This window comes from Desmodus rotundus, chromosome 3 (assembly GCF_022682495.2).
Source record: "Desmodus rotundus isolate HL8 chromosome 3, HLdesRot8A.1, whole genome shotgun sequence".
Taxonomy (NCBI): Eukaryota; Metazoa; Chordata; class Mammalia; order Chiroptera; family Phyllostomidae; genus Desmodus; species Desmodus rotundus.
In genome coordinates this window covers 47390428-47462516 of record NC_071389.1, presented here as the reverse complement: position 1 = coordinate 47462516, position 72089 = coordinate 47390428, and the positions used below count along the sequence as shown (strand labels likewise).

At 39.2% G+C, this 72089-nt stretch overlaps 1 protein-coding gene across 4 annotated transcripts; it reads left to right on the top strand.

Moving 5' to 3' along the window:
- The first annotated feature begins 52270 nt into the window (after window positions 1-52270).
- Window positions 52271-67358, top strand: SERBP1 (SERPINE1 mRNA binding protein 1). Of its 4 annotated transcripts, none has more exons than XM_024565289.4 (8): window positions 52271-52697; window positions 56264-56414; window positions 57036-57176; window positions 57303-57374; window positions 57947-58066; window positions 60687-60864; window positions 63461-63634; window positions 65173-67358. In XM_024565289.4, the coding sequence occupies exons 1-8, from the start codon at window positions 52385-52387 to the stop codon at window positions 65227-65229; spliced, it is 1206 nt and encodes a 401-aa protein (XP_024421057.1). In that variant the 5' UTR covers window positions 52271-52384; the 3' UTR covers window positions 65230-67358. The 4 variants fall into 4 exon arrangements, with proteins under 4 accessions (XP_024421057.1, XP_024421056.1, XP_024421059.1 ...); XM_024565288.4 differs by having other exon boundaries at window positions 57285-57374; XM_024565291.3 differs by having other exon boundaries at window positions 52272-52697; window positions 57992-58066.
- The last annotated feature ends 4731 nt before the right edge of the window (window positions 67359-72089 follow it).

Sequence of the window (72089 nt, the reverse complement as noted above, 5' to 3'; positions counted from 1 at the left end):
CTAGCTATGTTAAGCAAGAAAGGTGTACCTGCCTCATTTTATTGTGCTTTAATTTATTGGTCTTCACAGATGTTGCATTTTTTACAAATTGAAAACAGAGCCTTCACCAGCAAACAGATTGCAACTCACTTTATTGCGAAACTCACCTTATTGCGGAGGATCTGAAACCAAACCCACAATATCTCTGAAGTATGCCTACACAGAGAATGGGATGCCTACCAAATTGATGGAGGAGAGGACAGACTGTGGGCTGGGCCCCCAGGAATGAGCAACACCCAGATGGTATCTCAGCTGCTGACTCCAGGTTCCTACTGCCTTAGCCACAGGATCAGGGAGCTGCCGTTACCAGTATTGGCTGTGCATCAGCCGGACCTGCATCAGCAACGTGGTGTGGCTACAGGTGACCCCCACCTTCATATCCACTGAGCTCGATTCAGTTTGAGCCTCCTGCAAGCACATCTGAATGGCAGACATTAATCATTCCCAAACCTACAAGGACATTTGAGCGGTGGGTCTTACGTTTCCAGCCTCTGCAATTCAGGAAGGCAAGAGGAGGAAGGAGGCACAGCTGTGGAATGAGTCATTCTACTTTCTCACAGTCTGCCTTCCCATGGGGCAGCCATCTGCTGCAGCTGAGAAGCCCCCTTAAGATGGAGCCAATGATCGAGTCCTACTCTTTTAGCACTCTGTGAGTAGCTAATCTATTGCTTCTACCTGCTACACAGTATCCCATTGTATGAATGCACCGTTTTTTACCCATCCTCTCTTGATACTGGAAATTCAAGCTGCTGTTTGGGCCTCCTTGGAAACTTGCCTAAGACATATGCTTGAACACTATGGACTTTTGAGCTCATATCACCTCATTATAGTTTTATTCACTATGAAATAACAGGATATATATATATACATATTCACTATGAAATAATAGGATATATATTCACTATGAAATAACAGGATATATATATATATATATATACATATTCACTATGAAATAATAGGATATATATATCTCCTCTCTCTCTCAATATACACATATATATACCTATATGTATATATGTATATATCTATATATGTATAGATATATATGTGTGTGTGTGTATAGGGAGAAAGAATATAGAATAACAATAGGTGACATTTATGGAGCATTTTGCCATGAGTCAGACACTCTTCTTAACCCTCATAGGATTTTCATGAGGATTAACTTAAGCAACATCATAAGTATCTGACACTTCATACCAGGGACATAGTGGTGCTCAGTAAGTGACAGTTATTATCACCAGGCAGCAGGTCAAGGGTCAGACATCAAGGTTTGGCCTCTGTCTGACACAGTCTGGGATGCACTCCCAGGCAAGGCTCCTCAGTTTGCCTCCGTGAGCCTACGCTACAGTCTACGCCACTTTGATTCTAGCCTCATAAACACAGGTGGCACTGATTCCTTTATTTCTCTAAGTCCCCACAGGATTAGGATGCCTTTGAGGTAGTGGGTGGGTCTTATTCTTTTTCATACTCTAAACCTAACACCTAGCACGGTGGCTGGCACATGTAGGCATTCGATCCCTGACTGCTGGATGAAGACATTAATGTGTAGGAGAGTTTATGACTAGGTCTGGACTTTGTAAGAGGAAGACCCTGGTGGGTATAGATTGTACTGGAGTTACAAGAATGTGGGTGCATTGGCCTCTGAAGGTCAAAAAATGATACTTTGAGACATGACAGGGAATGTCATTTCCCTGGGGGATATGGGAAGATACAGAAACCCAGGACACTTTCCTACATGCTCAGCAGAAGCCTAGTTGGGGACAGGTAACAGAGGGAGGGCAGTGCTTCCACCATGCTAAGACAGGCCTGCTGTTCTCAGAAATGAACATTTCCTGACGGGCTTCTTCATAGATCAATCAGCCGTTCTATATATGCTGCAAGTAAGCTTCCCCCAGGGTCTTCCACCATGTTGCCAGAGACCGATGAGTTCAAAGTCAGTAACATAATTCTGCCCACCGGGATTTATTGTGCCCACCTTGTAGATGAGTCAGCTGATCCTTCTGAGCTTCTGTTCAGAAGGGCCTGGCAGGCACTTCCACCTATAGCATTAACTTTAATCCCTCTTAACCATCCTATAAGTGGGTACTGTTGCTACCCACATTTATAGATGAGGCAACTGAGGCTTGAAGAGCCTGAGAAACTTGCTTAAGACCTTTCACCTGAGCAGTGGAGGAACCAGACTTTGAACCTAAGGCTGTTTAGCTGTAGGGCAGAAGCTAGCACCTCGTCCTTGTTCTTGTCCTTGTCCTTGTCCTTGTATAGCACCTCCCACAACTGCACATCATCAGCCGTGTCATTTTTAGGTTATTATCTGCCTCCCTGGCCAGACCACATGCCCCGGGAGGGCCAGGTCATGCCTGTGTTGTTCACTGCTATGTCCTCAGCACCAGCACATGATGAGCCAGGACATAATAGAGATCTACTTATGGTCATTGAAGGAACATTTCACTGAGTGAGTACAATCCAGAAGCATAAATGACATAGACCCTGCTCTTCACCCTATGGTGATGGTCACATACCCAGTGTCTTATTGGCTCTTGCCAGCTGCTACAATAATGTCCTCATTGTCTTCACATTTCTGCACACTTTCCGTTCTTCCATGTGGGATCCCTGTGATCTTTCTTATGACACGTACCAGAGCACATCATGGTCCTGCTGAAAGGCATCACTAGTGTCCCATTCCCTGCAGGATATGGCCCACGCTCCAACTATACTTCTATCATGGCACCTGTGATGCCATCCCTCCTATTGGTACCATGCCAGTCCCCTTCCATTAGCTGTGAGTTCCTTGAGGGCTGAGAGCTTGCTGCTATTCATCTTTACCTTTGCAACACCTCTGACAGTGCCTGGCACATGGTAGGTTCTTGCAAATGTGTGCTGGATACATGTATAAGGTAGTGATTATGTACCTGGGCTCTGGGGCCTAACTGCCTGGATTCCGGTCCTGACTCTATTGCTCCCCAGCTGTGTGAACCGCACAAATGATTTAACCTCTCTGTGTGCTCGTTGTACAATGGTAATGGTAGCAGAGTCTGCATCAAAAGCCATTGTGGGGGTAAGACACTCAGGAAAGTGCCTGGCACAGAGTGGTGTCTTACAATATTAATTTGATTGATTGATTGATTGATTATAAAAATATTTATTATGATGATAAATGTCCTTCACAATAGGGGCTCAAAAATAATGCACTGATGGTGTATGGAGTAGTAACACATTAATACTGATGGAAGGGATTTAACAAGGCACCTTGGAGGAGGTAGGCATGGACTTGGTCACGGAGAGTTATGTGGCCACTCAATGAGTAGATATAAGGAGGCACAAAAAGGACCAAGAAAGGACATTAGGGGCCCAGAGAATAAGACTTGAGCAGATACAAGTGGGAGAAGGAGTGGTGAGCATATTATGGAAGGGTGTGGCTGAAGTCGAGTGTATTGAGGCTTGTTCAGCAGGACAGAGGCCCGAAAAAGTAGCTTGGGACCAAGCTTCTGGTGTGTCTGTAGGGAGTGTGGAACTACTAAATGTTTTTTTGATGTGAAAGTGGGGTACTCAGCTCATGGTTTAGGAAGATAACTCGAGTGATCACAGGAGAATAAGTTGAAATGGGAAGAAACTGGGTACTAGGCCTGCAACCTCAGATGCATACAGAGAGGGCAGGCAAGAAGTTTCAATGAGAGAGGAGGAGCAAGGACACAAAAGGCAGCTGGCCAGCCCAGCCACAGATGCCTTCTTCTCATCAGTGCACAGGGGCTGCTCGGTACCAGCCACTGTTGCCATGGAGGTCAGGTGTCCGGGGTTACCACATTTTTCTGTTTTTCAAAGAGTGCCAGATGACATAGATTTTTATGTAATTCTAACTTTTAACATGAATTTGTAACTTAGAATGGCCCTCATTTTAACTTACAAATGTGTGTTCTCTGAGGAAAGTATAAGCTGATGTACTTTCAGGAAGTATTCAGGAAGAAGTGATCAAGTTTTAACCTACAACAACGGCAATATGTACAGAAAATGGGAACAGACAACTCAGATCTGATTGGGGTGGGGTTTGTTGACTAATTAAATGCAGATGATGAATAGGAGATATTGAAAAGACTGGTGTCTCCAGCCTAAATGATATAGAGGACACTGATTGAGTTCACAATATGGAACAAGAATGGCTTTTGAGTCAGAGAGCAATGGTTCAAACTCAGTGCCATCACTTACTAGCTGTGTGACCTTGAGCATGTTACTTAACCTCTCTGAGCCTCCAGTTCTTCTTATTATATGGGGTATATTTAATACATATCATAAAGTTGATTATAAAGATTAAATGAAATTGTGCATATAGAGTGCTTGGCAGAGTCTGGCACATAATAAGAGCTCAAATGTTTGTCAAATTTGTTGTTAACATCCTTTCACTCAACTTCCAGTAAGAGCCTCCAGATTTTTATTTGGTAGTGTTTGTCCTCCCCCATCCTCCCCAATCCAGAAGTATCATGTGACCCAATCCTAGCCAATGAGAACATTGCATTCCTCTCTTGATAGTGATCAGCTCAGGGACCAGGTCAGCTAGTCTGGAAAGTCAGCCAACACAGAGTAAGCAGAGTTGAGAGATGAAGGAGAAACAGAGTCCTTCTGAAGCATTACATTTCCTGCATCATGCCACACCTGCAATCGCCCTCACATCTGGACTTTTCAATTAATTCCCCTTAAGATTGTGTCATTTGGATTAGATTTTCTGACATGTGTCACCAAAAGGGTCCTAACTGACTTTGTTACTACAAGCACTGTTAATATGACTTTTTAACTTAGATGGCTAATGATGGCATATCCTCATGGAGTTGACAGTTCACAACATTGGGAAGGCTCTCTCTAACCCTGGTCCCCTAGGGACGAAGTCCTGCTTTTGAATATGTCTTAGGCGAGAGAGTGGACATGACATGTATCCGAGGCACCCCGAGCACGCATCCCATGGTGGGAACCTACCCTGTCACGAGCACCCACCGCGTTTGAAGTTCAGAATTCCAATTTGAGGGTGAGGGAATGAGCAGTGGGGGCACAGCCTCTGTCATTTCTGAGGTTCTTGTCTGGTTCCTAGAGGAGACTCTTAGGCTGGACACTAGTTGGGGAAGTAGAAGGCAGGTGAGACCTACAGACTAGGAGACCCCTGGATGTGTGGGCAGAAGACCTTTTACCTTGACCCTCCAGGAATATGCTGCCTAGGACTTGCCAGCTCTACTGTCACATCTGGGGGCCATGTGTGGGGGTGCAACATGTGTGGCAGGGCTCCAGTTGGCACTTGGGAGATGGGGGTTTTAGCCCTGTCTCTAAAACACACAAGACATCTCATCTAAGGCTCAACTATTCATCCTTACTTTCCTGATCAGTAAACCTTGGACAACTTTAATAAAATATACCTAAAGCACTTAGCACTGTCTGAAACATAGTTCACTATGATCTAAGCAAATTTTTTTCCTCTGAAGTTACTCATCCGTAGAGTGAAGATAAACTCTGGTTACTGGATAATCCATGAGGTTCCTTTTAGCTTGCAAATATTCTAAAACATTCTGTTTCTTTGGTGTATTTAAAGTGGTAAAAAACCATACTGCAAGCTTTTTGTGATACTACAGAACCATAACCCTTTACATAAAATGTTTGGTGCCAAATGCAATTCATAATCATTCAGCAACCTTTGTTGAATTCTGTAGTATGATAATACGGCTCCACGTCATGTATATAACAGGACACGTGTGGGTAGCACTCCTGTGCTGGTTTTAAAACAGATCCACAAATTGTCTGATATTCCTTGCCCCATGGGGTGGAATCTAAATCTCCTCTTCTTGTGTGTGGACTGAACTTGGTGACTCTCTTCTAAGAAATGGGACAAAGCAGAAGTAACAGTGTGATGCTTTGGAGACTAGGTCATAAAAGGCATTGTGTTTCCTCCTGCCAACAGCCAAGTGAGTGGGCTGTCTCGCAGGGGTCCCCTCAGCCAGGTCAAGCCTGCAGATGACTTTGGCTCCAGCACCATTGACTGTAACTCCCTGAGTCAAATTCACCCAGTTAAGCCATTTCTGAACCTCTGACCCACAGAAGCTGTGTGATGATAAATGTTTGTTGTTGTAAGCCATTAAGTATTGGGGTAATTTGTTATGTAACTACAGATAATTAACACAACCCGAGAGGAAGCCTATTGATAAGTTTGCAGTGCAATGTATAAATAGTCACAGCAAGTGATTTAAATGACATCTGCAAATAACCTGACATCAGCTCCCTCAGGTTTGGCTGTGAAATGAGTTGCCACAAACTTTGGGTTATTTTATTTTATGATGTTTGGAACTGCAGATGAGAAACTTTGACCTGGGATCACATAATGCAAAACACTGAGAGGACGTGCTCAGCCCCCGTTGTGCCTATTAGACAATGACCACAGCAGAGAACCAATGCCAAGAACGGAGCTAATTCTCTTACAAAGAGTATTAACAACAGCAAACTGCCTCCTTTAGTAAACTGTGCAACTCAGTGTGTACGGACTTGTCGTCACAGGCTTTGCAGCCAGGGGGAGCCATAGAGATGACTTGGGCCACAGTCTTCCAAAGTGCAGTGCAAAGGTCACCCTCACCAGATTTGGGAAGCTTAGGGAAGGTACGCATACCGCAGCTCCTGGGCCCTTACCCAGGCCCAGTGATTCAGAATCTCAGCAGTGAACCTACGAATCATATTAGCATCATGGTGTTAGGTAGGTCAGTTAAACTCTTTGAACCCGAGTTTCTGCATCTATAAAACGAGGATAATAATACTACCTGTTCGTTAAGATTGTTGGGAGGATCAAAGGAAATGGTGTAGCAAAGTGTCCAACACAGTGCCTGATAAAAATGGTTTCTGAATTCAATTGTATAACCAAGGCTATACCTTGATCCCTGGGAGACCAGCACCTGGAGAATTCATACCACCTTCGCTGCCATCTGAGGTGTCAGGGCGGACAAGAGCTTAAGGGTGATGATGACAATAACAATAACAACAACATGATTGTTAAATGTTTATGTGCCAGGTACTGATCTAAGCACTTAGCTGAGGTTAACTAATTACATTCTCACAACAATCCTAGGAGGTAGATGCTTTTTAAAGACCTATTTTACCAGTGAGAACGCTGAAGCACAGAGCAGTTAAGTAACATGTATAGTTATCACTTCTAGGCAGCAAAGCCAGGATTTGAACACAGACAATCTAACTAATTTGTAACAGTGAGCTTTGCCAAGGTCTGCTCACCCTAAAATAAAAGAGAGGGGACCCAAGTCTCTAAGTGTCCTCCTTTCTTGATGAATATATGCTAGCCTTCCTCAAAGCTGTAGCTGAAGGCTGAGGCCCCGACATAAGCTGTGGATCCTGGCAAAGTTGGTTCTCAAGCTCCCACCAGGATATGTTTGGATGAAAAAAACAGAAGCCCTGGAGGACACTGGGCCTGGGGCAGGTGGATGCTTTCTGAAGAACGCAGTTCAGGCAGGGAGCCTGGAGGGCCTCCAAGAACAGCTTAGCTTATTTCACTTTGCCTGTGTGACCTCAGCTTTAGGGCTTTCGCACAATCCCTTCCCTCTGCCTGGAATTCTCTCTTGGCTTCTTTATCTCTTGTGTCCCCACTACCCGTTAAGGCCAGTCATTTATATCTTCAGAGAGGCCTTCTCTGAGCATTCCCTTCAAAATAAATGTCCTGTCCTAACCTCATTCTCAATTATTCTCTATAATAGCCCACTCTTTATTTCCTACTGACACTTACCACAATTTGCAATCATTTTGCTTATCTGTTACATTTTCTGATCATCCCCACTGCTCCAGGAGGAGTCAGATGTGTCTCACTTGTGCCCCTGCCTCTCCCCTATTTTAGGAGCCACGTCTGCCTCATTCGCCCCTGTGAAGGCCAGGACCCGATTGTTCACAAGGTCTGCCCTACAACTGATTGCATCGGGACTTGTTGACCGAGGGTGAATGTGCAGAAAAACATGAGTGGATATATTGGCCTTTCCCTCCCCCACTCACTTTGACACCCAGTCCTCATCACTTCACATTGCACCTTTCCCTCCCTCAGAAGGGAACTGCTGAACTAAACCCTTGAGCAAGGGATGTACCTGCTCTCAGCACCTGTCGCTGCCCTCAGCAGGGGATTTCTCCCACTCCCCACCCCCAGTCTTTACCACAAAGCTCCCACTTCTCTTGGGAGAAAGACTGAACCAAGCACAAGTGAGCAATCTGAACAGAGTGGTCAAAGGGTTCATAATACTACTTTAGTGTCTAAAAGGAACCAGCTTTGGAGCTCCATAGTCTTCATTTCTAGAAAGGAAAATAAAATGCAATTAAGTGATTCATACTACAGGGGGCAATGGTTTTCTTCAAGCCAGGATAAACATTATTAGTCACTACCACAATCTCTTTAAACCAATTCTTTCAATGACACCCAGGATTTGAACCAATTGATCCACAGCTGAAATCACAGATGGAGGCAAGTGATGGCGGAAAGAAGGCACCAAGGTCCCATCTCACATTCTAGCTGTAGACAATCCATACTTCTATCGACTTTGACAGGAAAAAAGTTGAAACAGTTGGAAACTGAGGAGTAACTTTGCTGTTAAATGTGCCTCCCCCCACCCACCAGGGTGCTAAGAATGTAAAACTGGTAACTCGGAAAGACTTCAAATTGGCAAATGGTGCAATTCAGTGACAAAATTAGGGTTGCCCAATCATTAAAACAGCACAATCTTCCAGAAGGAGATTCCTAGAAATAAAATCTCAAGCACAGTACAAGTCATCAAAAAGCCTCCAAAGCAGGAATTTCCTGCTTGACAGAAACCATCCACTTAGTGTTCAAAGAGAAAGAAACAACATTATCCCAATTCCTTCTACTGTGTTATTTCTGAGATTTGGAATTATTCAACTAAATAATTGCTCTGAGATGCATTCAACATGTTCTAGCTCTGTGACCCTGAGTAAGCTATTTGACCTCTCTGGCTCTCTATATCCTATAGAATGAAAATAATTGTACTACTTGCCTCATGTTGTATAAATGTTAAATAAATTATAATATATGTACATGCTTAGTGCAGTGTCTGATACATAGTAAATGCTGACACATATAAAAGTATTGAAAAACAATTTTTTGCAGATGTTTACACAGCAACAGCAAATGTGCTCACTGTAAAGCTTGTATACATCTCCATCTCCTTGTAGCTTAATGCCAGTTTGCTTTTCCAGTTCCATTCTAGAGCAACCTAAGGGCAAGGACTTGATCTCTTTCTCTGTGTACTCTGGTGCCAGCAAATTATCTGGCAAACAAAAAGCACTCAATCAGTATTTGTAGTGAATAAATAAAGGTGTATTGCTCTGAGGTGATAAAATGAATGACACACAGTCCTTGTCCTTACAGAATTCATAGTCCAGTGATGGAGAAAGACACTAAGTAAAACCCCATCGTGTGATTGGTTAGACTCTGAAAAAGCCACGAAAACATAGCTGTTAGAATTTACTTAGCTTGGGAGTAAGAAAAGGAGGTGACATATAAGCCCATCTTAAAGAGGAGGGATTTCACCAGATAAAGGTTGGATGGAAGGAGATGGCATCTGAACTGAGTTTTGAAGGATGCGTAGGAGTTGGCCAGATGAAGAAGGCAGACAGCAGGCAGATGAAATAGCATGTGTGCACTTCAGGGTCTTGCACGGGGAAGGTAAGTGTTTCTGTTTGTGTGTAAGAGAGAGCTTTTACCATCAGACTCTAGATTCCTTTAGGACCGGAGTCAGTGAGCTTTTCATAGAAAAGGCTAAATAGTAAATATTTTCAGCTTTTTGTCACAATTACTCAACTTTGTCAATGTAGCAAGAAATCAACCACAGATGACATGTAAACAAACGGTGTGGGCAGATTTGACCCGAGGAGGACCGGATTTGGCCCACAGGCCCTAGTTTGCCAGCTGCTACTGCAGATCAAGAAAACTGCCCCTCTGGCTTCGCAAGGATAGAGTGCACAAAGGTGCCCAACCCGCAGGGCTTATGCTAGGAAGCCTTCCTGTGATCAGACTTGCTTTTTGCATGGGCTTCAAATGGCCATGTTACAAACTATCACAAAACTTAATGGCTTAAATCATCAATATTAGTCACAGTTTCTGAAGATAAGAGAGAGTTTGACTGGACAGTTCTGGACAGGATTGCAGGTCCTTCTGGACCAGGCAGGGGCCAGGAAGAAGCTAGGTGACTTCTTCACAGAATACCTCTTCACCTGACATGTGGGAGCTCTGTGTTTTGTAGCTGAGGCAGAGAGAGTTCTGTTTATTTTGGTTGTCCAGGTGACAGGAGACAGTCACTTTTTTGAGAAAAAAGTGAAGGTAACAGAGAGGGATAGCATGTCATATGATCCACTTCCAGGGGCTGGACTATCTCAGAAACTCTATGACCCAGAAGATGAAAGCCAGTAGCTGAGAGATAGCTTGTTGTTGAGACATAGTGGGCTCTGGCCAAAAGTATTATTTCTTGGGGTCTCACGACAAATTGTGACACAGATGTGGGACCATCCTCCACAACTCTGCTCAGAACCCTGCAACACACAGGCATCTTGAGGTCTGGGGACAAGAGTGCATTGCGGGGAAGCCCCTTGGCGCAGACACAGGTGGTCTCACAGCTAGTATAGTCTGCAGAGACAGCAGTGAGGCTGCCTGAATGATGTTGAGAGCCGAGACATCTCCGAGAAGGACGCATAGGGCATGACAGGTGCCTGTACCTTTTCACTTGGTTGACGGTGTAGGTAGGCACTGCATGGGGACTCCTGGAAGCAACCCAGGCCTTCTGGGTGAGGAAAACAAAGTCCTAGAATTTGACACGTAGAGGCCTACAGTCATATCTTGGGATATTTGCATAAATATAGTTTCACGATAGCAGTTAAGAGTATGGATTTTGGAGCCAGACTACAGGGATTTAAATTACAGTGTGGCCCTGAACAAGTTAATGAACCTCTCTGAGCTTTATTTGTCTCATCGATAAATGAGAGATAATAATACACTTAATTCAGAAGGTTGTTTTGAGTGTTACAATAATTATACATAAAATACTTAGAATAGTGCCATGCATATAATAAGCACCATATAATTACTGAAAAAAAATTTTGTACTCACAAGTTGATGATGCCTGAAAAAAACTTGTTACACACACTTCCTAAGATGAAACTCAGCTTTTCAACTGTGGAGCCTTTTGCATGTTGGAAAATTCCAGTCACTAAATTTCTTTCTGACGTTAAGGCAATTTGCCTCCCTGCAACTTCTCCACACTGGTTACAGTTTTTCTCCCAAATGATCCAAAATAAAGCTTTCCCATGCTAACAGGTCATTGAGACAATTCTCAGAATGGTCCTGAGGTTTTTCTCCTGTCAGCTGGGCAGCTGCAGGTCCTTCAGCCATTCCCCAGAGAGCTCTCCATCCCAGGTGTGTGCCTCCGAATGCAGTGCAGGTTGTCAGTGCTGGGGAACAAGGTAGACTCTAGATTCCAGTGGACAGCCTGGGACTGTCTCCAGGAGACCCTGCCCCCTCAAATGAACACATGCTACTCAGAGGAAAAATGTCAGATTAACCCAACCGTTTAAAATTAATTTTGTTTGGGAGAGGCAAGAGAACAGGGATTTCCAAAGTGGGCCAAGGACTTTGTCAAAGCTGTTCCTCTAAGACAGAGATGGACAACTGGCTGGCCTGGAGCGAGGCCAGTTGGGAAGTTTACCCCGTTCAGGGACCAGAGCCAGCACTGACTCCTCCTCTTGGGAGGTAAGAAGGAAAAGCTGGTTTCCTCAGTAGAGATAAGCATATAGTATGTGTTCAGGGAAAATATAAAACTTCTTCCTATACCTGGCATGGGCCCTAACTCTTGCCCTGAACTGGGGCAGAGGCCTCCCTCATTCCACTTTCACTGTCAGAAGCCCTGTCTGTCCCTCACCTCCAGGGCATGAGGTGGCCAGATGTAAGCAAAGCACATTTCTGGGTTTCACTTACTGGGCTTTCTGAATCCTTTTCTTTTAGGGGAGGAAGTAAGGGAGGTAGGAGAGAGCATAGAAAATGTCATTTTTGGTTTCAATCAGACTTTGTTTTCTGTAGAATGACAATTGAAACTTTCTTCAGTTGCTTTCTGTTTGGCAATATTTGATAAGGATTATACTCAAGGAAACTATTTGGGAAGTAAGATCTCTTCATTTCATTCATTAAAAAAAAATTACCCCTACTAAAAAACTAATGCTAGCCCATCAAACATCAACCATAGTCCACCATCTAAAGGCAAACTTCATTAGCAGCTAATGGCTTTCTTAACAGAATTTATGTCAGAGCTTTTCATTTCTTTTCCAAATAATTATAGTTTACAAATTCCAAATTAACCACACATATTATAAACACTTCTTCCATTGATATGTACTTTCTTTTTTTAATATATTTTATTGATTATGCTATTACAGCTGTCGCAATTTTCTCCCTTTGCTTCTCTCCAACCCTTACCCCCATTCCCTCCATCAATCCCTAACCTTAGTTCATGTCCATGGGTCATGCATGTAAGTTTTTGGCTTCTCCGTTTCCTATACTGTTCTTAACTGCCCCCTCCCCCCGCCCGTCTATTCTGTACCTACCAATTTGTACTTCTCAATCCCTGCACCTTTTCCCCCAACTTCCCCTTCCCCCTCCTAACTGTTAACCATCGAAATGATCTCCATATCTATGATTCTGTTTCTGTTCTGCTTGTTTGCTTAGTTTGCTTTTTTAGATTCAGTTGTTGATAGTTGTGAATTTATTGCCATTTTAATGTTCATAGTTTTGATCTTCTCTTTCTTAAATAAGTCCCTTTACATTTCATCTAATAATGACTTGGTGATGATGAACTCCTTTAGCGTTACCTTTTCTGGGGAGCACTTTATCTGCCCTTCCATTCTAAATGATAGCTTTGCTGGATACAGTAATGTAGGTTGCAGGTCTTTGCTTTTCATCGCTTTGAATCCTTCTTGCCAGTCCCTTCTAGTCTGCAGAGTTTCTTTTGAGAAACCAGCTGTCAGTCTTATGGGAACTCCTTTGTAGGTAACTGTCTGCTTTTCTCTTGCTGCTTTTAATACCCTCTTTTTATCTTTAACCTTTGGCATTTTAATTATGTTGTGTCCAGGTGTTGTTCTCTTTGGATCCAACTTGTTTGGGACTCTCTGTGCTTCCTGGATTTGTATGTCTATTTCCTTCACCAAATTGGGGAAGTTTTCTTTCATTATTTCTTCAAATACATTTTCAATTTTATGCTCTTTCTCTTCCCCTTCCGGCACACCAATAATTTGAAGTTGTTCCAGAGGCTCCTTAGCCTATCCTTGATTTTTTGGATCTCTTTTTGATTTTTGCTGTTCCGATCAGTTGTTTTTTTCTTCCTTATATTCCAAATCATTGATTTGATTCTCAGCTTCATTCACTCTACTGTTGTTTCCCTGTAGATTGTTCTTTATTTCCATTAGTATACTCTTTGTTTCTAACTGGATATATTTTATGTTGTTGAGGTCCTCACTAAGTTACTTGAACATTCTTATAACCAGTGTTTTGAATTCTGCATCTGATAGATTGCTTATCTCCATTTTGTTTAGTTCTTTTTCTGGAGTTTTGTTCTGTTCTTTAATTTGAGCCATATTTCTTTGTCTCCTCATTTTGGCAGCCTCCCTATGTTTGTTTCTATGTATTAGGTAAAGCTGCTTTGACTCCCTATCCTAGTAACATGACCTATTATAGAAAAGTGCACCCATAGGTTGGATGAGGCAGAGCCTTAGGTAATCGCCAGGGTAGGGTAACCCATGTGAACCAAGTTGATGGAGTCTCAGATGTGGTGTTGCCAGTCTGTAGATTTGTTGGGGGGAGGGCTCAGAAAGGGTAAAATGCTGCTGCCTGGTCTCTGGAGTTTTGTCTAGAAGGTAGTTCCCCGGCACTCACCCTGATGCCAGATACTTCAGTTTCCCCCATGCCACTGGTGCCCTTCTAGCTGCTGCCCTGGTGCTGGAGCCCAGAGAGAGTGAGTCTGCATAAGTTCTAAGTTTGTTGTGGGACTTTTAAGAGGAGACTCCTGAGAACTCCAGTTTATTCCACCGCCCCAACTCCCACTAGTTTTTACACTGAAAAACTTATGACTGGTTCCTTCTTGCCATTTAGGCTCAACTCAAACTCAGACCACCCAAACTAAAAGAAGAGATCCTCCTCCCTCCAATTCATTCTTGTTACATGGCTTGGCTTTATAATCTCTCAGCACTGATCCGTATCTGAAATTTTCACGCTTCCTTATTAGTTTACGTGTCTGTCTCTCCCCTAAAGTAGATGCTCCATAAGTGTAGGGACATTACCTGTCATATTCATTTTTGTGTCCCCAGTGCCTGGCACAGGAAATGTTCAATAACTGTTTTTAATAAATGACTATGAAGAAATAAGTAAATGATCAATAAAACATAGTCATAAATATTTGTTCTTCATTTTTTGTAATAAATACATAAAGTTGAATTTAAGTAGAATTTTAAAAAATTAAATTGAATCACCTATTTGTTAATGAATGTAGAGAAATGTTTTAGAATACCTGTAATAAAGATAACTCTAAGAATTCTTTAAAAATTAAATTGTGAGAGAAAAACTAAGCTATGCGCTTTATGTTCTAGGGCTATACTGTCAAGTATGGTAGACACTATCCAACTGTGGCTATTGAACATTTCAAGTGTGGCTAGTTCAAATGGCTGTATTGTATACGATTTTGAAGAACTTTGTATGTAAAATATATTATTAATATTTTATATTTATTGCATGTTGAAATAATAGTTATATATATGTAGAGAGAGAGTTAAACAAAACATTTTATTAACATTAATTTCACCTGTTTCTTTTTACTTCTTTAAATGTGGCTACTAAAAAAATTTTTTTAAACATATGTGGCTAGCATTTTATTTCTAACAAACAGCTCTTCTCTGAGGTAACAGACAATTTAAAAGAAGTTCTATTGTAACTCTTTTTGACAATCAAATCTCTACTTATTAATTTACTTTTGGGGTGGAGGCCGAATAGGAGGGTGGAACTGACACTGATTTAGTATCAGGCAGGGTGGGTGTGTCCCTGCTGTGCCATAGACTGTCAGTGTGACCAAGAGCAGGTCTCTTCACTTCTCTGGACAGAAAGCTCAGTGAGGGGTTTGAAACAAATGAGTTCTAAAGGCCCTCAGCACCAATGATTTATTCTTATCCTGTCTTACCAAATTTCTTAATCATATTGGTTTAAAGCAAGCTGTAGCGACAGCACAGATGGAGACCGTCTTCCTTCAGAGAACCAAAAGCTTTATACCATACCCAAGTGCCTAAGTATGAAGACAATATTTTGCCAGACAGGGTCTCTGGCAAAGTTCAGAAACAGGCAGAATATGTCTTTTTTACTTTTCCAACACCCTTTCTGTCTTCTTTCCTTTGTTTTAAACTAAAAGGGAGGCTTTTTTTCTCTTTTTCAAGGTACTGTTGACCCTTGAACAACAGGGGTTTGAACTGCATGGGTTCATTTATACACAGATTCTTTTTTCAAAAAATATTGTAAATATATTCTCTCTTCTGATTTTCTTAATAACATTTTATTTTTTTCTAGCTTACTTTATTATAAGAATACAGTATATAATACATAAAACATGCAAAATATGTTTTTTTAATGAACTCAGCTTTATTCATTCCACTTTGGCTAGTCACTTTTTAAATGATTTTTATTATTGATTGAGAGAGAGAAAGAAACATTGATTTGCTGTTCCACTTAATGATGCATTCAATGGTTGCTTCTTGTATGTGCCCTAACTGGGGATTGAACCTGTCACCTTGGCATATCAGGAAAAACACTCCAATTAACTAAACTACCCAGACAGGGCAAAGTATGTGTTAATCAACTGTTTATGTTATCAGTAAGGCTTTCAGTCAACAGTAGGCAATTAGTAGTTAAGTTTTGGGGGAAGTCAAAAGTTATATGTGGATTTCAACCATACAGTGTTTGAAGGTCAACTGTACTTATGACTTCTACTTGGTACCTGTCTTTTCTGTGCCCTATACCATTTTTGGCCCTTTGCTTCCTTCTGAAAACTTACCAGTCCTGGGTTGTATCCCTTCAAACTCTTCTGGTTGGCTCATTAATTAACTATGTGAATATTACAGTTACACCAGATAAAACATTATGTATGCGTTGTCTTGTTTCTTAGCTCACGTAAATGCTGATAGTTATCACTATCACCCATGAGATGGGAAACCTGAGGCACAGAGAGGTTAAGTACCTTGCCCAAAGCCACACATATAGTAAATGAATGAGCTGGACTTTGACCCCAAACCATCATACTCCAGAGCCATTGGAGTGACTGGCTAATTTTTCTGGTCCATAAAATCACAACAAAGTGAAATTGGGGTCACTACTATTGGGGCCAAAGTGAAATTGGGGCCTGTTACTACTCTAATTTAAAATGTGCACTTTAATAGTGACCTCAGTCAAAAGTTGTGACTGTTTCTGGGTACCGTGACATGGCTGGTATAAGGCAGAGAAACTATTTTCGAATCAGATGTCATTGCTTTCCCTTCCTCAAAGCCTTCTGCTTTGTTTTACATTGTATCTTGGCTAAACCTAAAAAGGCAGAGTAGGTACTCAAGAAATATTGGTTTTTCTTTTCCTATTTCCCTGGGCTCCAGACAGATATTCTACAGTCATCAGTGTATAACTTTAGCAATGGTCTATTAACTTCCTAATAGTATAATAATAACAGCTACCTCATGAGTCTACTACTAGACATTCAGCTAAGCAATCCACATACACTGTCTCACAAATTCATGTCAATTTTACCACATGCCCGAGGAGTCAATCCTTAAACACATAGTTAAATCAAATGTTAAAACATCTGGAAAGTTGACCCTTTTCACATACATCAGATCATGTTACTACTCTTCTGCTTAAACCCCCCAGTGGTTTCCAAACTATTTCGAGTAAAATCTAAAGCCTTTACATGCAGTATTGTTCCAGCCAACTTGATTTTTCTACTGTTCCTTAAATAGGCATTCGAAGTATAGCTCCCACCTTATGGTCATTGCATCTGCTGTTCCTCCCACCTAGAATCTTCTTCTTTTTAAAAATCGTCACCCAAGGATATTCTTATTGATTTTAGAGAGACGTGAAGTGAGGGGGGAAAAACATCGATGTGAGAGAGAAACATTGGTGGGTTGCCTCCCATATGTGCCCCTCTGGGGAACTTGCAACCTAGGGTATATGCCCTAACCAGGAATCAAATCCCCAAGCTTTTGGTGTACAAGATGATGCTCAACCAAATGAGCCACACTGGCAAGGGTCATGCCTTTTCCTGTATACCAAAAGGTTGGTTATTCTATTCCCTGTCAGGGCACACACCTAGGTTGCAGGCTCAATCCCAGTTGGGGAGTGTATGGGAGGCAACCAATCAATGTTTTTTTCTCTCTCGCTCAAATCCATAAACGTGTTTTTTAAAAAGGCATGGGAGAATACTTTTGTCTATGACATAGGGTAGTCATTCTAAATGCCTGGGCATGAGGTTCATCTAGAAGGTCATAATCCAGGTATCTTCTTAAAATGCTTACTGGTTCTTTTTATTTAGTCCAAGGTAACATAATCCTTAAGACATCCGATATCTTGGTCAACTGTAAGGTGGTTGGGAAATTGAAGGCTGATATTATCCTTTTTCATTCTTTTCAGTTTATAGTAAATAGAAACTGAAATACAATGTCCAAAATACATAAACCAGACAGCACAAGTGTTAGAAACCCCTTTAGGGAGCATCTGGTCTACCCCCTCATTTTCCAGATAAGAAATGCAAGTCCCTGGGAGATGAATTTCTACATATATAATCATTGTGTTTGACATTTACTTTCAAATTTAGCATGGAGATATGCCAAATGAGCCAAAAAGTCAAGAATATAGAGCCAAAAAATTCCATATGTTTCTCAGGAACTCATAGAATCATGACATCAGTTTTCTTCTCAAGTCTCTAAAATCTGAGTCCCACTAAAAATGATCTCACATCTCAACAGGGATAAATCTGTGGGACTGTTAACCTCACAGTGGCCAAATATTGGTACTTTTTTTTTGTATTCTGGACCACATTTGATTCAACCACTAATCTTTGTTAAGCTGATCATGCACTACAGATATAAAGTCTTGGTCTTTAACTACGCAAGAATTCAAGTCCAAGGGTGGTCTATGTGACTGCAGTGAGATCCTCTGCACAGAAACTTGTTAGCTTAGATGACCAAAGTCTAAACAATCGCTTTTCTTCTTGTTTTTCCTATTCCATTGTTGTTTTGTTCCCCACTGTTCTTTTGTTTCTTCCTTCCAGATAGCAAAATAAATATATGTCTGAAGCAAAACAAAAAAAATTTGGATGCACTGGTCAGGTGAGCATCCACCGTTGCAGGTTCAACCCCCAGTCAGGCACATGCTTAGGTTACAGGTTTGATCCTCAGTTGGGGTGTGGATGGGAGGTAACAAATCTATGTTTCTCTCTCTTTCTCTTTCTCTCTCTCCCTCTCCCCCTCTCACTCTCCCCCCCCCCCCCCGCCTACCCCCTTTCTCTCTAAAATCAGTAAACATATCCTCAGGTGAGGAATAAATATAATTAATTAATTAATTAATTAAAATATCTGAATAGAACAGTTAAGTATTGTCAATGATGCATCTTAATTATTAACATTGGCAACACTTCCATATGTGGTACTTAAAAGTCTGTTAACTGAGAACACAAGGTCGCCTGTGAGAAACTTAGATTTATCATCCATCAGAACCTTCTTCACATTTCCCCAGAAACCATACTGAGAAAGAATCTTAGTATAGATAGTCAAGTCCGCAGTGGGAACATTTGGGAATTGAGATCCTGAAAGTAAACTGCATCAGAATGTCACTCTGAGATTGAAATCATGGTGAGGGAGAAACAAGGTTAAGCCCGCAGTGCACATATTATGGAAAAGCTCCTTGAAGCTTTGGAAACTGGCTACCTGGTTAGAACCCTGTCTCTGTTACTTTAGGCAAGCAGGTTACTCAAAGTTCAGAGCCTCCTCTATAAAAATGGAGATAAAGATCATTTCTCTGTAGGAAGATAATGGGGATCTCATAAGATGGGTTTATAGAGGTCTTAGCACAGAGCCAGGAACATAGTGTGTCCTCACTCAGCATAAGATGCTCTTGCGTGATGGCTTCCAGTGCAATGCCATGGTAACCAGATCTAAAGGAGTCAGAAACAGTGGGCCCTCTGCGCTGAATCATCAACATTCACAGGGGCTCTGCTGGTAACCTCATGAGAGGCTATTAACGGAACCCAGGCTGGGACAAGGCACAGCCTGTGCCCTGCTCTAGGCTAGCGAAGTTAGGAACGTGGCTATCAGGGTTCGAAGATGTCTCTGTGGGCTGCCCTTACCCAGGTCACCCCCTCCTTCAGCCCAGCAAGTTGTTGTCCAAATGAAATATGGTGAAAATGGGGAGTCTGGACCACCAAAGGAAAAGGAGGGATAGAGGCCACAGAGGGACAACATGAAGTCTAAGGAAGGGTTAGTGTGGAGCCAGGGAAGTAATTCCCATATCCATTGCCCGAGTGTTGGAGGCAGGAAAGGAAAACGAAGTCACAGCTGATTCTTACGACAGGAAAGGGAACTCTCCAAGCCAGAGCCCTGGGGAAATCAGCTTAGGAAATTATGCAGGGCTCAATTTGTTAAACTGTTAGAAAAATAGAGGTACTGGGATAGGAGTTCCAGGTACCTTGGGAGGGGATACAGTGGGAGGCACATCCTCTGCAGGGAGAGATCCAAACATCACACTTCTTCTGTTGTCTGTTTTTCAGTGGAAAGGAAAAACACACACACCCTCTCCTCCATAATAAGAGGTTTGGTCTGTGCCTCTCTTTGACTTCCTCACAAACAACCACAGGGAGCAGACAGACTCCTCAGATTACTCTTGACCTTGGGAGTTGACGCTAGAAATGCATTCTACTTCAAGATCTGAAAAAAAAAACAAAACAAAATCAAATCCAGTCTCTTGTGAAAGATGGTTTTTATTTCTGCTGGAGCCCCTGTTTTCCCCTCTCTAATCTATTGCCACCCCATAGTTAAGATAACTTTAATAAACACACACACCCCATACACACACATCAGATCATCCCTCTTTTAATTAAAACCTTTCACAGCTTCCCACTGTCCCAGGCTTACAATCCAAACTGCAAACTGTGGACAATAAAGTCTCACATGAGCCAGCCTTGCCCACATCTCTGGTCTTACTCCACACAACTCTCTGGTTGTTCATTATATTCTAGGTACCCTGGCCTTGTTCTTCTTCCAGGCCTGTTCCCACTTAGAGTCTTTGCATCACGGTTCTCTCTGTTTGAAATGCTCTTCCCTCTGATTTTCACATGGATGACTCCTTCTTGCATGTCCCACTCAAATGACACTGTCTCAAGGAGTCCTTCCTGATCTACCCAATCTCTCCATCGCTGGTCGGCACTTAACCACTTTCTGGTATTTTTCTGGTGTACTTGGCAATTGATTGTTGTTGTTTGTCACTCCTACAGGGACAAAAGCTCCATAATCACAAAGCCTGAGCTGTCCTGTTCACCACTGGGTCCACATAGTCTATAGTCTTGCCTAACACATAGCAGAGCTCAATAGCTATTTGGAGAAGCTCATATCTCCCTACTCTTTCCCCCACCACCATTTTTGATGACTTGGTCACCTACTTTGAGGGAACCTAATTTCTCCTTGCTTCCCCTCTACACCACCCAGATACCAGCAGAGCCATATTTTGGCCTTCATCATTATAATCTGGGGCTCCCACTCATATATCTACAGCTTGGTACTACTCATTCTCTTCAGGCCTCCATATCTTTGAAGCTTCTTTTACCCCACCTCCAGTAAAGTAGGCAATCCAATTGCTTAGCCCTTTCCAAATCTCCAAACCCATTAGCTTCCTTTCAACGTGACTCCCTGCACAGATTTTTGGCATCAGGACTAAGAGCAGAAGGTTGCTATCACACCAGTGACTAGAGTTTAAGGGTTTGTTTTTTTTCTCCTGAGGATTAAATGACTGGCACATTGCAAACACTCAAGCAATGTTATCCAGTCTCATTACTATCACTCATAATTAAAGTTTCTTCTTTGCCTCTGCCTCCTGACTTTTTCTTCTTACCCTCCCTTTTCACTCCCATTTGATTAGTTTTACTCTCCTTGGTTCGTTTACATGAGGTGAAGTTGGAAGCTTGCCAGGTCTCGTTGGGGGTAGTACAGAGTTCTGACTGGATAGAACCAGCTCAGTGCAAGTAGGAGAGAAGCAGAGAGCTTTGCAGGCTGCCTGGGAACCTTGCACACCTGCCCGTGGACTCTGGCTGCTGTCTACCGGTGAACCTCTAAAGCTATCGAGGGCAAGTGACAGAGGCCCCCTGAGCTGGGTGGGTTTGAGTGATTCTCACCTGTGTTTTTACTTATTAGATGCTTAAGATGCCAGATTTTTATGTTTGGGGTCATCAACTCACGGTTTACTATCTCATCCCTTCAATTTTTTAGTCTTTCTCATTCAAGGTCTCAGGCATCCAGAGATGCAACCCCTCTCTCTCTCAAGAGGGGTGGAGTTAGCGTAAACATAGGTAGCTGCCTAGGTCCTCTGACTATGGTTCTGTGACCCAGGCAAACTGAAATTATGAGACCTTTTCTCTGCCTCTCCTTAGATATATCTCAGGCCCCAGTTGTGGGGAATTTTTATCTGAAGAAATCCAATTTATTTCAGGATGATTGATGCCAATCATTACCAGGTTCTCAAATATTTGCTGGAAAAATTTATGAGTGACTGAACAGAGGAACTCAGAAATGGATATGACTAGAGTCCCTACTGCTATGATAGATGGGCAAGTCTGGAATAACCAGGACAACTTTATAAGGTCACTGTGTCAGACACTCTACTAGATGCTGGGGATACAGGGAAGAGCAAGGCAGGCCCCGTTCCTGCTCTCCTGGAGCTCAGAGTCAGCATACAGGTGAGGATGAGGCAGTGTGACAGCTGCTACAGCCAGAGGGAGAGTACAGGGTGATTGATCTGGAAGCACATGGGAGAGGACACTTAACCCAGACCTGAGACACCAGGCGTGGGGAGGATTTCTTGTAGGACAACATGATGCCCCAGGTGAGGCTTGAAGGATGAACGAGTCAGCCAGGTGTCAGGAAGAGAGGCAACATTAAGTATTTCAGGCAAAGGCAGGAGCATGTGCAAAAGATAAAAGATGGGAGAGGGCATGGTGCTCTGCAGGAACTGAAGAGCAGCTGGTAGGGCTCCACTGCCAGAGGTCCTGATTTAATTGGCATTGGATAGAGTCCAGCCTTGGGTATATTTTAAAAGCTTCCCAGGTGACTTTAATGTGTAGCCAGGGGTGAAAGCCACTGGACCAGAACATGGGATGAAAGGGAGGGAGGGGTAAGAGGTAAAGCTAGAGGTGTGAGCTCAGTGAGATCATGCAGGCCTGGAAAGTGGTGTCAAGGAACTTGAGTTTTCTTCTCTGAGCACTGGGAAGCTATTTAAACGTTTAAGCAAGGGAACAAGTGGCATGTTCAGACTTGCAGACTTCAGAACATCTCTGTTTTTGAACAGGGCACAGGAACAGAAGTAAGAAAACCAGTTGGGAGGCAATAATTCAGGCAAAAAGATAATCACAGCCTGAATTAGGCAAGTGGCAGCAGGAATGGAGAGAAGTAGATGAATTCAGGAGATATTTAGAAAGTAGAACTGCTAGGGCTTAAAGAAAGATTGGCAGTGGGAAGGAGGTGTCAAGGAACATCCCTTTGTTTTAGAATTTTAGACAGTTGGGTGGGTGGAGTGTCATCGACCCTTCGCCAAGAGGGGAAGCACCAGGAGAGGAGCAGCTGGTTTGTGGATTCATGGGCAAGGACTTCAACCTGGCACCTGCTGAGTTGGAAGCGCCAGTGGGATATTCAAGTGAGATGAGCCATAAACAGATGGTAGCTTGAGTCTAAGGGCAACATCTAGGCTGAAGGTAGAGGTTTAGAAGTCATCAGAGAAGAGTAGGCATGAATGAGATACCGTAGGGGAGAGAGTGTGGAGTGCAAGGAGGAAAACTTATTCACAGAATTTTGAAAGTTCTTCTCTTCCCCCAGGTAGGCAGCCCCAAACCCTTTAAGGATAATTAGACTAAGTGGTGATGTGACTGACCTAGCTAGTCAAATATGTGAGCTGGCTCACCCTAGTCAACATGAACTCCTGCTGCAGACCTATATTCAGCCTGTTGCTGTCAGTGCCATTGGAGCAAACTGATCTGCAATGAGAAGGGGCTAGCAGTTGTTCCTTGCACCTATGGAGCCCGACTGCAGGAAGCAGTTCCAAATTCCAGGCTCTGCTCAGAGGTTTCTAAATCCAGTGGTAGTTATGTGTTAGACATCCTGAGGTATTTTAAAGAAAGTAAGTCTGAATCATCTGAGAATGGGAACATTCGACAACCAACTCGTCCTTTGGAAGAATTTGCTGTGGAGAAGGAAGGGATGGATAGATAGCTAGAAATGCTTTTATTCTAGGCTCTGGGCAATTATGATTCTATTTTAGGGTCTCAGTCTGCATGGATCTAAGTTGCTCTGTTATGCCCTCAGATTCTAGAATCAACCTTTGTTATATTGTAAATAATAACAACAAAGTACTTTGACATTAGCAGATTACTCCCAGCAACAAGCCTATAAAGTACATAAGGCAAATATTAGCCCCATTTTAAAGATGAGGAAACTGAAACTATAGATAATTTTCTCACCCATGTTGCAGGAAATATAAATGGGGCTGAGGGACTAATGCAGTTTCTCACTCCAAATCTACTCCAACCACCCAAATCTCTCCAATGTTCCAGTTCTTTTAAAAGGGCCTTTCGAACCCACTCCAGAGAAGAGGGCATGGGAACAGGATTTGGAAAGAAGCTTACTAGGTACCTCCTGTGATTACTGTGTTTGTGACTTTTTCCTTGGCTCTTAATCTCATCCAAGCAAAAATTGCATGTGCCCAATACCAAAAAGTTTAAAGAAAGTCATCATGAGTGAGCAGAGGAGTCAGGGAACCCAACTCCAGATGTATTATAGACCCTTAGGACTGTACGGGACCCCTGAGTCATCTACTTTAACTCCTAAGTTTACAGATGGGAGAAAGGGAGGGCATGAGGGGAATGTAACTTGTGCATGCTCACCCGGCCAACTGTGGCAGACAGGAGACCAGATCCTAGCCTGCCGATGTGCACCCAAATGACAGTGTAAGGTACCCTTAGACTTGGAGTGCTGAAATAAACAAACAAAACCAAGAATATCCGGGAAATAAAGAGCTGGCCTAAACAAAACCATATATACTCTGCCCCGTATTCCCTCGTTTACTTTCTCTTTCTCTTTCTTTCTCCCTTCCTTCCTTCCTTCCTTCCTTTCTTTCTTTCTTTCTTTCTTTCTTTCTTTCTTTCTTTCTTTCTCTCTCTCTCTCTCTCTCTCTCTCTCTCTCTCTCTCTTTCCTTCCTTCCTTCCTTCCTTCCTTCTTTTTCTTTCTTTCTTTTTTCTTCCTTTCTTTCTTTCTTTCTTTCACTTTTAAAAAGATTTTATTTATTTATTTTTAGAAAGAAGGAAAGGGAAGGAGAAAGAGAGGGAGAGAAACATCAATTGGTTGCCTCTCCCACACCCCCAACCGAGGACCTGGCCAGAAACACAGGCACATGCCCTGACAGGGAATTGAACCGGTGACCTTACAATTTGCAGGACGATGCCCAACCCACTGAGACACACCAGTCAGGGCTCCCCTTTTCTTATGGATACATTTTTCATAGGACAGTTAATTAGGAAAATTATTACTCTCTCTTGTCTTTTGCTAAAGTCGTGGGAGGAAGTAGGGTGGAAGTGCCTAGAAGGTAAAGTGGGTAGAATTGGGAAATTGCTTTGTAAGATGCAGGTTGGTGACAATGGGGTTGTTGATTTTTACCAGCTTATTATTCAGTAGTCACTAGAATTAACTATAATAATAGCTTGCATTTGTATAGTATATTCTAATTTACAAAAGGCTTTAATGACATTATCTCATCTGATCCCACTGACAACCCTGTATAGTAGACAAGGCGGGTACAATTATCCCATTTTATGGATAAGAAAACTGAGAGTTGAAGAAGTAAAATGACTTGACTAAGCACACTCAGTTTTTAGAGCCTGGACTAGAAACCAGGTGTTCTTAGAAAACTCTGCAAAGGTCACACAGCCAAGTAGGGCTTGAATCCTGGTGAAGCCTCCAGCACTTACGCTTTTAACCACCATGTTCTACTATTCTTTCAACAGATGTTTGTTGAGAAAGGGTGTCTTGTTTTCTTAGTTCCCTGCTCATTGTAAGTATAACCCATGTGCTCTTGCTGAGTCAGGTACTCATTAGTGAAGGCATGCTTGGTAAAGGCTTCTAGAACCCTCTCCATACATCACGCCTGTGGCCTAATTCCAGAGTCCCCATAAGCACTAATTGCAGGGAAGATGAAACAAAAGGAACCTGACACGTTCCAAGGACAACCTCAGCCTTCAGGCATTGGGCTCGTGGGAAACTGGTGTGCTACATTTCCAGGGTCCAGCTGGAAGCGAGGAAGCCAGATAAAGACTCTTTTCCCTAGAAGTCTTCTGTCTTCCCCTTTTAGCATTTTTTTTTTCCTTGAAAACTAGTAGCAGCTGTTGGCTAGTCTTGACAATTGCCCAACCTTAAGAGAGCATGTCACAAAGCACACAAGGCCTCCTTGGGGCTGGACCCTGGGACAGGCGGCTCATCCAGGCAGCTCCATAAATAGCACCTGTGATACATGAATGGGAGGTAGGTCAGGAAAACATGCTGACTCTCCTTGGTGACTGTAAGCCAGTGAGTCTAAACCATGAGTCTTGGAAAAAAGATAATTCCTATTATATATGCGTAGGTCTAACACTGAGAAGTTAAAGAAAAAAATTGGTTTATGAGTTGTGTAAGGCTTTCTTGTTCCTTGTTCCTTCACTCCTTTCTTTCTGTCGGTCCCTGACTAACATGCCTTTTCCATCCTGTCTGTCAGATGATATTGTATAAGAATCCAGACTGAGTTTTTCTAACTATTTATAGAAGGCAGTTGTGCTGCTTTAGGCGCTACAGGATTGAATGTTTTGTTTCGGGTTATGTTACTCATGAAATACTTACAAAAATGCCCTTGTTCTCAAATGTTCCTACCATTTTCCTGTCCCATCGTATCAAAGAAGCCTCTCTGAGTAAAATCTCCCTCTTTCATGTCCTTCTGTAATTAAACAATTTTTTTAAATTATAAAATCAGTTCATGCCAAATACAAGTTTCAAACTGTATGCCTAGAAATGTATAGCTAGAAATGTAAAAGTGCCTCTAAATCTCTAGCTCGAGATACTAACTTTTAATAGTTGTTGCGTTTTTTAGTTTGGAGGCTCTTGCAATGGTTTGTGGGAAGGGTAGATTACTGATAGTAGGTATGTGTGGAGAAGAGGAGACAGATACAAACATACAAAAAATGTTTCAAAGCAAAATCAACAGTTGGTAGGAAAAAAAGGAAGGTGAAGAAAATTAGCCCATCTTTCAGCCTGAATGATTGGAAGGAAGATATTTCATGGAACAACCCAAGAGACTCAGGCTGAAGAAAAGAACAAGCAAAGGTGTTTAGTCTGTTAGGCCTTGGTGGTCCTCTTATGCCAATTATTATCATCATTCTAGGAGCTACAGTTGCAGATGCTTAGGAGCCTACGGTTAGCATAGCAGATGTGCTCTTCAGTATTCCCAACTCAGACCACTTCAGCATCTCAACAGGAATTAAAAGATGAGAAGGAGAGAGGAGAAAATTCAAACATAGAAAGGAGGACTGACTCCTCTGTTTGAGGAACCTAACATTTTCAGTTATCACCTCCAAGCAGTTGCTTAGAACATTTTAGCTCTGGAACCCACATTTTCTGTAAACATACCCATAACCTTTTCAAGGTTTAAACACTCTCTAATTAATGCAAATTTAGCCTCAACAAAATATAACTTGAGCCAAACATCCATCTTAAGGCTGAGGAAAAGAAGCAGACTGGTTCTAAGTTAGAAATGTGAATTCTGCCAGCTTACTGTGGGGATACATCATCTAATAATTAACAGCAGATCAACAGTCAAGCTTTTGATCTTGTCACTCTTGCCACTCTTTATGTTGCTGATACTCAATGTTGTGTGTAGAACCAGGAAAATTCCCATTTTAGGACCTTGACAAACAGGTCTCTCTTGTCTTTCCCTTCTTAATCCAGTATCCTGACAGCATGTGCTATTAAGTAGGCCGTTCTAATGCCAGTTCTTATGCACCTTGAATGAGGCCACTGAGGACAGTCAGCCCTTAGCCCTGCTGACTTCCAAGTGGGAGGGTAATTGTAGCTGACTCGCAGCTTCAGAGTGTCAGAAGCTCCTCCTGCCTGGGACTGCCCCTCCCGTGAGGTTTTCCAAGGGAGCGATGATTGCCGCATCTGTACTTCTTTTTCATTATCACAAAAGAAACTTAAGAGTGCAGAGAAAATATTGTTGCTGCTACTTCATTATTTTATTTAATTTTTCCTTGCCATTTTAGTTTTTTAACATTGGTTTAGCTAAAACAAAGCTTAAATTTTCTCAGCATAATCCCAAGGGGTAGAACAGGTGTCAAGGAAAGTTAAAGAAAAAGAGAAGGAGTCAAATTTTAGCATTTCTAAAGGCACCAAGCAAAGACTGAAAAAGTGGCCTCATGAATACTCTGTTCCCTGTCTCTAACAGAAGCCAAGTGGCCAGCCCCAGCAGGCAGTCAGCCTCTCTATTACAGCAATAAACAACCCATACTCTGCAGTGTACTGTGTTGCCAGCATTTTGCGGATATTGTGTTCTGAGTACGTTTCAAGTAGGCTAAGTTAAGCTATGATGTTCAGTAGGTTAGGTGTATTAAATGCATTTTCGACTTATGATATTTTCGATTTACAATGGGGTTATCAGGATATTGTAAATCCAAGGAGCATCTGTTTGGGCAGTGTGGTCTTGTGTTAGGATGTTGTCATCTGAATGGAAAGGCCTGGGGTAAATCAGTTGTGACTTGGACAACTCAAGCTAGTTGATCATCTAGATAGTTGACTTACCAGATGGTGGAATTAATTAGGTATAGTCAACGAGATTTCCAGGAAGGGTTATCCTCTTTAAAGACTCAAAAATTGAATTACAAGTACATCAAGATATGATCAACTACTAAGAGATTTACTTACCAAGCTCACAAGAGACATACGTACATAAACTAAAGAGCCACTTACTCTTTCCATTGAGAAATATGACTAGACATAAATATAACTAAACAGCAAATTGGATGTCAACCAATTGACTGTGTTATCAATTTTGAGGAAAAAGAATAAGATTTAAACATATCTACAAATCCTGGAAATACATTGTCAAGACTGTAAAGTTAAGGATTTTATCATACTTTTAGTTTTCTAGGAACAGACCCAGCCTCATAGCCTGTAAGATTTTACATGTTATGTAAGATTTTAGCATACTCACCTTTTGGAACATGTTTCCAACTTTTGGCTTTAACTAGTTTTCAAGACTAGGTCTGCCTTGATGTGGTTAGTAGATGTGCTTGTTTTAGAAGGGACAAACTTACAGGCTCCCTCTTACATAATTTCCTTAGTTACTGAGATCATGCCTTATATTTTGTTTCTCACTAATGTTCTCAGAGTTCTGAGTTGAGTCAATTGTAGGAAAAACTGGCAGCTCACTCCTACTGACTAAAGTGTATCCAGTTATTGAATGGAAAGCTGTACTAGGTGACCTTTATGGTTCTTCTGAACTCTGGTTTTATGGCTCTATGAATCTATTAATAGGGGAATAAAGCAAGGGGTGTGAAAAGTTGGATAGTTGAGGCAGAGGAATAAGGAAAGGACCAATTTTAATTAACTAAAGAAATTGTTTTTCCTGAGTGCAGAGATATGAAATTATGTGTGTTAAATTTTCTCTACTTTCATTTTTATAAGCAAATACCACTTTTGGCAGCTATAAACCCAAGGAGGCTCTCCTGTGAGACAAGCTAGGCAGCTGCTCAGAATTGTGCCTGTGCAGTGACCTCCTCTATGTAACAGCCCGTGTGCCTTGCACTGGATTACCATAAACACTTTCTGATCCCAGGTAGAAATTGGTTTGGCCTCAGTTTTGTTCAGCTAAGTAGCTTGCTCTGTCTAATCATTCCTTTATTCAAAGAACTTTTACTGAGCACTAAGCCAGATGCTGGCATAGAAAAATATTGATGAGTAAATATTAATCCATTCACAATCTAAGGAAGAAGAAAGATACAGAAGCAATGGTATTGGGAGAGAGGAGGGAATTTCAGGGGAAAAGAATGAAGGGTTTGTAGGAACAATTATAAAGGGCACATGGACAATAATGGGGGTGGGGGCAGGGAGTGGGAGGTGAGGAGGGCTGGGGATTAGGCTGGGGTGGGGGGAAAAGGCAGAGAACTGTACTTGAATAACAATAAAATTAGGGAAAAAAAGAAGTGATGGTATTAAAACAGAAAGTTCTGCATTTTGTTAAAGGATCATGCAAAATGCTGGTAGACTCAAAGGACAGAGGAAGGACTCTAAGCCCTCCTTAGCTGTATCTCAAATTTCGATATAATGAATTTTCATTTAGTTTGATGTACTTTTTCAATTTCTCTTGAGACTTCCTTTTTAACCCAGGGATTATTTAGATGGCTTTTGTTTTGTTACTGATTGCTTGCAGATTTTTCTGTAATGTTTCTGTTATTCTAATTTTATTTCATTGTGATTGGAGAATGTACTCTGTATGATTTTAATCTTTTAATTTTGTTGAGGTTTGTTTTATGGCCCAGGATTGGTCTATCTTAGTATATAATCCATGGGCATTTGAAAAATACATGTATCTTATTGTTATGGGGTAGAATATTCTATAGGTGTTGTAGATTAGATCCTGTTGGTTGATGATGTTGGTGAGTTCTATACTCTTGCTAATTTTTTGTTGTTCTCTCAATTGTTGAGAGAGATATATTAAAGTCTTCAACCATAATCTTGAATTTGCCCATTTCTCCTTTCAGTTTTTGCTTCACACAATTTGCAGCTCTGTTGTTTGGTACATACATATTTAGGATTGCTATATTCTTGGTGTAGGATCATTACGTATTGTCTCTCTCTGTCCTTGGTAGTTTTCTTTATACTTGAGTCTACTTTATCTGATAGTATGGTCACACATGTTTTCTTTTGATTAGTGTTTGTATGACATATCTTTTTCTATCTTTTTACTTTCAATCTGCCTGTATTGTTATACTTGAAGTGAGTTTCTTATAGACAACATATAGTTAGATAATGTTTTTTAATTCACTCTGCCAGTCTCTGTCATTTGATTGGGGTAGTTAGACCATTTACATGTAATCTAATTAATACGTGAGGTCATAGATTGCCAATTTTTTTTATTTTGTATTTATTCTGTTTTATTTCCCTGTTTTCTTTTTATGCCTTCTTTGAATTACTTCACAGTTTTTGAGAATTCCATTTTGATTATTTTAGTGTTTTTGAGTATAATTTTTTGTATAGCCTTTTGGTGGTTGCTTAAGGTATGATATACACATAACTTATCTACTGGTTTCATCACTTTACCAATTTGATTGATATGAGTGATGGAATTTTAAATGAAATTCTTTCCCAAGTCTGTAACATTTAACTACAAGACATCACCTCTGGTACGTGAGAACCTCCTGATGCCATTCAGGTTCAGATTTCAGAACTTCCTCATGTCTCCAGAGGTGCTTGTCTGCGAATTCAGGTTGTCACCTCTATAGGAGAAAGAAATTCACTGAAGTGTTTACCTAGAAAGTTACCAATTGTCCATGCTGGTGAGCAAAGGCATAAACTAGATAATTAAAATCCAGATTGGATTTTTAAAATACCAAATTTTAGGTGTATATGCCAACCTGTTAAACTTTCAAGAGAAAAGATTAAAAATAGTAAAATTGCATTATTTGAATTTCAGCTGCTGATTTACTCTTTTGCTAATATTTAATGTAAAGGGAGGAAGGGCTCAAAAATGACTCACATTGGGTCATCAAACTGCAGGTACTTTGAGTGAGGCAATATGAGTTGGCAGTTTGGCCTTGTAGGTGTCAAGACTCAGATATCAAGCAGAGATGTAGGGTTGAATCCCAGCTTTACTGCCATGTGACATTAAATAATTACTTAACTTTTTGAATCCTTTGTTTTTTAATTGGTAATGTATGGTCAATCACTTTTCCTACAAAACTTTGTTGTGAGGATTAAATAACATGTAATGTATGTAAAAGCCTAGCCTGGAGAAGGTGATCAACAAAAATGAGTTCCCCTGCTATATTCTGTTGATTTGCACAGAGAAAAACCCAAATAATTGTACTTGAGTATATGAGTTTCCTAACTAGGCTCCTTTCAACAAACAATGTTTGTATTTGTTGATACCATCTTGACATAGAAGCAAAAGGTGGCTATCAGAGAGCAGAAAGGTATGCTAGATTATTAATATTTTTGTAGCATTAATGAAGGCCCTTCCTAAAGAGCTTTGAAAAGACATTTATTAATCACTGACTTGTGTGATAAGCATAAGCACTTTGACTTCTGAGATCATGGCTTCCTTTCATTGCACCCACTTTGTCTTCTCTGAGATCCACAGAGATGAAGAGTCAGGGAAGAAGAGAGTTGACTTGAAAATTAAGTCTGGGATTCAGGTTGGAGTTGTCTAGATAACTGCTTTGGCCTTGAAGAATTTACTTAGCTTCTTTATACCTCAGTTTCCTCATCTATTAAATGGGACTAGACCAGTCTTCAGGAAGTTCTGAGGGTGAATTAGGTCATGCCCATAAAACACTTGAGATCTCTGAAAGAAAAGCTTTTACAAAGCTATAAATGGCATAATTAAATGTCATTATCACCATTATTATGCAAACTTCAGAGCTGGGAATATGTATTTGTTACAAAGAATATGAATCTAAAGACATGGAGCATGTCCTTCCCCACTCCCACAGAAATACTTTTGCTTGTAGAATTGGCATTTTATTGCCAGCAAAAAAAAAAAAAGTGTGTGTCTACAAAGTCCCCTGAGCCATCACCCCTCTTTTTCAAATGGTTAGGGGTCCCTTGGGTGTGTCTTGAGTGGAACTAGAAAGATTTTCTCCTACCTGTAGCTTTCACTGTAACACAATACCTTCTTTAACTGTATAAACAGCCAATGGTAATAACAGCACCCAGTGTATTCCAGGTACTGCGCTAAGAGTTTATCTATATTATTATGCCATTTAAATCTTACAACAGCCTACAACACACTCACTCTTATACTTTCTTTAGTCTCTACTCAAAGGGCACCTACAGAGGGAAGCTTTTCAGACTGCCCTATATCAAAGAGTCACTGCTCCCTAACCCCAAGTCCTTTTACCTGGCTTTATTTTTCTCCATAGTCAACCATTTGACTAGTCATCACCTGATAAAATTATGTTTCTTGGGATATTCTCTGTCTCTCCCAACAGACTGCAAGGTCTGTAAGGGCAGGATTTAGTTAACTATCCCCAACATCTAATACAGAGCCTGGCACAAGGATGGGTGCTCAAAAAATATTTGTGAGCAAATTAATGACTCTATGAGTTAGAATCATTAGTAAGATTATACCATTTTACTGATGATGAAATAGAAGCTTCAAGGTTTGCCCATGGCTACAGTAAATGTCAGAGCTGGGAATGGAAACAAAGTCTATCTGAGTCCAGTGTGATTGCTAACCATTGACCTACCCCACTACCTTTGGGGACTATCACAAAGATGATACATTATTGCTGTGGCATGTGTTTATCAGAAGAGTCATGAGGGCAATAGAAATGAGAGAAAGGCAAGGGATGCGTCTAAAGTATCAGGTAAACTGGGGGAAATAATTAGATTCTAGTAAATTGTCCATTTCTCCTTTTTTAACACCCTACATTTCTAGAAAAGATATATGTCAACCTTCTCTCAGGTCTAGCTAAGAAGACCTGTAACTCCAGGGGCCTCACATCTCTCCCCTCCCTTGTCTACCTTCTCTAACCTCTCCATCAGTTTGCTGGAGCCACAAGTTCCTATGAGAAAAAGGGAAATAACATTTATTAAGCATTTAAAGTACATTGCCACTGCTTTAGGCATGCTACATTCTTTATCTCTACTACACACCAATTTACAGGAAGTGCATATTTTAAATCCACATTTTATAAATGAGAAAACTGAGACTCAAAGAAGTTAAACATCTTCTCTGAGGTGTCTCAGCCTGACTTCCAAGCCCATGTTCTCTCTCTGTGTGGATTAGTGAAGACAGAAACTAGGATAAACCCACTGGGATTTTCTGACTAAGATCTCATTTAATCTACCTGGAGATTAATAACAAATACCAGCTACTGAGTATGATGAATAATCAAGATTGCAGGGATTTGCAGGGTTCCGATCTTGCAAAATGACAAGATCGGTACCTCCAGACTTGTTAAGATGTGTCCTCATTGTCCTCTGTACTTGATCCTTGGATATTCTTCTATGTGGGAAAGACCAGGGTCCAGGGCTTGGCATTCTGTACCCTTGAGCCTTTACACTCTCTGGGTAGGATGCTCATGCCTAGCATAGAAGATGCTGGTTAAAAATAGGTTGTCCTAGGAGTATGGTGGAGTCAGGCTGTGAGAAAATGGATCTGTATCTGGAAGACAAAAGGGAAGAAAAGTTGAGGGAAGGCAGAGCTGAGGAAGGAACCAGGGACAGGACTGGAATTAGACCTGACACTTTCCTCCCCACTCTCTACTTCGGCATCTCCTCTCTTAATCCTTTCCTCCGCCATTCCCTTGATCACCATCTCATATACTTTCTGTACCACCTTCCACCTACCTACTGCCCACCTACCTCCCACCCTCTCTAACCTCCACTTTTCATTGTAAAAGTACACCCTCAGACAGAAACAGGCGCTGGGGGAAGTACAAATGCCAGATAAACATAAGAAAAGCTGCCAACCTCTCTGGAAACTTGGGAAATGGAAATCTGAAAACAAAGCTAACAAATTTGGAACAGATTTTAAAGGGGAGGGGGTGTGGTCAGAACATTTTTTTAAACACACATCTTTGTTTCACTGAATATTTTAATACAATGCATAATTCTTTGGATACATCCCCCAGAAAACACAGAATTTAAAACCTGAAAGTTTTTAAAAATATATCAACAAACTGATGTTTTGGTATTTAAAAATATCATGGTTATCTCTGTGTATGGAAAACTAGTTTTTAATTACCAGCTATCTTTCTTTTTCCTTATTTGAAGGATTTCTTTGACCTTGGGATCTTATAGAACAAAAACAAAAAACAAACAAAAAAAACAACCAAAACCCCCAAAATGATCAATGATGAAAAAGCAAAGGGCAAGGTACATTCTAACACAAACAATTTATAGTTTGTTAAGAATTATTGAAACATTTTGATACGTATAAATTTCATTTAATATGAAGATACACCTTTAGAGTGGTTTTGTTGTTAATTACATAACTCAGAAATCTTTTGAAAATTCTACAAGCTAAAAGTTGGTGGTGTTTCATCTTGTTTTGCAACTCATTCCTGGTAAGAACTAACCTGACCTGAATTCATTTAGTGGCAAAACCTGAACTGAGCTCACATGCTGTGTGGCTATTTATAGTCTTTATTTCCCACTTAGTATGAACATTCATACATTTTGATCTATAAATAATGTTTAATTATAACCAGGGGTCTATAATATACTTCATATGCACATATTATTTTTCTTAAATCTGAAAAGTTCTGAATCCTGAAAAACCTCCGGTTCCAGAGGTGTGGAATACAGACTTGAGTACCACTTTTCTTGAGGCAGGTATTAATAGCTGCATTAAAAATGTTATCTTAGAGTCATTGAGTCCAACATCTTCCCTTTTTAAATGATGAAAACTAGTGTCTATAGAGGAAGTACTTCCAAACACACAAATAGTACCTCATAAAGCTAGGCCCAGCATCGCCAGATCGTCTCTCTGATTCTGGAGAAATTCAGCCAGGGAGCGGCCCCTGTGCTGTCCTGGCCCGAATCATTTACTTTCACTGCCAGGGTTAGGAATCTGGCTTTCATCTACCTTCTCTCAGAGGCTGAGACAAGCACCGGCCATGCACGGTTTATGAGAATCTTGGTATTTTTTAAAAATGTTTAAATAGGGTTACAAAAATTGTGGTCATGCTTATGTTAAGAGGTTTTTAGTAACAGTTTTGTTAACATATAATAAAAGCAGTGTATTTTTGCTATACACAAAATAATTACAGGATTGTCTTACTAACTTTTTTAATGTTATTAAAAATACTAACTGATAAAACATTTCGGGCAGTATTGTCCAGGAGGGAAAAGCACATTTAGAAGTGTATAATGAACATGACCTTCTTTCAAGTCTATAAGTCTATCTCCAAGATAGCCAACTATATGAACTTTGGTAGAGATAATATCCAAAGTCTACACTGGAGGGCTTGGAACCTGAGGCTCAGGACCTGTGTCAGGTCCCCTGGACTGTCTCTGAACTGTTTACATTTTATGTTTTAATGCTCATTTGCCAACTGCGCAGAACTCTCAGTCTCTGAAGCTGCTCAAAGTTGGGTCTTTCAAGCATGGGGTTTCCCTGTGGTATATATTTCTGTTGCTGAATTTATGTTATTCATATGTTTTGTTTCTGTACCTAATAGTTATAGAAAAGACTCACATATATCAGGAACCATGACTCTCCCTCCAGGCAAAATCCCTCTGAAGGCTCTAGAATGTCAGTGACTCTTTTCAGTCCTAGGGTGAAAGGACAGGCTGGTAGGGGCCCATGTGTCTAAATAAAGTCTGTTGAAAAAAGCCTGTCTTCTGAGCCAAGCACTGCCCGGAAGACTCTCCTCTTATTCTGAAACCTTTTCCTCTTTGGTTGTTTCCTGCCTCTCACTGTAATTGTCTCCTTGGTGGAGGAACCACCTGCTTGGGTCCTCTGGGGGATGAGCAGAACCAAGTGACCTAGGTTTTTGTCTTTAACTACTTCAAGCCTATCCCATACAGGATATTATTCACTCTCTGCAGGCAAGGAGACTGAGGTTGAGAGAAGTTATGTAATTTGTCCAAGGTCTTATTGCTAGTAAATGGCACAGCAATGACATCAAAATCCATGCTTTATTCCACTATGTTAGAGAGGCCAGGTGGTCTATTCCTCTGACTTTTATAAAGCATTGTACTGATTGTTGAATTAGCTACAAATTACTTAACTCCACTATTCTGTCACCCACATTTCTCTCTCTTTCCCTCAAAGAATTCATGAAATGCTTTTCTAAATGCCTTGAATTCTTTATAAATTTATGGTAACTCCATAAAAAATAAGATTAATTCACAACACAAGTATTTCTGGATTATCCTACTGTGTACCACGCAAGCCCTCTGTCCACCGTGATTTATTCCGAGTGAACCGATGTGGGATCCTAGTGATCAAGTCTTCCTCTTAGTAACTCAAACTATTCCTTTAACCTGCTGTTCTGAGAATCTAGCCCAGGATGCACATTGAAGTAACTAAGTTTGCAGTAACCAAGTTTCTCACTTTTTCAGAAAATCAAACTATACATCTCCAGAAAACTTTCTCATTCTCCCTGACACCTCGGAGAGATAACCAAAGTGGTTCAGCTCCCTCATTTTTATCTTCTTTCCATCACTCCAACAAATCTAATTGCGAAGTACAACTTTATGCATACTTTGTATGACTTTTTTTTAAATGGTAGTGCCTCTTTTCTTAGCTATTACTGAGGCAGCTATACTGATTGCCTTCTTCTCCCAGGGTTTGCCCAAATGAGAAAAATCTCTCTGACCCCAGGGAAGCCTTAATCCTGGATCTGGGATTTATATGTTTTATTGCATAAAATGAAGCTCCTGTGTGTATTTGAGCAGAGGGTCCTTTAGTAGACTTGCCACCTTTTGCACTTTTCTGGTTAGGGTTACCTGCAGCTGTTTTGCGAAATTGTTCTGACTTTCTATTGCTATAATAACCACCCCAAAGCTAACTGAATTAAAATAATAATATATCATTGTGTCTCATAGTTCTATGAGTTGATTAGGCTAAGCTGGGAGGTTCTCACTTGGCAGTCTCTCAACTGGTTGCAGTGAGTCTACTATGGCCGGGGCAGGCTTCCTGGCATGCGCCCTGTGTGGTCATGCAGGACCCCATGTTTAGAAGGCTCTCACACTTGGTTCAATACCTGCTGTTGCTACCTTTAATCTCAATACTTTTTGAACTAGGAGCTCAAAATACTCATTTTGTACTGGGTCCTACAAATTGTGGAGCTACTCTTGGCTGAAGCTGCACTCAACTGAAGACTCTAACTAGGCTGGATGTCCAAGATGCCTCACTTACAAAGCTGACAGCTGATCCTGGCTATGGACTGGGAGATCCACTGAAGATGTTACCTGGAGTCCACACACATGACTTCTCTGTGTGTCCTGGGTTTCTCAGAGAATTTCAAGAGTGAGTGGTCCAACAATCACAAGCAGAAGCTGAAATGTTTCTTATGACCCCACCTTGGAACACCCAGAATATCTTGTCACTTGCAACACATTCAATTGATCAAGCTAGTCATTAAGACCAGTCCAGACTGAAGGGTAAGTACAATGGACTCCACCTCTTGATGGGGAGTTGCAAGATCACATTGCAGAAGAGTGTGTGGGATGAGATATTGTTGTGTTCATCTCTGGGAAATACATTCTGCCACAGAGCTATTTGGGGCACATCATTGCTTTGCTTGGGTGCTCTGCCACTCTCACGCTTCCCTGCAAGCTCTGCCCTGTTGGTAGGCATTCGTTACCAAGTGTGGATAGACAAAACTGCTTCTGAGTGTTACCACTTTTTGGGTGTCTTTCTAACATGATTAAAATGGGTCTTGCTCAGAATCTCTTCAAACCAAGCATGTGTCTATGAGAAGTGTGCTTAAGGGGGATTCTGATCTTAAGGTGGAGTAAGGGGTCACTGGGAGGATCTACCTTTTGTGCTTTTGCACAGTTCATGTTGCATAAAAATATTGAGCTTTTCCAGATTACACTGCAAAATCTGGAAGTCTTCAGATCCAAGACCTTATAGTAGAGATGAAAGAGAAGGTTTGGTGTTTGATAATCCTGGAATAAATACCAATTCCACTCTTATTAGTTAGGTAAACCTCTGAAAACAAGTTTCTCTTTATTTAGAAGGTGGGGCTAATGATAATCCTGTAGGGACTATTTTGATAATTAAGTAGGACAATGTATTAAGTATTCAGATAGGTACTGTTATTTACTGTTATTTAGATTTCCTTTGCCCTGGACACTCAAGGTTGAGTTCTTAGGCCCACCCAGATGCTCTGGGGTGCCTTACTGGTGTAGATATAACAAAAACAACCTAAGAATGGCATGGCCCTGATGCCTCTGTACTAGAAGGTGTAGTATGAAGTATTGGTTCCCACCTGTCAATGTTGAGGGTTGACAAAACTAGTAGTGGTGATAATTAACATTTACTGAGCAGGGTACTTAAATGTGTTAGAAACTTTAAATTTAATCCTTACTACAACCCTGTGAGGTGGGTATTGTTTTATTCCCAATATTAAAGATGAAGAAATAGTAATTTGGCAAGAATAAGCAATTTGTACAAAATCACTACGGTGGCAAGTAGTGGGCCAGGATCCAAACTGAGGTCTCTCTGGCCCAGTCTGCCTCACAATTCTGCTATATAGCCTCCCAGACAGATCAAAGCACTCATATATCTGAATCCTTTGCATATGACCTGAGATCCCAGGCTCTTGTTTAGTGACTGATTTGGGAGCTTAAGACCTAATATTTTACTAAGTTGCATTGCAAAATCTTCTTGGGGAAAAGTTTCTTAAATCATCCAATTTTTAGGCGGCTGATATAAATTCCTTTGAAGGATTATTATCTTGTGGTTGGCCAATCCCTCATGCCTGTGGCTGGGTAGCTTTCAGCAAGGCCTATGCCATTTGGCATTTTTGCTGGCAGGCAGCCAAAGGGACTGAGTATTTCTCTGTTTATGTTTTTCTTTTTTTTTTTTACTTTCATTCTTCACCATTTCCTCTCAGCATAAACAAAAAAAACCTCAGGGATTTTACTAGTGGCAATGCATTTCAAAAAGCTGTTGTAGGGGAAATACCGTAGTTAGAGTGGGAAGGGGAAAAGATGATTGAGGGAAAGAAGGAAGCAGGGCTCTTAAAATTATTAACAGAATTTAAAATCCCCTTGAGCTAGAAAGTTTCTGTCTAACGTTAAAAACTGCTTAAATTTATCAAAAGAGATGTGTTCTCTAAGTATAAAAATATGGTCAGGCACTTAGTGAGCCATGGGGAATCACTAAGGTGATTATTTATTTGTATTGTGTTCCCAACATTTCCCTTTAGCTAACATTTACAATGGCCTTTTCTTTCCTAACATTTAATTCCTAAACTTGATGAAAAGTGGCAGAATTGGCTTAAGTTTGGATCCTTTCACTTCCCTCTTCTACTCATTTAGAAAAGGTGCTGGTAGCTCTTTGCAAACCACTGCAATAATTACTTGGCTTTAGTGACCCTCCCCAAGGGAAACAAGTATATTCATTCATTCATTCATTCATTTTGGAGCACTTAACTAAATGCTGTGCTCTCTATTAAGTGTCTTACATGTATGAACTCATTGAATCCTTATAATCCTAAAAGACCCCTAACAATTATACCCCTATTTAACAGATAAGGAAACAGGCTTAGAGAGGTTAAGAAATAAGCCCAGATCACGTGGCTATTAAATGGGGTGATGGTTTGGTGGGGCAGGGGAGGGAGGGCTTTATTTCATATCAGCCCAACTGAGTTAATTTCACACAGCCAGAGATCAAGACCAGGCTCTGCTACCCCCCTAAATCACAATTGCTTATACTGCCTGCAATATGCCTGAAGTTCTCACAGTATGTATTTCAACTAATCCCAATGAAATCTATAACCTATGCCCATGAGAAATTAAGTGTGTTCCAGTCCCCAATGCACTTTCTACCCTGCTCCTTCAACAATCTTAGAGGTCCTGGACTTTAACTCCTGAAGAGGTTGGAAGGGATTCTATTTATTCATTCCCTCATTTGACAGACACACAGGCAATATAGCATAGTGTCAGAGTGCAGACACTGGGACCAGGCTTTGAATTGTAGCTTTGCATTTACGTGCTCAAGGTCACACAGCTTGTTACTAAAACTTTCAGTGGCTCAGTTCCCTTATGTAAAATGGGTTGAGGATAACACTGACCCCACACAGTTTTTGAGTTTTAAATGAGTATTAAATACTTAGAACTGTGTCTGGCACACAGTCAATGCTCAATAAGCATGGAGGATCATTAAACAGATATTTAGAAAATAGAAGTATGCTAGGCACTGGAAATAAGAGGACTTGTAATCTAGTGGGAAATATGAGGTACTTTTCCTCAATAGATCCATTTATGTGCTAAGCACAAGGCACTGGTGGCATAACAGCTAAACAAAACACCCTCACTGCAAATATTTACAAACTACTAAAAGAGGTAAATGAACAGACAATTCAGTGTGTTAAATATTGCAAATGGAGTAGGTAATATTAGATACATAGGGAAACAGAGGGCATGATGTTTGAGAGTTTGAGGGGGCTTCTTACAGGAAGTGTCTTACATCTTGTTCAAGGTAAGACCTGGTGGTTGAGAAGGAATTTGCAACATGAATTACTAGAACAAGATGTGATGTATGAGGTGTATGAAGGACGTGGATCATGTGCCTGTGCATGGGGTACAGTGAGTAGTCCTACACGGCTTGAGGGTTAGGGAACAAGGCATAGGAGACAGGAAGAAGGAGGCTAGAAAGAAGATGGCACCAGATCATGTAATGGAGAGCCATGAAAAACTGTCATACCTGTGAGTGATATCATTAGACAATCCAGACCTGATGAGATTTTAAGTCAGGGCCAATTGGTACAGTGATACTCCTAGAAAGAAATGAAGGCCTGCATTGGAGCACTAGCCATGGGAGTCCAGAACAAGAGATGTTTGGGAAACAGAAGGAAGAATTGTTAGAATGTAGTGACTGATTAGAGGAGAATGGAGGAGCAGTAATACTGTACATTGCCCTGAGAAGTGGTATCCTTATAGCTATTATGGGCACTTAGTTGGAAAAGTTTGAGAAGTACTGGTGGCATAAATGGGAAGAATGTGTTTTTGGAGCTGAGTGGAATTGAATTCAAATCCAGTCTCTACCACTTGTTGGTTTCATGTTTACTGTGGATAGTAACCCTGCCTCAAAGTTTGCTATATAATAATGTAATAATACATGGAAAGCACCTAGTACAGTGCCTTTAACGGTATTACTACATGTAAGCACTCAGTACATGATAGTTGTGAGTATCCTGGGATTAGAAAATAGGACATGATGAAAGGTTCATGACAGACAGCAATGGTTCTTAGTCTTTTGACTGTCATAGATGCTTTTATTTTTAAAATAAAAGTTTATTAAGATATAACTCATGTATCATCAATTTACCCATTTAATGTTTACAATTTAATGTTTTTTAGTATATACAGAGTTGTACTACCACAATCTAATTTTAGAACAAATATACTCACCCCTAAAAGAAACTCCATACCCATTAGAAGTCACTACCCATTCTTCCCCACCACCCCTCCAAAGCCCAAGGCAGCCAGTAATCTATCTTCTGTTTTTTTAGATTTGCTCTTTAGTATTTCAGAAGTTCTGAGAGAAGTAGCTTCTACCCTGGTAATATGCAAACTTTTGTGTGCAATGTGAAGGAAATCAGACCCCAGATTAAAATTTAAAAGGAATGTCCAATCTCTACAAAGTTGGCACGAGAGGAAAAAACTCCCCGGTTGGCAGCCAGCCCTTGTAGCCTTCATTCCCTTATCTCTCTCCCTGACCTGAGATCTCTGAGTGGTCACACACACACACACACACACAGTGCTACAAGGTTTCTACACATAATCTCCAGCCATGAAAGCTCCATTTTCTTCACCATTCCCATTTGTTTCCTCTGGGAGCAGCAGAAGCCCTAAGAGATTCCAGCCAGCAATCAAAAGTAGTATTTCTGAAGATCAGTTCAGGCTATTGAGATAAGGGTTATCATTCATTCAGTGCTATTATGTCTAAGCATTGTGCTTGTAACTGTCTCTTCTAATTTTTCAATTTTAGGAATACTACATGGACATGTCTGTCTCAGCTCTCCTGTAGCTACTGGTAGATAATATGGTATCACCATGAAGAAAGTTCTGCCCACAATCTTTACTGGGTATTGTTGCCTCTAATCCACTTCACAGAAGCCAAGAAGAGTTGCAGTACAGAGAGGGAACTTTTCTCTGAGATACTGAAAAAGAGCAATGTTTGAGCTCCCATTGATCAGGAAGGAATGTCTTTGCCCTCTTAATGCCTACACTGTCAGGTTAGAACTTCAAGAATGTGTTGGGCTGGTCTCTTTTAGAATAACAAATCAAAATTTTGATCACAGAGTATTTTCCTGGTTTAAATTTTAAACCTTATTACTATGTTAGTTGAGGAAATTTTTATAGTATATATTATTGATTATGCTATTACAGTTGTACCATTTTTTTTCTCCCCTTTAGTGCCCTCCACTCTACACCCTCCTTCCTCCCACTAGCATTGCCCCCACCCTTAGTTCATGTCCATGGGTTGTACATATAAGTTCTTTGGCCTCTGTATTTCCTATACTATTGTTCACCTCCCCCTATTTTGTACCTACCAATTATGCTTCTTATTCCTTGTACTTTCCCCCCCATTCTCCCTCTACCTGCTGATAACCCTCCATGTGATCTCCATTTCTGGGATTCTGTTCTTGTTCTAGTTTGCTTAGTTTGTTTTGTTTTTGTTTTTTAGGTTCAGTTGTTGATAGTTGTGACTTTGTTGTCATTTTACTGTTCATAGTTTTGATCTTTTTTTTCTTAGATAAGTCCCTTTCACATTTCACATAATAAGGGCTTGGTGATGATGAACTCATTTAACTTTACCTTATCTGGGAAACACTTTATCTGCTCTTCCATTCTAAATGATAGCTTTGCTGGATAGAGTAATCTTGGTCATAGGTCCTTGCTTTTCATCACTTTGAATACTTCTTGCCAGCCCCTTTTTGCCTGCAAGGTTTCTAGAGAAATCAGCTGAGAGTCTTATGGGAGCTCTTTTGTAGATAACTGTCTCCTTTTCTCTTGTTGCTTTTAAGCATCTCTCCTTATCCTTAATCTTGGGTAATTTAATTATAATATGTCTTGGTGTGTTTCTCCTTACGACCAACTTCTTTGGGACTCTCTGAGCTTCCTGGACTTGCATATAGACTGGGGAAGTTTTCCTTCATTACTTTTTCAAATAAGTTTTTGATTTCTTGCTCTTCTTCTTCTCCTTCAGGCACCCCTATAATTCAGATATTGGAACATTTAAAGTTTTCCCAGAGATTCCTAAGCCTCTACTCATTTTTTTGTTTGTTTTAAGTTCTTGTTTCTTCTTTCTGTTCTGATTGAATGTTTATTTCTTCCTTCTGTTCCAAATTGATGATTTGAGTCCTAGTTTCCATCCCTTTACTGTATATACTGGTTCCTTGTACATTTCTCTTCATTTCACTTTGTATGGCCTTCACTTCTTCCTTTATTTTGCATCTGTATACAATTATTTCTGTGAGCATCCTGATTACCAGTGTTTTGAACTCTACATCTGATAGGTTGGCTATCTCCTCATTGCTTAGTTCTTTTTCTGGAGTTTTGATTTGTTATTTGGGTCATATTTCCTTGTCTCGGCATACCTGTTACATTGTAAGGGGCAGAGCCTTAGGTATTCAACAGGTCAGGGCAACCTGCTTCACAACTGTGGCACTGTATGTCGGGGAGGGGATGGACAGGGAACAATGCTGCTTGCTCAACTCTCACCCCATTTTCAATCACTTTCCCCACTGTCCACAAGGGAATTGTGCCTTTCTGGTGCTGATTCCCAGGTAGGTGGATTTATATATGTTCTAGGACCCTGTGGGCCCCTCCAATGCACTCTCCTGTGAGATGGAGAGTTTCTCCCACTGCAACTCCCACAGATTCTTAAAGCAGTTCTAAAACTGCTCTCTAAAAGCGGTTTTAGAGAGGTTCTAAAGCATTAGCCAGTGCTGGAACTCCGGGTTGGGTTGCGTGGTCTGTCCCGCTCCCCAGTTGTTCTTCTTTGTTTATCCACATGCAAATGTGGTAGTTGAGGAATTCTTGAAAAAGGAAACTGAAAGCAACTTGAAAACACACAGAGATTTAATTACCTTGTATTCACTAGTAGGATCTGCCTTCCAATTTGCCACCTTAACCTCATGTTCATTTGGCTACACTCAGAAATTTTTGTTTTTGCTTTTGTTTATTTTCTTGGAATCTATAAGCTCCATCTTACTTCATGGTTTCTTGCTTGCTGTTTCTTCTGCTTTTTGTTCAAATCCTCACAAGGTTGCTTCCTTCTCATCATTGAGACTTCAGCTCAGAATGATTTCTGACCATACAATCCAAAAACATCCCTCCCTCACATTACATTCTCACAGTACTTACCACTCTCTGAAAATGATCTTGGTGATGTATTTATTTACTTGTTCACTCTTTGCTTCTTTCTACCAGTATGTTTTTTTCACCACAGAATCCTCAGGACTCACAACACTACTTGACACACAGGTGGATTTTCAATAGATAGTTGTTGAATTTAATGTTGTTATCAAAATAAATAAATAGTATTAAGAATGAAATATATTTCCTATTTTCAAAGGTGTTCATACACATGCATTTGGAATTTCATTGGATTTATTTTTTAAGTATTTTTTATTGATTATGCTATTATATTTTTCCCAATTTTTCCCTCTTTATCCCCCCTCCGCCCTGCCCCTACAACCCTCCAGCATTCCACACCCCCTTAGTTCATGTCCATGGGTTGTACATATAAGTCCTTTGAATCCTTTGTTTCCTATACAATTTTTTATCCCTCCCTATCTATTTTATGCCTACTAATTATGCTTCTTCTTCCCTGTACCTTTTCCCCATTCCTCCCTTTCCCCTACCCACTGATCCCTCTGTGTGATGTCCACTTCTCTGACTCTGTTCCTGTTCTGGTTGTTTCCTTAGCTTTTGTTTTCATTGTTTTTCTTTTCTTTTAGGTTCATTTGTTGATAGTTGTGAGTTCGTTGTCATTTTACTGTTCATATTTTTGATCTTCTTTTTCTTAAATCTAAGTCCCTTTAACATTTCATATAATAATGGCGTAGTGATAATGAACTCCTTTAACTTGACTATACCTGGGAAGCACTTTATCTGCCCTTCCATTCTAAATGAAAGCTTTGCTGGATAGAGTAATCTTGGATGTAGGTTCTTGCCTTTCATGATTTCAAATACTTCTTTCCAGACCCTACTTGCCAGCAAGACTTCTTTTGAGAAATCAGCTGATAGCTTTATGGGCACTCCTTTGTAGGTAACTGTCTCATTTCTTCTTGCTTCTTTTAGGATTATCTCTTTATCTTTAATCTTGGGTAACTTAATGATGATGTGCCTTGGTGTCTTCCTCTTTGCGTGCAACTTCTTTGGGACTCTCTGGGCTTCCTGGATGTCCTGGAAGTCTATTTCCCTTGCCAGATTGGGGAAGTTTTCCTTCATTATTTGTTCAAATAAGTTTTCAATTTCTTGCTGTTGTTCTTCTTCTGGCACCCCTATAATTCGAATATTAGAATGTTTCAGGTTGTCCCATAGGTTTGTAAGACTCTTTACTTTTTTGAATTCTTGTTCCTTCATTTTGTTCCAGTTGGATGTTTATTTTTTCCTTTTGTTCCAAATCATTGCTTTGAGTCCTGGTTTCCTTCCTGTCAGTGCTGGTTCCCTGAATATTTTGCTTTATTTCACTTTGGGTATCTTTCATTTGTTTTGTTTTTTTCATTTTTCGACCAAGCTCAATCAGTTCTGTGAGCATCTTGATTACCAGGGCTTTAAATTCTCCATCAGATAGGTTGGCTATCTCCTCCTCACTTAGTTGTCTTTCTGAGGTTTTGCTCTGTTCTTTCATTTGGGCCATATTTCTTTGTCTTGGCACACCTGATAAGATGTAAGGGGGCGGGGCCTTAGGTATTCACCCGAGCAAGGCAACCCTCTTTGCTGTGCTGCAGGCTTCCTGTGGGGGGAGGGGCCAGAGAAGGAACAATGCAGGTCCCCTGCTAGTCTCTAGCACACTTTTCAACACTCTCCTGTGAGACTGGGAGTTTCTCTCACCTTGGCAACTTTCCCACCTCGGCAACCGCCATAGTCCACAGTCAGCTCTGAGTCTCAGTTTTGCCTTCAGCCAGCCCTGCCCTCCTGGTCCTCTGCTTTGCTGTGGGTTTTCTGATTTGGCCCACGTGGTCTGCCGCCTTATCGGTCTGGTCATTCTGGTTGATTTTTTCTTTAGTTCCTTGGTTGTCAGAGTTTCACACAGTTTGATTTTCTGGCGCTTTTGGTTGTTTATTGATTTTAGATTGGTTGTTATCGTCCTTTTGGTTGTGCGAGGAAGTGAAGGGTTTCTACCTATGCCTCCATCTTGGCTGGAACTCCATTGGATGGATTCATACTGCTATTTATGAAGGGACCTAAAAAAACCCCCCTGAAATTTATTTATAAAAACTGTGTATTTATTCTTACATATTTAAACTTCAGTTGCCTTCAAAGTATTCTCCATTTGATATAATACACATATTGAGACTTTTTTCCACTGCTTAAAACAGTTTTTGAACTCATCAATTTTGATGCCTTTTAGTGCTTCTGCTGTTTTTTGGTTTCACCTCTTCCACATTGGCAAAACATTTCCCTTTGAGGACTTTATTTATCTGGGGAAACAACAAAAAAAAGTTGCTGGGGTGAGATTGGGTGAATAGGGAGGGTGGGGCCAGGGGGTCATGCCATTTTTGGTCAAAAACTGCTGAATACTTGATGCAGTTTTATATACTTGGTGTTCTTGTAAATACTTGGTGTTCTTGTAAATCACCCATTATGAAATGAACAAAAACACATTGAAAGTCTTAAAAAAAATTCACTGAAGCCGAATACAGCCTCTCACACCACCAGCAGCTGGTACACTGATACAAATAGGTTCCTAGAACACTCAACCATGGGGGGCAAGCCTATACTATGAGGGACCTGCCCTCCAGACGATAATTCCATTTTTTGGGAGGTCCCCTCCATATGATAATGTTCAAGATAAAATATGTTAAAAACAAGAATACCTTGAATAATAGCAGTACCTTTTTTTCTTCTCAAGTTTTTCTTTTTGATCTGAATTCAAAATTAATTTAAGTTAAAAGAGAGGGAAATAAAATGAACATAAAATTAATTTTAAATGGATTATAGGTCTAATGTAAGAGTTAAAACTATTTAAAAATCTATAAAACCTTTTGAGGAAACAACAAAATAAATCTTTGTGACCCTGGGTTAGGCAAACCCTTGTTAGATATGATAACAAAAGCACAAGTGACATGAAAAATAGACAAACTGGACTTCATCACAAAAGACTACATCAAATTTAAAGTTTTAGGCTGCAAAGGATACCACCCAGAAAGTGAGAAGTCAGCCCACAGAATGGGGTAAAATATTTGCAAAGGATGAAACTGGTAAGGTGCTTGAATATAAAATATATAAAGAATTCTTACAACTCAACAATAAAAAGATAAATATACCAGTTAGAGAATAGCAAAGGATCTAAACAGACATTCTACAAAGAACATATAAAAATGGCCAATAACAAATGAAAAGATACTCAAAATCCTTAACCATTAGGGAAATACAAATCAAAACTATAATGTGATACCACTGCTCATCCACTAGAATGACTATGTTAAAAAAAAAAAAGATAATGATAAGCATTAGGGAGAATGTAGAGAAATTAGAACCTTTATAATTGTTGGTGGGATTGTAAAACAATGCAGTTTCTTTGGAAAACAGTTTGGCTCCTCAAAATGTTAAACCTAAAGTTACCATATGAACCAGCAATTCTCTTCCTAGATATATGTACAAGAGAAATGAAAACATATGTCCACAGAATCCATACAACAAAAATTTGTAACAGTCAAAAAGCAGAAATAACCCAAATATCTACTAACTGATGAATGAATGAATAAAATATAGTCTCTCTCTATATATACAATGAAAACTTATGCAGTCATAAAAAGGAATGAGGTACTAATACATGCTACAACATGGATGAACCTAGTAATCATGCTGAATAAAAGAAGTCAGTAACAAAAGATCACATATTTTAAGATTCCATTTATATGAAATGTCCAAATAGACAAATCTATGAGATGGAAAGTAGATTATGGGATGTCTAAGACTGGGGTCGGAGAGAATAAGGAGTGACTCTTAATGGGTATGGGTTTCCTTGGCTGCAGGGGCACAGGAAGTAGTGGTAGTGGTAAAAATGTTTTAAAATCAGATAATGGTGATAATTGTACAACTCTGTGAATATACTAAGAGCCTTTTAATAGTACCCTTTAGATGGGTAAATTATTTGGCATGTGAATTATATCTGTATAAAGCTGTTTGTATTTTTAAGAATACAATATAGGGAAAGAGGGAGGTTTAAAATCAAGAGGATCAATCTTCAAAGTAAGTTTGAGGTGGCAAAATAGTGTAATATTTCTATATTTAGCTTTGATATTCTACCTTTAGCAAGGGCCTAGACTTGCAAGATTATACTTGGCATTCCATCCTCAGACACAGAGGATTTGCCCTTTCTTCAACGAGAACCACCTTTATTGCTTTTGTTTTAAAAATGTATAATGTATTTTGAGTACATTAAAAATTAGAGTCTCTTATGTACATTTTATGCAGTGCCTATATCTAGTGTCCCCAAAGTGTTTTAACAGATTAATAGTTTTCTTTTGCTAAGTGGTAGCAATATAAGGATGGAGGACTTTGTCCCCTATACCACGTCCCTCACAAGTATAGTTGGTTTAACATTTTGAGGAGCCAATAGTTGGGTGTCCAAACTGTGAGTTTAGACTGTCTGGACTCTTTCAGGCAATGCAAATTTAGGAGAGATTCTTAATCTCAGAACCTCTCATTTTACAGATAGAGGTTTCTCTATCTGTAAAATGAGAGTAAAGATAGTGATACTACTTATTTCATGTTGTTCTGAGAATTAAAGAAAATAATGCATGTGAGGTACCTAGCACAGTGTCAAGTGTTCAGTAAAGGTTTGAATTATAGTTGTTAATTATTATGATCATGATATAGCAACAATTAGTAATGGGGTATTGAGATTATTAAGAAATGGGTGAAAACACATTGTAATGTGGTTGAGAACTGAGTATTAGCATCCTAAAAGTAAGTGAGGGCTATAAGGAGGTGTAATATTATTTCTCAGCTTCATAAAATTAGGCAACCATATTGGATATTTAATCAAGATATGCAGATAATTTTCAGCATTTACTGTTTAGAGTGCTTGCTATAGATAAGGCTATGAAGTTGCATAATTTTCAGATAACATTGTGTGATTCAAGCTTACTACAGAGAGCTGATATTTTAGGCTACATTTCTAATCAGTGGTATCTTATAACTTGTCACTTTACAACTCATGCCTTTAATTTGAGTAATAGTCTGCCAATAACTTTTTTCTTCCTCCCTTGAGGTATTTTTTAAAAGACTTTATTTATTTATTTTTAGAGAGAGGGGAAGGGAGGGAAAGAGAGAAGTAGAGAAACATCCATAGGTTGCCTGTCCTACAAGCCCTGACTAGGGACTGAACCCGCAACCCAGAAATGTGCCCTGACCAGGAATCGAACCAGTGACCTTTAGCTTTGTGAGAAGATGCCCAACCAACAGAGCTACACCACCCAGAGTCCTCCCTTGAGGTTTATTCAGCAATATTTTTTCTATTGAGAATAGCAGGGCCATTTAAATATTTTTTAAAAACTCTTTTAACTTACTAAGAGAAAGGAAACTTTAGTGAAAATAGTTACTTATAAAAAAATAATTAATTTGAGATGTAAAAGAATTACCATTTTGAGCTTTATTTGTGTACTTTAAAAAGGGTCTTTAAAACTTTCCTGGATTAACCAAAATTCCAGGAGGGAAGAAAGGGGATGAGGAAGTTGAAGTGTTTACAAGTTTTTCTCCATCCCGCAAGTGTTTATTTATATTTTATGCTATACTAATAGATAAATTATCTGAAAAGTGTAAGTGAACCTCTCGTACAATTCCCCGATGTATAATTTATCTTTAAATATTCTTACTATAAAAATGCTTGGTGATCATAAAAATCTGTTTGAAGAAATGAGGGATTTATACATAGGATAAAAATGACTGAGGACAGGTCAGTCCCACTCCCCAGACAATGGCAGGAGTAGGTAAGTTATTAGTCTCTTTGTGCTTCATTTTCCTCACCTGAGAGATGAAATAATACTTTCTCATAGAGGTGATGTGAGGATAAAATGAGATCACACATGTAAAGTGCACCAGCACATTGCAAATATAAAGTTTTAGCTCTTAATATTGTTGCTGTGGCAGTGGCCAGAAAGAGGTAACTTGTAGCATGTGTTTCAAAGAGGCAGGTATTAATAGCCCTTGGTAAGGAGAAAAGGTTTTTAAAGCATGGACACCTTCAAAACTGCACTTATGCTATTTCCAAAGGGGCATGGAGAATACGGTCAAAAACTCCTTGTCTTTTGTCTTGGTAGGAACCACAAGAGCCAGAGGTTGTGGAAGGGGTGGTCTGTGTGTGTGTGAAATGGAAGTGTGTGTGGCAGAGACTGAGGCAACAGGGAAATGGGTGATTTTGAGGAGTGGGGGCTGGATTTAGAAAGGAGAAAACCACCAGGTTTCCTGCCACATGCCTATGATGTGAGTCTGTCTTTTATTTTCTCTGTTAAAGAATTGATCTAATAACCGCTCAGAAATTAGTAAGATCACATTCAGACATGTTACATAGTCTGCCTGAAATACAGCAATATTTAAACCTTGTTAAGTATTGGAAAGAGTTTGGATTAAAGAGTTCATGTCAACAACACTCTTAGTGGAGTTAGAAGCTGGAGTTAACTTCTGCACTATCACTTTAGACAGAGGTGTGAACTTGGTAAGTCATTTCACCTCTGAAATAGTTTTCATCAGTGAAAAGTGGAAAGTACCTACCTAAAAAGTTGTTCAGATTAAGGTTATTTATAGCTCCTGGAACACAGAGATGCATTTTCTATTATATTTTGTGTTAATGGAAATAATTTTTAAAATTATGATGATATATTTAAAGTTACCAAAATATGCTTGAATATGTGTTAACACTCAATTACCTTAACAGACGTTAATATTTCTTGCACACATTTTACTAACACCTAATCCTTGGCTTGCAGGGCATTAATGGACAAGCGGATGAACTCTAAAAAGTATTTCCACAAACACTGCCTTTTCAGGCTTGCCCAGTGTCTAGCCAGTGCTGCACTGTCAGGAGTTAACTGTAATTAAAGCATCCGTCACAAAACCTTATTTCTCACCCAGGATAGGCGCGCAAAATTCCCATGTGAGAGTTCAACTTGTCCTTTTGGTTAATTCTGCTATCCAACTTTACGTCCCTGAGAGAGAAAACGTATTCTGCCTCACGCTAAAGTGCCGATTCATTATTGGGGGTACAGGAGGGCGACTCCAGCAACTGAGCGGCGAGGGAGTTGAATTGAAACAGGTCGGGTCCTGCCTAGGCGAGGCCAGTGCCGCACCTTGGCAACCCCCTTAGCCCGAGAAGTTCATGAGTCTACAGTTCTAACATGTGGGAGTCACCTTGACCCTCCCTGAGAGGTGGGGAAAGTTAGCCCTGGACCAGAGACGGGGAGAGTAAAACCAAAGACTACTTTCGAGGGCAAAATACTCCGTCACGTTTTCCTGTTTTCAGCACAGTTCCAGCATGAGAGTTTTAAGGGTGGCAGGAGCAGGTGGCAGGACTCCGCCCACCACCGCGCTTCCACTCCCTCTCCACGCACGCTCCACGCCCTCTGGGAGGTCCCGCCTCTCTGGCGCGCGCGAAGAGTTGTCGCGCCATGCATTCTGGGAATTGTAGTCCCGACGCCGGGAGCCGCTTCGATAGAAGCGACTCTAGCCTACCTATCCCATGGTGCCCTGCGGCGCTGGCCGCTCCCGGATGTGTGCCTGACGCCGGAAGAGAAGACGGCCCCCCTCTCTCGGCCCGGCCATCTTGTGGGAACAGCTGAAGCAGGCACTCTTGGCTCGGCGCGGCCCGCTGCAATCCGTGGAGGAACGCGCCGCCGAGCCACCATCATGCCTGGGCATTTACAGGAAGGCTTCGGCTGCGTGGTCACCAACCGATTCGATCAGTTATTTGACGACGAATCGGACCCCTTTGAGGTGTTGAAGGCAGCAGAAAACAAGAAAAAAGAAGCCGGCGGGGGCGGTGTTGGGGGCCCTGGGGCCAAGAGCGCAGCTCAGGCCGCAGCCCAGACCAACTCCAATGCGGCAGGCAAACAGCTGCGTAAAGAGTCCCAGAAAGATCGCAAAAACCCACTGCCGTCCAACGTTGGCGTGGCTGACAAGAAAGAGGACACGCAGCCGCCAGTGGCGCTTAAGAAAGAAGGTAAATTGCTAGAACGTGGGGATGAGAGAAGGAGCGGGGCGGACTTGCGGCTACCACTTGCTTTTCGAGTTCCCAGCGTCTGCTGGAGGTTTGCCGCCGGTTTCCTCACGTTTCCCCCACTTGACAAAAGCTAGGTCCTGCGAGCATGGTAGCCCCAAGTTCAAACCACCGCCTGCAAGGTCCCTGGAGCCACCCTCTTCCCGCCTCAGGTTCCAAGCGGAGGAGCGTGGTCCGTAGATGAGCTGCTACTCAGCTTGCTGGGGATCCGGGGAGGTGGTTGCCTTCCCGCCGGACCCTTCAGGCGACTGTGTGGGCTGAGGTTACGGGGAAGCAGGGGGTCCCCAAGCTTCGTACTGCCCAGCTCTCCCTCAGAGTGCTGCTTTGAGGTGCTGTTGTCTGTTTTGCGCTTCTGTCCTGCCATCTTGTCCCACGATGGCGCGGAGTACCTCGGGGAAAGGCTGGGGGTCGGAATGTGCACCAAGCCCCTTCTCTGAGGTTACCAGCTACTGTGGAAGTACAGTTGCGGTTTTAGGTGTCACATGCGCTTTATTGTCCCCCCCCCCCCCCCAAGCTATTTTGAACTTAGTTGCTAGAGTTCGTTAAGCTGTTGGGAAGAAGACAGATTTGGCTGTGTGCATTCAGTGAAGCAGAAGCGGGAATTCTGGGTGAAGATGGGTTATTCCAGGAAATCCACGACCCTTTCCCCGACCCCCCGCACTCTTTCTAGTGTGGCTTGGCCGGGACCTCGTGGTGGAATGCGTGCGGAGGCTGTCACGTTAGCCGCAGCACGGAGGGCTCTTCCGAGTCTGTCGCTCTTCCTCCGTGTGTGCGGGAAGCATGGTCAGGATTTCATTGGCGGGCAATAGTTGCTTCTCGGTCACACTGTAAACTTAACAGTGTTATATGCTTGAATTTTGCGTTTTCACTCGTTACAGGCTTGTCTTTTGTGGTGAACTAAAAAGCAAATACAGTTGGAGACGAGAGAAAGAAAAAGTGATCAGTAACAAATAGGTTTAGGACCGAGAGTCTTGGTTGGTGTTGCATGTTTAAAGTTGAAGTTTCGCTTTAGTGCCACGTGCTCCGGAAAGGAGTTGTTTCTCATTAGCTTTAGTTGAACTCGTTAGTAGTCAACTAATTAAAAAAAAAAAAAACCGTAGCAATTGTGTTACATATTGGTTTAGGGTTGTTTTCTTTTTTTTTTTTTTTTTTAAATAGAACTCCTCTGAGGCTTGGAATGAAAAACCGAGCTGGTGAATAAAACAAAAGAACTCTTGTATTAAAATTACAGATTGGGAGAAGCACAAGTTGGAGTATTAGAAAGCATGTAACATTACTTAAGTGAAACATCTATTTTGTCAACTAAGCTTTATAGCAACCTGTAGCACAACTGAGTAAATCATTTAATTTCTGTGTTAAGGAACACTGGCTTGTGTAATTATTTAAACTGCTCAACCTTACGTGTTTGATCAGACAATTTCAGCACATGAAAAAAAAGTTGAGTCTGAAGTGTAAAATGTACAAGGTGTGTTCACCCATTTTGAATGTTCAAAGGATGAAGTGTGTCTGAAATGCCTCAGTTGTTTTGATCATAAAACCCGTTTTTGGAGTAAGGTCTTACCTAGAAACCAGCATTTTAAGTTACAAAAACTGAATTATTTCATAAACTTATAACTAGGACTGAGTTTGTCATTCTGTAGTCTTTCCTTGGGAAATCTCCCGAATTACCTACCTATCAGCATAGTCCTTACAGTGTTTTAGAGCACTCTTAACTTTAAATTGCATACAACACAAATTTACAAATAAAGCAGAGATACTTGTTTTGAGATCCTGCTATCTGTTGTTTGATGTTCGAGGCACTGGAGGAGGATAGACCTATAAACAGTATCTGCCTCTTGTGATAGGAATGATTGTTACCCTGATGGTGTATGTTCTGTGCCTTTGCAGATTGGTCCTGGTCCAGTGCTAGACATGCCCTAGATATATATTTAGTCTTTATAAGAATTTGCTTTTGTAGCTCATCTCTTATCCATTTGGAGAACTTGAGTGACACCACAGTATATCACTTAGTGTAGACAAAGGTGGGATTTTAAAAACTATTAAAAGCCTGGAATTTAGTGAACATGAGGTGAGTTTGCAAGGTAAATATATCAAGAGAAATGTGCGTTTTTAAATGTCAACTATTGAGTGAATATATTTGGTAAGCTTTTAGATTCTATAAGCCTAATATTGGATATTGGGTGGGGAAGGAAGGCATTGTTTATTGGGTGTGTTTGGCTTAGATACCATTATAAAGACTGGTTCCATAGCTCAGCTCCACCCCAGTACACTACCTCTGACGAAATTTATTTAAAATGCTTTGGTGTGAGATTTAACATTGTGGCCTATCCTGAGAGTTTATGTGGAATGGACTTTAAAATTTCATTGAAGACATTTACTGTTTTCATTTTGATACTTACTGTTTCACTGTAGTTACAAGCACCTTAACAATTGGGTGAATTGTTCTTCGAAAGAACCAGAGTGAATTAACTTGAAAACTTGTTAAAAAAACCAATTCCTCAGCTGTTTTTTGACTTTGTCATAAATTGTGGTTTGGGAATTATAGCATATCTGAAATTTTAGTCATAAATTTAACCATCAGTCTACTTACTGTTAAGGTCACCAATAATGCATATTAGTTGCCTTTGTGGGCCTTAAAACACTAACAGGAAAAAAGTAATAAAGGAGAAAATCAGTAAATATACTGGTAGAAGCAAATCAAAAGAAATACTCTCCATCCTTAATAGTAAAATAACAAGCATTTCCTAGTTGTTGCATAACAGTTTTTTTTTGTTAGGTATGGTATGTATATATACATACACACTAATAGGAGAGGATGGTACTTCATTTCAAACTACGGAGGTGTGATTCTAAATGTCATTTGTTTTCCTTTAAATTTTATAATTTCATAGAATTATCAGTCTGTTGAGGGTTTTTTTCTTCTAAATTATATAAAATAAAAGTGTGGCCTTCATTTTTTCTCCCATAGGGTCCTTATCTGGTGAAATGTGTATGGATTTGCTTGGTTATTAATTATGAGTGGCTACTGGTGTTACCTTTGGTGTCTTTAAAGCCAAACCTTATCATTTGCATGGAATTTCTTTAAATTTAGAATTTTAAATTAAGAGACTGGCATTTTGAAAAGTGAGAGAAATAATGAATAATGGCTTCCTACCCAGATGCCTTCCAGGTCAGTTGCAGAGAATACTTTAGGGGCAAACTAGATAGAAGTTTGAAAAAAGATTATTGTCTTTATATAGGAGTTTCTCTAACTGCTCAACTTTACATCTTTGATCTAGTCCCAAGAAAGCACATAAAAAAAAATTTTGAGCCTGAAGTGTAAATCTAAAATGTACAAGATGTGTTCACCCATTTTGAATGTTCACTTTAGAGATGCCCAGTGTTTGCTTTTTTCAACAGTAAGTACTAGTCAGTGGACCCTAAGATTAGCAACATTTCTTTTTCTTTGAAGTCTAGGCCTAAAATTTTGTATTGCAAAAATAATTTGCTTATGCTCGTTATCATTTTAGGAATAAGACGTGTCGGAAGAAGACCTGATCAACAACTTCAGGGTGAAGGGAAAATAATTGATAGGAGACCAGAAAGGCGACCACCTCGTGAACGACGATTTGAAAAGCCACTTGAAGAAAAGGGTGAAGGAGGAGAATTCTCAGTTGATAGGCAAGATTTAAAAAAAAAATTTTTATGTGTTTTGTCAGTTTATAGAGTCACATCGTAGCACAAAGATATAAATTGGTCATTGTTTGGTAGCAGTGTGGCTGTATTTTCAAAGAAACATCTGAACATGTGCATTGTTATATTTCAGATATTTCGATAATGGTTTTTAATGTTCATCTTTACATTTCATGTAGTGAAACACTTACTTGAATTGATAGGCAATTTCTTTTTCTTGCTATCCCCAGATATTAACGGGAAAGTTCTGTTGGGTTGTTTGTAGTGAAACCTATTACTCATTATGCAGGTTAGATTTGTTTTAATTGTTAAGTATATTGGTAAGTAGCAGTTTTACTGGATTATAATATGAAGTTAATAACAAAAAAGTATATGCTCTAGCAGTAAGTTTTAGACAGTGTAAAAATAATTTTCTTATTTTGGGAGTAGCTTCTTGGTTGTTTTGATTCCCTTTGTGTGTTTAGAAACAGACTATTTTGAGTTTCCTAAAATGTATTTAACTATTGGCTTATAAACCAATGAATGTATTCCTGTGTTTTGGGGCCTTTGAGTTTCTCTATTCTTTTCTCTTGAAACCAGGACATATATGACCTTCTTTATTTGTTGTAGACCGATTATTGACCGGCCTATCCGAGGCCGTGGTGGTCTTGGAAGAGGTCGAGGAGGCCGTGGACGTGGAATGGGCCGAGGAGATGGATTTGATTCTCGTGGCAAACGAGAATTTGATAGGCATAGTGGAAGTGATAGATCGTAAGTCTTATATTGGTTATTATATTTTTAGATTTGAGTCTACTTCTTTATAAAACAAAATTTGAATTTCTAGAACTAAAGAGTATTATGTTAACTCAGTTTTGTTAGTTCTTTTTCACATTATAGTGGCCTGAAGCATGAGGACAAACGTGGAGGTAGCGGATCTCACAACTGGGGAACTGTCAAAGATGAATTAACGTTGGTATTCTGATTTTTAAAAATAATTTTAATAAAATTGATCCTATGCCTTACTAGAGGTTCACTCATAACTGTTAAATTTTATTTGTCTCTGGGAAAAGAATGGAATAGCTCTCATCTTAGAGTTACTGCCGTACAAGATAGTCTTGTTGGATATGTTTAGATTCTAATGTATCAAGTTACTGATTTTTCTATATTTCAATATATGCGATACCAGTTTTTCTTTTAATATGGGTACTTAATTATTCCTAAAACCCTACATTGAAGTTATTTGGGTATTCTGATTTTCTGTGTCTTTATAGTTTGTAGCTAATGATCCTTCTAGTCACTACAAAAATTTGATAAGCCAGTGAGGGTTTGTTTCAAAACTAACTGTTCTGTCCTGCTGCTTTTTGAGTAAAGTACTATAACTTCCATCAGTATACATTTTAAAATTATCTTCTCTTAAAGGTCTACTAGAGTGTAAATTTAGTAGAAAAAGACTTTTAGGGAATGTGTAGATTTTTATATAAAGAATTCTTCAGCTACATGTAAATGGACCTAGATGCCTTTCTTTTTCTTTCTTTCCTTAGAGAGTCCCCAAAATACATTCAGAAACAAATATCTTATAATTGCAGTGACTTGGAGCAATCAAATGTGACTGAGGAAACACCGGAAGGTGAAGAACATCCAGTTGCGGACACTGAAAACAAGTAAGTGGTTTTATGTGTAGTGGTAATGCTTTATTGCAAAAATCAGTTTGGATTTTTACCAAGAAAACTTTAATGCTAATATTTGGTGGCTTTTTAACAGGAGAAATTTATATTGTACCTTCAACCCCTCAAATAGTGTCTATGTAGAGGAGTGTTTTACACATGAATAAAATGGGCTCTAATGGTTTAAAAAATAGATACGGTCATTGCTATTTGAAATTACCATTATTGTCTTAAGATAAGGAAGATAACATTTCAGTAAAACCTGTTAGCTCTATGAACAAAAATTAACTATTTTAACCTCAAAATAGAGAAAAGGAATAAGATGCCATGCATTTTATGTCACTAATAACTTTGATAGAGATAATGATAATAGATATGTAAGTAATAGGTTATTCAAGTGATAGCTGTCCAGAGGCATTGAATAGGTGAGAACTGGAATCTGAAATTGGGGGGGAGGTTAAATTAGAGCAAATGGTTGAAAGAAGAGAATTTGTAGTATTTAAAACTCAGTTTAAAGTACTTTGGACTCTAACTATACAGGTTTTATTTTGAGACAGTTGTAAAATAGAAAAAGTGACCACTTTAAAATTAGTTTTTTTATCTCTTTGCAGTTTTTTTCCCATCAACATTGAAAATGGAATATACCATTATTGGCTTGTATTAAAATGTATGGGGAGAGCAAAGGCCAGAATATGTTACTTACTAGCTTTCTTAATGTTTTTCATTTTCTGAGTTTTTAGGTAAAAGACTTGATTTTGAAGATTTTGTTTTATTCAAGGGTGAGAGAGTTTTAAAGATTCAAGTTAACTGGCAGAAATAAGTTAATGCCTTCTTTCAGTTTCCATCGATTGAAACAGAAGTTATATTCCAGTCATTTCTTACAGTATTGTGGTTTAAAGTCTTGCATTATAGATTATTCAGGTCAGTAATTTTTAACCAGGACATATTCAAATCAATCAGGGAGGAGATGCTTTTCTAAACTTTGCTTTTTCAGGAAGAATTGTTCTTAAAGTGAACCACTATTAATGATTTCAGTGTCATATTGCATGGGTCTATTGGAATAAGGAATCATAGATTTGCTATTGGAGAGAGTAGAAAAAATATATGGTGTTAAGTGATGTGTCCAACTTAAGGTAATGTGGTTCATTTATATGAAACTATATGGGATCAGAATTTTATTTGGTAAACAATGAAATTGTGATGGATGACTAAAATGAGCCTTATGTAATACTAAGTACTTCACAATGCTCAATCCAACTGTTGTTCCTTTAATAAAGAGCCTATGTTTGAATCACCTAAGTGTGACCTACAAAGATTATAAATGTCTTCTAGAAGGAAATCACATATTATTGATAGGGTATTCGGAAGCAGATCCTTGACTCAGGACCCAGGGATGAAAGTGAGGGTATTTGGTCTAACAATCATGATGATAACATTAGAGCAGTCTCCAGGGTAGGGGAGAATCTGAACATGTTATCGGATCTTGTATATGAAAATGCGAATTTAAGAAATAGCTTGGCTGGCTTTGGCTCCCTCATATGTGGTTTCCAGAGCTTTTGTTTTGTCTCACTTGATGATCCTTACAACAAACCCTTGAAGGTAGGTGTGATGGTTCCATGTGATAAAGTGTGCTGAGTTACATTCTTGGTTGTGCCAGAACTTATGAGAGTAATTGTTTTAGTTTTTTCTTTTGTAAACTGATAGCTGGGCCTGATAACCATATCTCATCAATTCAATGTAAACTTGGAAGTTTTTAAGATAGGATTTGTCACAGTACAAAGTAGTCTGGAAGGGGGAGATATTCCAGCTCTAAGGATAATTGAATCAACTGCTATCTTTGTAAAGAAGCAGAGCTCCTCAAAATAGCATTACTTGTTTGGTGAGTATTAGAAATTGAGATTAGGCTAAAATAATGGATTTCTATACCCATCCTCTCTTTCTACAAAAAGGGAAAATGATAACAATAGTTATTTGAAAATTATATTTGAATATAATTTATTTAGTATTAAGTGTTGAAACCAATGTGTTTTGTGGAGAGTTTCATTGCTTGTGAAACCTCAGTTTCTTATCCGCACACAGGTTGGTTTGAAAGTTGGATTATATGGAATCTAAGATTTGTATAAACTTGGCTTTTAAAGTTTTTGTGTTGCCTTAAGTGTTGCTAAAATAAAGGATAGAGGGACAGTTCTTTTATGTTCTAGAGTATGGAGCTTGGTTTCACAGGCATCCTAGATGATTACCTTCATATATGTTATGAGTTATATATTGTGGGAAATTATAGAAATTACAAATGGTGTTTTAGGAGAAACTAGGCCAAAGATTTTAATTATGTGAGGATATGGTTTTAAAGTATTGCGGTTTTAAGAAATGTGTGTTTCAGGTTTGGTAAAGCCAACTCCAGATTGTATTACTGATAGATGATCATTTAAAAGTCTGTGAAGTTGAATTGTATTTTTCTCAGTTATCCATACTTTCATTAGTTCAACAGCATTGAATTCCTGGTGTCTACCAACTTATATGTTAGCCATTGGGTTATAAAAATGATGATCCTCCATATAAGTAATACAAACTTTTGTCAGCCACCTACTAGATATAAAATTTAGACTTCTTTTCACAGAGAAAACGAAGTTGAAGAAGTAAAGGAAGAGGGTCCAAAAGAAATGACATTGGATGAGTGGAAGGCTATTCAAAATAAGGACCGGGCAAAAGTAGAATTTAATATCAGAAAACCAAATGAAGGTGCTGATGGGCAGTGGAAGAAGGGATTTGTTCTTCATAAGTCAAAGAGTGAAGAGGTAAAGTTAAGTTTTGTGGTGTTTGAAAATTTTTAGAGGTATATTGAATTGTATTTATCATTTTTGGTTTATAATTTCTGTTCATAAAAAAGAAAAGCTTTACTTAGGATCATTTGGGACAGATCAGTTGCTTAAAAAGGAGAATAAACCGCATTACCCTATATTCCAAGAAATTTAGTCTTCCTATCAATCCATAGTACCCCCCCCCCAAGAAAAAGCTGTTAGTTGTTTAGCATACAATTACTATGTTTTAGAAATACAGTAAGTCTTCTCAAAGTTGTGATATTTTAAAAAATCTTGCCTAACTGGCAATCATTCAAGGACTTGCATTAGATTGAAAGTTTGGTGTTTTCGTGTGGCTAATCTAAAGTAAAATGAGTGGCTTTATTTAGTATTGAATTTTTGAAATTGTCTGCTTATGTCTTATATTATGGTCAGGACTCTTCAATAGATGGTAGTACTCTTCATTATTTAGGAGTGATGTAAAGACCAGATAATTAATTTATAGTTTTCCTTTACTTACAAAACATGGAAGCTAATGAGGAAGACATGTTGGTAGCTTTTGATTTGGCAGGTTGTGTTTAATGCTTGGGGGACAAAATTGCTAGGGACATTCCTAGCAAAAAGTGCTACATCCTTTTAGGGCTTGTGAAAGTATAAGATTTTAGTCCCAAAGTCAGATTAAAATGTTATGAAGGCAACCTGTAATAAAAAGATTGTCAATAGGATTTTACTACATTTTAATTTTCTAAAAAAGTAGCTGTGAAACAAATGTGGAAACATTCTGAAATAAAACAGGTTAAAGAGACTTAAATATTTTTCTAGGTTTAGAGGTGATTTTTTTAAAATATTGAGTCTATAAAAATAGTATAGATGAGGGCATTGTCTCCTAAGTGTTGAGTTCGGGGCGGGGGGGGGGGGGAGTATTTTCATTTATTAGAACAACTTTTGGATATTTTTTATAGTTCTTACAGATGCAGTTGTTTTGTGTATCTGGGTAAAACAAATAGGGTTCCTGATTAAAGATCCTTGAAAGTTCACCTTGGGGCGATTGTTCATTTGAATTAATTATTAAACTGTTTAAGTTAAAAGATTTATTGGTCACCTTTGAGATAATTATTCATAACTGTTTTGGGGTCCTGACAGAATTTTTCTCCAGAAAAAGACATGTAGAAAATTCTGATACAAATTAAAGTGATTTCCTCCTGAAGCCTCTTCATGCATTTTATAGACATCAGGTTAGGTATCCCAGTTTTAAGTAAGGTAATGTACATGATTAGATATTTTTGAAAATTATAAAATGTGGAATTGGTTATTAATAACTTGGAAACCAGGACATAATTTACTATCAGGCTATGTTTATAAGCTTTGCCAGTTTATCCTACTAGTTACCTTAAAGGTTAGGGATGTGCCCTGAATATCCAGACTTCCTTTATGTTTTTGTAGTAAAACCTTTTAGGCTGTTTCAGTAGTGTGTCAACTTAGGCTTTGCTTTTGTGCTTTAGGATCTTGTAAAAGCTTCCGATTAATAAATTTCTGTTGTGCAATGGCTTTTTTTAAATGTCTAATTTAAAAATTAGACAGTGTGTATAATTGACTTTAATTTCCTAGTGGTTTTTGTGGATTTACTTTTTTTATGCTTTAAAATAACCTATTGCCTTTAAATTAGGTTGATTGACAGTAAGTGATGACATTTAATTTGGGTATTAGATGATTAAAGGGGTGAGAACATGGATACAAATACAAAATTTATTTGTACTTTAAGGGTAGTTATTAATGATTGTAATATAAGACATTTAGAAAGAACAAAATACTAATATTCCTCCAGAAATATATAAAAATTAAAATGCACATAAAATGTATATAAAACATACTTTACTGTAGTATAAGAAAACTTTCCAACCTGAAGATGAAAACTCATTTATCCCAGACCTACAAGAAGAAATCAGGCATTAAGTAGTGTAAAATTCTCTGGCTTTTTTACAGACTGGGTCATGGAAGTTATTATAGAAACACAGAGTAGGATCTGGATTTCACAAACATGACAACTTCATATTTAAGATGTTTCCTTCCTTTGATGTATTTAAGGTGTGGTTTTATGTGGGCACAGTTTTTCAAGGTTCCTTATGTAAAGTTGTGATTCACTTGAATCTGTAGCTCTCTAGTTTATGTGAAAGAACATACAAAAGTTGTATATGAACAAAATAGCATCCTGAGAAGTATATATATAATTTCTTGACTCATGGTTGGAAGAAGATAGAGCAAAAGTTTTCTTCAGTTTACAAAGAAATTCAGGATTACGCTACCTGTCCATGTCTTTATCAGGGGGTCCAAATTAGGGGTATCCTAATCCCTTATCGGGTTCCTTTATGGGACATACTAACCTGATGGCCTTATTTTAAATGTACTACTAGAGATTATGATTCAGTAGGTCTGAGATGGGCCCCAGCCACTTGAGTGGTTTGATTATGTACCTCTAATTGAGATCACATAAAGTATAGATTGGACTTTTGGTCTTTTAAGAAGAGAGCTCATTTAGAAATTTGCAGTATTAATTTCCTGGTAATCACCCCGTGGCCATTACTTAAATTTTTAGGCTCATGCTGAAGATTCGGTTATGGACCATCACTTCCGGAAGCCAGCAAATGATATAACGTCTCAGCTGGAGATCAATTTTGGAGACCTTGGCCGCCCAGGACGTGGTGGCAGGGGAGGACGAGGTGGCCGTGGGCGTGGTGGACGTCCAAACCGTGGCAGCAGGACTGACAAGGTAATTTTTAAAGACTTCTTTTGCCCTTTTAAGTAATTGGGTGGCCTCTTTTGTTAAATTCACTGCTCCAGGTCCTTTTGGGCACATACGCAGAAGAAAAAAAGGATAGGTATGTCTTTATGAAACTACATTTCGGCCCTGGCCAGGTAGCTCAGTTGGTTAGACTAGAGCGTCATCCTGATCCACCGAGATTGTGGGTTTGATCTGTGGTCAGGCCACATAGAAGTATCAACTGATGAATGCATAAATAAGTGGAACAACAAATCAGTGTTTCTCTCCCCTCTGATTTCTCTTTCTCTAAAATGAATTTAAAACAACAGACTACATTTTAGGTTATATTTTTGTTTAAAGCACTTAAACAACTGAATGGTGCTGCCAGTAGAATTGAATTTACTATCCTTTATTGAATACTTGCACGTAGGTGCTGTTATGGTATGGTGCTAGGCATCTTACGTGCTAAGTCATTTAATTCTTGTTACTGTGTTACCCCATTTTACAGAAGAGGAAATCACCTACAGGAAACCTATAGCTGTGTCTATCTGTGACAGGGTCTACCTGAAAAGCCAGCTACATCCTTTGCCTTGACTTTTCGCTGCTTTTTAGGTCTCAGTTTAACATAGCTTTTGTGTTCCTTGCATATTGTGTGAAAGTCAATAAATGCTGGTCTAGAGAACACCTTTGCAGTTCTTTTGTTTTGTTTTGTTTTTAACTAGATTGTCATACAAGAGCTGGGATTCATTTTTGGCCTAATTTTTGCAATCTTTGATGCCCTGCACACTGTAACACAAGTTCTTACAAAATATTTTTATACAAGCCTTAGTAATTGATAGATTGAGGTCTGATCTGTTTGATGCCAAAGTTCATGCTTTTAACTTGTATTTATTATTAAATTAAATTATTAGAGAAAAATTTTTTGGTTAGTTCACTATGGTCTATCTAGGATACAGCCATAATGTCCTCCTCAATTCTCAACATTTGATACACAAATTGGGGGGACCCACTTGCTTGATTGGTTCTTCGGTGTTTGATGATAGTGGTAACTCAAATATTACAGATTTTATGGTCAGCAGTATCAGTGTAATGATACTTTATTTTCATTTCTTCCTCTGATGTCAGGTGTTTTTAACAGCCATTGTGTGTCTGTGTACCATTTCAATGCTGGAAGGGGGGGGTTGTATGTTGTAAATAGCAGTTGTGTCTCATTCTAACATTGATAAATGTGCTGCTTAAATATAAGAGTACTTAACAAGGCAAGAATCTACATACAAATCCCATATGAATCTACTTGTGTGATTTATTAGAAAAATAAAATAACCCATGCTGCTATTAGAGAATTTTCCTAGGTCTTGATAGAAATAGAAATTCAGGACAAGACTCATTGCAAGTATTTATAGTTCTATTCTGATCCAAAATTTTGCCCTTAAGTAAAAGGTTTGGCACATTTTACTTAGTATTTTAACTTAAAGAGGAGTTCTGTGTCTAAATGTAGAAACTAGCAAGATGTGAGTATTACTAATTTTGGTTTGTTTCTTTTTCAGTCAAGTGCTTCGGCTCCTGATGTAGATGACCCAGAGGCATTCCCAGCTCTGGCTTAACTGGATGCCATAAGACAACCCTGGTTCCTTTGTGGACCCTACTTCTCTGAGGTTTTGCATGCTTAAGGATCCCAACCAAGAAGTTAAAAAAAAAAAAAAAAAAAAAAAAAAGACTGTCATTCATACCATTCACACCTACAGACTGAATTTTATCTGTTTTGAAAATGAACTTCTCTCGCTACACGGAAGTAACAATATGGTAGTCAGTTTTGTATTTAGAAATGTATTGGTAGCAGGGATGTTTTCATAATTTTCAGAGATTATGCATTCTTCATGAAAATTTTGTATTGCTGCTTGCAAATATGCATTTCCAAACTTGAAATATAGGTGTGAACATGTGTACCAGTTTAAAGCTTTCACTTCATTTGTGTTTTTTAATTAAGAATTTAGATGTTCCTCCAGTTACAGACTGGTTTTAAATATTGGACATAATATCAGTTTTAGTACCTGCTTTGCATTTACACACATGGTCAACTGGGACATGTAAACTCTGATTGTTAAAATTTATGCTGTGTGGAATACTAATGACTTTATGTATTTTAACTTAGTTTTAATATTTTCATTTCTGGGGAAATCTTTTTTCACTTCTCATGATCGCTGTTATATGCTAAATCTTTATATACAGAAATATGACTTGAACAAATTCAAAGCACATTGGTTTATTAATCCTTCCTCTTGCATGGTTCATTAGGTTCAAATTATAATTGACAATTGGAACTATATTTTAAAATGTGTGAATTTCCCATTTTAAAAACCAAACTAGTCTCCTTACTGTCTAGTAATAAGATGTTTAAGCTACTTATTGTTGAAGAACAAAACACATCCTGTCGTGTGAAGTAGTTTTATGAGTGTTGGGCTTTCCCCCCTCCAACAGGGTGGGTGTAACAAAGTTGATTTGGCTAATGCATGATATTTAAACTGTGTCTGGCCACTCGGTATGATTTGTGTGTGTGGAAAGGTCCCAAATCAAAGTTGTACACCCATAATCAATGACCCTTTAACCCTTCCTGTTCTAAAGAAACCAAAGGGCGCTGGTTAGTATGGTAAGATGCGGGAATGTGTTAATATTTGGAATTTGGAAAGCAGACAGCTTTACTTTATAAGGTTGGAACAGCAGCACCATCCATGAAATATAAACCAAAAATCTTACTGTTTCTGAATTTCCTGTATTGCTATTAATTTTGGACTGTTCCACAGAAGGTGATAAGTATCTTTTACCTCTTCCTCTATTAGAAAATTAGGTTAATGATGGATTCCTGAATGGGAGCAGCAGTACACTTAGTAAAACATACGTAGAGAGAATGATCAATAAACAGGTTTTCTAGGATTTTATTTTCTGCAATATTTATTGATAAGCAGAAAAAGGAATTTTACTTAGACTTAGAGGTTTAAAAACCTTGTCACTCATTAATTTTCAGTAGTTTTCTGCCTGTGAGTGGTAATATCCAGTTTTTAAAATACCGGAAATCTTAAATCATTAAACATCTGCTGTTTGCTGATTAGTTCTCTCAATATACTTCTAAAAGAGAAATTGTACAGAACAAAAGTTAATCAGTTGAAATAGATTTATTAATCTAGTTATCTACCAGTTTGACATATTAGGAAGGAGGTGATTGGTTTTAAATGATGACTAACTTGTGTTGGTGTTTTGGATCTTACGATGCCGAGCATGTTCTGTACTGGTGCTAATGTCTAATATGATTTTATATTTACAAACATACCTGCTACCCAGAGGCAAGTATTAATTTAATCCATGTGGACTTTTGACCCCTCCTAGTAGGTTAGTATGTTTGGACTTTTAAGTATCTTAACTCATTTCTGGATGTGTAATATGTTTATAAACCTCTTAATTTCTAGCAACATATAGAAAACACCTATTAAAAACACTTCACAAGTTGCACTCACTGTCAGCCATTGCTGGCATTCTGTCACTAGAGACTACACAGCAATATCTGATATGTTGCAAGATTTCAAGATAGCTTGAACTTTAAAAAGTTGGTCCATTAGTTGTATCTGGTGGATGTAAATTTGCCTCTTAGTTCACTTTGTGTCAAGAGCTAAAACTGTGAACCTAACTTTCTTTTATTGGTGGGTAATGACTGAAAATAAAGATTTTATTTTCATGCTCACTTCTTAAAAGTCATAAGAACAATCAAATAGGAGCCCATTTATCGCCATGTGTTTTCCGACCTGTGTGTGCACCCCAAAGATAATGCTCACATTTCATTTTTCCTCTTACGCTTAGATTTTGTGTATATGGGTTTTTGTTAAACTATGCTAAGCTCATTTGGGAAGGATACCTGTTTTAATGAGTAATTAGAGTTAGAAAGTTGAACTCTTACAAAATGAATTTCAAGGACTGACCTTAAAAGTAGCAGTACTCTTAGCAAATCACATCTTGAGTGTGGAGGTTAATGACATGAAGGCCACTGTTTTGGGGGTGGGGAGGGCTCTAAACAGTATTAACATTTTAAAGAAAAACCCCTTAATGGGAATAATGCCAGGATTTATTTCTTAAGGTATTTTCAGCTTATATTGAAATGATTGGGATATGGTTTCTTTTCTAGTTAAATACTATTTTGAGACCTGTGTGGATTTGTGAAAGATTTAAAAATGTGTCATTAGGTGTACTGTACATCTAGTTACTTTACTCATTTTTATTTTAAATGTAGAAGTAGGACACATCATCTTGAGGGTTGTCGACATATTTGGGGCTTAATTTTTGGCATGGGTTTGAAGAGAGTACATTAAGTACTCATTCGGATATTCTTCTGATTGCTGGAGAAGGTTGCCCTGAAACACAAAAATGTCATTAGGGAGTTGCATACAAAGTCTAAATATTATATATATGTCGGGCCAACAAGTATTAAAGGTTAAAAAATTTTAAGGAGAAATGTGAAACTGCTAGAACCTGGACATTTATCCCAACATTTAAGTAACTGGTATAACTATTCTTGGGCTCTCAGGTGCATGTAATTCTACTTTTTAAACAAAGTAAATAGATGCTTAGAAGATGGATTTTAACCCAAATATTTGTAATTCTGCTTAAATTAACATGTAAATTAGTATTTGGAGTCTGAACCTTAAAAGCCAGATCTCCAGTTTAACTTTAGAAAGCCCAGAACTTGATCACCATTATGCTTTGCAGAGTATATTCAGTGACAAGGCAGTAAATGATTTCTAGTCAAACCTCAGACTTAGTGAACTAAGTAACAACATTATTTGCAAAATTGTCAGGTTTTATTGAGGTATAGAGTTAAATGTCAGCTTTCAGGAGTTTGGGTTCAATTACTTTTTGCTCATCCTGGGTTTAACCTTGGACGTGTTCTCGTGTTGAGAATCTTAGAAAAGTGGGAAGTTTATATGAGAAGTGATTGGAATAACTGTTTCAGGCTGAGAAGGGATTCACTAAAAGAACAGTGAAAGATTGTAGTTTAAGGGATTAGAAGCTTAATTGCAGAAAGTAATGCAGATATAAAAGTATATTATTAAAGCCATCAACATTGTTCCCACAGAAGAAAGTAGTAGAGTGGAAATGAATGTCATTTAAGTAGGTGCTATATCTAAGCCAAGGGTCAGCAGTTTGTGGCTTGTTTTTGTATAGACCTTGAGATAAGAATGGCTTCTAGATTTCTAAAGGGTTAAAAACAACTCTTTTACAAAGATGTATATAGTCCACCAAGCTTAAAACATGGCCCTTTACAGAAAATGTTTGCTGAATCCTGATCTAAGCTATCACTCTTAGGTCACCATGAGTTCTTTTAAAATAAAAGTGTTATTTTAGGTACAAATTAAATCATCCTACCCTATGGGAAGTTGTAAAATCAGGTATGTTAAAGCAATTTTCTTGCTGCTTCTATACTGAGAATAAGGGCCAAAATATTTGGTAGCCACCTAGTAAAGCTGATCGTGTTATTTTAAGAAAAGATTATGTAGCTTGTAACTTAAATATGTTCTCATGAAAGCTGTTAAGGAAAGTATAAATTTTGGAATAAAAGTAAGCTTTATGCTGTGATTATGCTGTAAACTTCATGGTTAGTGAATCACTAACACTACTCATCACTTAGTGCTAAAATCTTTGTTGTGAATAGTTTTTGCATGAGAATCTGAACATTTCTTATGGGTAAACTGTTGATTAACTCCACAGGTTAAGCTGAGACAGGAATGAATGGGTTCTGAGGACTGCCTTTCTCAGAGCTTTGTTAGGAGATTATCCATTTGGACAGTTTAGCTTTTGTGCCATTGATTACTTCTGTGCTGAATAACTGGGAGTCAGTTGTTCACTTCTCAATGGAAGAAAAGAAAAGATGAGAAATGGCCTATACAAGTTAGAAAATAATTTACCAAATTGTTTTTGTTTCAGGTGTTAATTATGTGGGAATTTAGTGTTTTAAATCAGTCAACTTTGTCCTTTTTGCTGCCCACTTGGGGGTGTGTGGCAGATCCTGGTGCTGCTTTTATGTGTGTTCTAAACCTTGTGTATAAAAGACAAAAGATACCTGGTGATAACAAATATCAGACAATTTTGATTTCATTATGGGTTTTTAGAAACCTGTTTAGGAGTAATTGATTCATATCAGGTAATGAGATTTGCTCTGAACTGATCTTGTGGCTTTGCTTCCTTAAATAGCTGCTGTTGGGGAATTACTGTTTATTACAGTAATAAATTACTGTTAGGAAAATGTGAAAAGTGAAAGGTTAATATTCAGGATTTTGATATTCGTTATTTGGTAAACTGAATAGAGAAAATGGGAAGTAGCTTATTTTTAGGCATTATTGTTTACATCACCTTAATTGCAGTTGTAGCTGATTGATTTAACAAATTTTAGGAACTTAATATTCTAATTTGAAGAAATGGCACTGGTTTTCATCTACTTAGAATGAAGATTCTGTCCAAAGGGTCTGCCTGAACTTGGTTCTTGGCATTTGACTGCCTAGAATTTTGTCACATTGGGTTAATTTTTTTTATTAGCTGAATATCAGAAATCTGGGGAGCTTTGCACGTTGGAATTCCTTGTTTCACATCTTGAGTGTCATAACCCATAGCAATATGTTTCTTTGTTTGGCAGCCACACTCGGACAGTAAGAGAGGAGCACATTTAAACATTTTGTGCTTAGACTGCCAGGGTCTGTTTTGGAAATTGACTTAAACACATCAAACACTGTTGATAGATTGGTAGATTCCCCCTTTCCTTCCTCCAATTTTATGGCTGAAAATGTCTAGGATTTAATAATTGGTGAATTAAACTAAACAGACACCTTTTCAGAGATAGATAATTTGATTTTAACTTGATTTTGAGTTAAGTGTACACCTACACAAAATGTACAAGGCTTCGCTTAAGTGCTAAACTCAGGAATTTCTGAGGAATGGAATGCATGGGAAAAATGGATTGGATAAAGCTACTTTTAAGACAGATGGTCACTGATCTCTAATCATTGAGGAAAAAATCACATACTTAGCAGGTACAGACTATTGCATTTTGTTCATAACAGTGTCCCGTGAAGATTGAGGGGCACTTTGTCACTCTAGGTTAACAAAATCAAGTAGATTAAAATGTTTTCAACAATTAGACTGGCCTCCCTGCTTGAGTCAAAAGGTAGAGCTGGAGGTAATGTTGACTGAAGTAGAGAAGTGGTTTGGTGCTGCAAAATGAATGCTAAGTGAAAATACTTAGATCATATGAGAAAGCAGTTCTCTTCAGGAAAAATGGATAAAGTTTATTTTTTAAAATGCCACTGTACTGTTGATTGAGGAATAGAACTAGCACCTCCCAATTACAGGAGAATAATGTACCCTCCCCCCATCTTTTTCAGGATCGTTATTCTTGCTACTTAAGAGTTATTAAACTTGAAAGTGTTTTGCTTTTTTTTTTTTAAACAGCTGCAATGAAAGCTATCCTAATGTAGGCCAGAGAGGGTCAACTAAAGGGAATGTTTATAGGAATGCAGAAGAGTCCTGTCATGGAGTTGTACAAGAATGAGAGGAGAAAAACATTAGGAAAGAAGTATTTGTACAGTGTTGTGAAAGGAAGGGAAATGGTCTTTTACTCCCTTTTGATGGAATAAAGTTAAGATTTCTGTTTCTAAATCTTGAGGTGTCCCATTTTCACCCAGAGATTTTTTTGATTGGGGGGGGTGGTCTTCCAGCTCCTTGGTTTAGACAGCACAAGGAAAATTTACCCGTTAACACAGGCCACATTCTCAGCTAATACGCAGGGGGACATATAAGCCAATTCAGCAAGTGAATTGATATTTTTGTAAAAGAACAAGTTTTTCACTAATTTTCATTGTATTTCGAAAATGTTTTTGTAGCTTCTTAAATATAGTGAAAATGTCCAGCTTGTGGGTGGGCCTGCTTTTCCAGTGAAAATTTAGGGCCTTTCAGAACAGTTTATTCTCTGAGAATCTCATAATAGCTTTTATAGCATTTCATTGGGTTCTGTTACCTATAGGTAGTAAAATACTTGAAATTGGCAAAGGCAGAGAAGGTGTTTTGAAATTCACTTACCTTGCATTAGCAAGGCCAGGCTCTTAAGGAATAATTACTTACAGTTGTGGAAATTTAGAAGTGACAATAGGTTTGTATGTTTTTTAGAGATATGATTGAAATCTCAGCAGAACCAACTGAAGAACTACTTGTAAATAAAGGAGCACTAGCAAAATGTGCAGCCTTTACCATAGAGTAAAGGCAAGGCATTTATGTTTCAACAATTAATACAAGCAACAAAATTGAGTCATGCAGCCCTAATTCCTTTTTGCTTAGGAAATCATAGCCTTCAAGTTGGAAAAAATTCAGTAGGTAAAGCAGGTGGGGTTATAGCACAGTTGCTCTGCTTGCTTTTGTATTTTTAAGACTTAAA

Excerpts from the sequence above, each read along its gene's own strand:
- SERBP1 (XM_024565288.4), top strand. The coding sequence starts at position 52,385 with ATGCCTGGGCATTTACAGGAAGGCTTCGGCTGCGTGGTCACCAACCGA. Across the intron at positions 52,698-56,263 it reads AGTGGCGCTTAAGAAAGAAG|GAATAAGACGTGTCGGAAGA; the intron begins GTAAATTGCTAG and ends TTATCATTTTAG. Across the intron at positions 56,415-57,035 it reads GGAGAATTCTCAGTTGATAG|ACCGATTATTGACCGGCCTA; the intron begins GCAAGATTTAAA and ends TATTTGTTGTAG.